General features: G+C 45.7%; 5 protein-coding genes and 3 pseudogenes across 9 annotated transcripts; 5 read left to right on the forward strand and 3 right to left on the reverse strand.

Moving 5' to 3' along the window:
• Positions 1-4488: 4488 nt before the first annotated feature.
• On the forward strand, positions 4489-7683 carry LOC136476832 (oligopeptide transporter 1-like). Its single transcript, XM_066474789.1, has 2 exons — positions 4489-5162; positions 5265-7683. Exons 1-2 carry the CDS (start codon positions 5060-5062, stop codon positions 7463-7465), a joined length of 2304 nt encoding a protein of 767 aa, XP_066330886.1. The 5' UTR covers positions 4489-5059; the 3' UTR covers positions 7466-7683.
• A 540-nt stretch (positions 7684-8223) lies between these two features.
• On the reverse strand, positions 8224-11876 carry LOC136476834 (heterogeneous nuclear ribonucleoprotein 1-like). Of its 2 annotated transcripts, XM_066474795.1 has the most exons (7): positions 11684-11876; positions 11546-11586; positions 10423-10586; positions 9705-9810; positions 9450-9619; positions 9158-9234; positions 8224-9076 (listed from the first exon to the last, which is right to left on the reverse strand). In XM_066474795.1, exons 1-7 carry the CDS (start codon positions 11770-11772, stop codon positions 8635-8637), a joined length of 1089 nt encoding a protein of 362 aa, XP_066330892.1. In that variant the 5' UTR covers positions 11773-11876; the 3' UTR covers positions 8224-8634. The 2 variants fall into 2 exon arrangements, with proteins under 2 accessions (XP_066330892.1, XP_066330891.1); XM_066474794.1 differs by having other exon boundaries at positions 8224-9234.
• A 75-nt stretch (positions 11877-11951) lies between these two features.
• On the forward strand, positions 11952-15727 carry LOC136476833 (F-box/LRR-repeat protein 25-like). Of its 3 annotated transcripts, none has more exons than XM_066474790.1 (4): positions 11952-12152; positions 12892-13933; positions 14034-14228; positions 15262-15727. In XM_066474790.1, the coding sequence occupies exons 2-4, from the start codon at positions 12995-12997 to the stop codon at positions 15538-15540; spliced, it is 1413 nt and encodes a 470-aa protein (XP_066330887.1). In that variant the 5' UTR covers positions 11952-12152; positions 12892-12994; the 3' UTR covers positions 15541-15727. The 3 variants fall into 3 exon arrangements, with proteins under 3 accessions (XP_066330887.1, XP_066330890.1, XP_066330889.1); XM_066474793.1 differs by having other exon boundaries at positions 15323-15449; XM_066474792.1 differs by lacking the exon at positions 11952-12152 and adding an exon at positions 12174-12775.
• Positions 15728-21818: 6091 nt separating this feature from the next.
• Positions 21819-24156, forward strand: LOC136469484 (protein DETOXIFICATION 49-like; annotated as a pseudogene).
• Positions 24157-24612: 456 nt separating this feature from the next.
• On the forward strand, positions 24613-28312 carry LOC136472768 (C2 and GRAM domain-containing protein At1g03370-like; annotated as a pseudogene).
• A 5102-nt stretch (positions 28313-33414) lies between these two features.
• LOC136472769 (probable E3 ubiquitin-protein ligase XERICO) lies at positions 33415-34412 on the reverse strand. The gene has a single exon (XM_066470475.1). The coding sequence runs from the start codon at positions 34274-34276 to the stop codon at positions 33800-33802; it is 477 nt and encodes a 158-aa protein (XP_066326572.1). The 5' UTR covers positions 34277-34412; the 3' UTR covers positions 33415-33799.
• Positions 34413-51747: 17335 nt separating this feature from the next.
• LOC136472770 (uncharacterized) lies at positions 51748-53834 on the forward strand. Of its 2 annotated transcripts, none has more exons than XM_066470476.1 (5): positions 51748-51822; positions 52186-52248; positions 53012-53074; positions 53211-53282; positions 53361-53834. In XM_066470476.1, the coding sequence occupies exons 1-5, from the start codon at positions 51757-51759 to the stop codon at positions 53616-53618; spliced, it is 522 nt and encodes a 173-aa protein (XP_066326573.1). In that variant the 5' UTR covers positions 51748-51756; the 3' UTR covers positions 53619-53834. The 2 variants fall into 2 exon arrangements, with proteins under 2 accessions (XP_066326573.1, XP_066326574.1); XM_066470477.1 differs by having other exon boundaries at positions 53454-53834.
• A 5450-nt stretch (positions 53835-59284) lies between these two features.
• On the reverse strand, positions 59285-59977 carry LOC136469485 (uncharacterized; annotated as a pseudogene).
• Positions 59978-70341: the final 10364 nt, after the last annotated feature.

Genomic DNA, 70341 nt, shown 5'->3' on the forward strand with positions numbered 1-70341 from the left:
TAGTATTTTCGGTTAATAAAAATTAGTTTTCAACCCTACTTGATATACATGAACTATTGAATCAACCTTCATTTAGCATTTTTATTAATCATTTTAAGTTAGATGAAATTTATCTACACATTCTATCACATGCATTAACACATAAACATGATGCTCATGACATATTTTAGTCAATGATTTAGGGTGTAACACCGAGGGTGTTACACTATAAAGGTAAAATGGTCATTTCATCTGCCTGTTTGACATTGTTAGAGGCAAAACTGGATGAAATGGTGTGGAGGGAAAAAAAGTTCAACGATGGCACCAAGGTGCACTCGAACTTTTTAGTGGCACGTAGGCTACGACCATCTCGTGAATGATCCCAACTTATCGTGCTAAAGGTATTGTTGGCTCCTTGGAACCATTGGGGCTTGTAAAGGCACCTTATTCAGCTGGTCTCTCCGAGGGGATATGGCCGCCAGTGGGAGGTATGCATGGCCGTCGCTGCCGCCTGCCGGCCCTCTCCTTCTGATGCCGCCACCACCACCACAGGAGCCAATGAGGGGAGAGGGTGCTACCGCTCTCAAAGTTCTTACCGGACATTTTCTTCCAATCCAAATATATGAAATCCGGCTCTTTCTTACCGGACGTTACCCACCAGGCCACCTATTTATTTGTACTGCACGAATGAAACATACAAAAAGGACTAGCTAGAGTAGTTCATCCGTCAGTGTTGTCATCGAATCTGCTAGATTGGTCAGACAAACTGAGATCTCTCAGAATCAAAGATGCGGCTAGCTCGAACAAACCAAAAAAGGATCAAAGACGCGAGAGATCTCAGATTCCTTTGCTGACACGACGGACTGGGGCACCCTGTTCGTTTGGTTGTGGGTCGTCGTAAACGATTGTAAATTTCTAGCTGAAACAGTATTTTTCTCTCACACAAACTAGCCAGCAGCACTTCTTTATGAACCAGCAACGATACAAATCAGTCAACCGAACAGCTCGTGGATCGAGGAGGTAGTGATATGATATGATTATGATAGATCATCGATGATCGATCAAACAGTGAGCAAGCACGCACGCCGACGACGACAGCGTCGAAATAATTTGCCAGTGGCGGTCCTTCTCTCTGTGCCCCGTCAAATACACAAGGAACCATGATAAGGTTGCTTGCATTGCATTATTGGCTCCCATTTTCACCCTGTTCGTTTGGTGATTTCAGCCAGTCCAAACCAGTCAGTTAATAGTATTTTTCTCTCACAATAAACCAGTATCAGTCAGTCCAAACCAGCCCAGAAACCAACCAACGAACAGGCCAGACTTTCGGTCAGTGCCAGAGATGATGCCATGATGGCGCTCATCGTCAATCTCGATCCTAGCTTGGTTCAGTGCTCCATCCGGCCAAGAGTATCGAAGAAGCCACGGCAGATTCTTCCTGCATATGCATGTTGTACGTACATGTTGGTCGGGAAAAGAATTCAGTGGGAATGGTCCCCATGAGATCGACAGCCAGATATATACGGCGGCATCGTTTTCTCGATGAAAAAATGTCGCCTATGCATCGTTTTTTCGGCGATTTTTTTTCCAGTGCGGGTGGCTCTCTAGCTCTGGGCTCCGGGCCTCCGGCAAATGCACGCGCGTGTCGGACGATGATTCTTGGATCTTGATAAGGTTGCATGTCCTCCTATCATTGGCTGCAGCTTCACTCTTCAGTGGCAGAAAATGCTTCTCTTCGTGATTGCTGATTGGGCATTTGCATTGGGTCAGTCTGAACTGAATGCACCAGAGATATAAATGTTCCAAGCATATATGTGGATGTAAATACACATAGATTATGGTGGATAATGATACATGCTCCCTTTGTCCCAAATTATCTGTCGCTTTTGGTTTCCATGCCGCAAGTTTGACTCAATTGGTAGAAAATACATGCAATATTTTGTATCTCCAAAAAAAATATTAAAAAATTAGATTCAAAGATCTTTCCAATGATACCAATTATGTACCATAAATATTAATATTTTTTTAATATATATTTTGTCAAAGTTGTTACTCGGGAAGCGAAAACGAAGGATATTTTGGGACAGATGGAGTACACCTTATCTATATCCAGCAATTTAGTTTGACTCTCGTCGCGTCCTTTTCTCTATAGATAGAAAACAAATCAATAAGCTAGTGAAATAAAATGCACCATGAGTCCTTAAACTTTTCTTGCATTCTCGTTTGAGTCCATAAACTCTCAAAAACAATGATCACCTGGGTTCATCAACATTTTTCAAGCGGTTCATTTTAAGTTCACTCTAGGTCTAATCGTAAACTTGAATTCACACTCGGAATAAATAACTTGAAAAAGTTGGACACAAATGATTACTTTGAGAGTTCATGTACGTAGATGAGAATACAAGAAAATTTGAAAGACCCACGGTGCATTTCACTCCAAGTCAATCATGTTTTTATTCTTTTAATTTGCAAGACAGATGACATGCCTAGATGTCTATATAAACGCATGCACAACCAGCCCTAAGAACGTGCTCACGCATAGTCTACCTCTGTGAACATCTACGAGAGACCGAGCTGGCATATCTTGATACTAACAAAGTCACCACAAGGCACAAGCGCCTCACAATTGACAAGTGCATTGCCATGAGAGAAAGAGAATGTATTTTTCCCATGAACGTGTCCTTGTAACACATATTTCGTCAAGAGGAAGTAGATTTTTTTTTTTACTGTCAATGGGGGGAAAGGCTCCCCACCTGAGTTTTATTTCATTGATCTAGGCCCTAGAAGGTAGCCCATCTTGTTTTTAAATACATCAATGTTTCTGAATTTAGCTCAATTACATATGGAAGCTAAGTATTGGTACCAAGTATTTGCTATTGCTCTATCTTTCTTTGGCAGTCGCCTCTCCCATAACTTGGCATCAGCTTCTGTCAGTTGAACAGTTTGCCTGATTGTGGCCGCCTCCTCTCTGAACACGACACCATTCCTCCGTTTCCAGAGATGCCAGTAGCAAAGTGCCATGAAACTGCTGAGCAGCTGCCTTGGGAAGGTCGGCGGGTATTGGACGTCGATGAAACGATTAACTGAATTCGGCTGGTTGGTGTTGAAGCCAAGTTGTTGCCAAAACTCTTGGGCAAACGGACAGTCGAAGACAATGTGCTCACCCGTTTCGTCGGCTTGGTTGCAGGCTTCACACATCGGGCTGCCCAAGAGGAACACAGTTGGACACAAATCCAAGTAATCATAGGATTACCAGGTACTCAAAAAACGCACTCGAACACAGTTGTTGATAGGCCTAGGCCTAATTTACTAACACAATTTGAGACGAGGACGACGGCGTAGGCAGCTGTCTGCGTAACTGTCGGAAACCGGCAAGTTCCCAAAGATTAACCTCATCGATGATAGTCTGAAAAAAACTAAGCTAGGCCCTGCGAATTAGTTCCTGAAAGTCCTTGTGTTTCTCTCCTTCCAGAGCTACCGGCCAATTAGAAGCACAAGGGAATCAGATCCGCGCAGCGACACTTTTGGCACCCTTTTCAGCGATCACAGCCACCACGACCAAAAACAGCCATCCACGGACACAAGCAGTGTTTTACGCCTGCAGCCCATAGCGATGTCACGTAGCAGCGGTCCAGAAGTGTAGCGCGAGCCAGAAGAAGTGTTTCACCTTCGGTTTAGGTTTTGAATATGGTATAATGAGTAATGTGAAAAGCAGACTTTGGCGGCTTATTCTTTTAGGTTTTTTGGGGGGTTTATTGATAGATGTTGATTCTTCAGTCAAGCACGTACACTCAATCCAGTGGTCGTATATATCCTGCATGCCGTCAAACGTTGGTGTCGCCTTCCCAAGAAAATAAATAAAGTATCAATTATTGGTGCTCCATGATATATCTAGGACCTTAGCTAATTTATCGGTGTTAAAGTAATTGGATTTGCACCCCTTTCTGAAGCTAAATCTATTCAGATTTGCCAAGTGCACGTACTACTGCCGTAGTGGAAGGTAACTTTTTCATAAGATTAATTGATGACACCATATGATGATGATTATCGATGGTTTAAGATTAGTCACTTCCATTGATCCAAATGTAGCATTCCACACAGGTACTGTTGCTTTATTTGTCAGAGACAGCCATGTGGCTTCACTGATTGAGCACTCAATTTACTGTTCGTGTGTTCTGATTGTTTATCACAAGTAGCAAGCTAAGTGTCACGGCTCCATCAGCTATCTCTCGAGCTGTGCTTGACAACGAAGTTTTCTAGGCATGGCATGGCAGAACCAAATGTAAACTAGGAGAAAACGCATGTTTCAAGGACAGGCATTGCCTGTCAAAAACAGTATCTTGTTTAGCCACCACCTTTCACATTCGGCCTGTCAACAGTGTTTTCCTCTCACAATAAACTAGCACCAGCCAGCCCAAACCAGCCCAGAAACCAACCAGCGAACAGGCCGAATGTGTCTCCAAAAACTTTATCCTACCAGTTTCAGACTTTAAACAAAATCACCGGCATAAAAATCTCTATCATTAAAGAAAGCACCACCACACCACTTGCTAGCTAATCAATTGCAGTTCCAATACTTTTAAGGATGTACTGTACTGTACTAACTGTATTATACTAGACAGTACCGTCAGTGCTTTAATTTACAGTTGCCCCAGTGCCTTTTTGTCAGTACCGGCGATCTTCATGACATCATAAATAGCCGAGCTGTTCCTTCACAGTTTTGAACTGCCTTTTGTAAATACTCCTACATAGATGCAGCAGTGCAACACTGCAACTGTGCAAGGCCGGGACCATGCATGTCCTTCCACTCGAGCGAGCATCACTCTGTCACACTTGCTTGCAAACACAAGAGAGGTCAGGATGAAGACGACGACGATGACGCTTAACCTATCTCTTTGTCACTTGGCAGGCAGGAGCTTACTAGCTAGCTACCAACACGGCCCCTAATTGGCCTGTCCATCTTGCTAGCTGTGGGGGCGCCCCTAATTGGCCTGTCCACAGAAAGCTTGCTTGCGTGCGTGCTTGCTTATAAGGACCCCAAATCTTAGGTGAAAGGTTGGCAAGCAGTCTCAGACTCAGAATGGAGCCGGCGGAGCCTCAGCAAGTGGAGCTCAGCCACCTGGAAGGCCGCCGACGGAATACCAGCAGCAGGCCAGGCACCAATGGTGGAAGTGCAAGAACCGGTGACCTTTCTTCGATTCTCTTCTTGACAGGAATGAATTCCTTCTTGTGTTCTTCTTTGGTTTTCTTCTGCTGACTGAGACTATAATTTGGTGTTTTTTCAGACGACGATGATTCTGCAGAGAAAGAGGAGGTAGACGACTGCCCGATCGAGGAGGTCCGGCTGACGGTGCCGATCACTGACGACCCGGCATTGCCGGCGCTGACGTTCAGGACCTGGTTCCTGGGGCTCCTCTCCTGCGCGCTGCTGGCCTTCTCCAACCAGTTCTTCGGGTACCGTCAGAACCCGCTGTACATCTCCTCCCTGTCGGTGCAGATCGTGGTGCTGCCGCTCGGCAAGTTCATGGCGGCGTGCCTCCCCAGCAAGACCGTCCGGATCATGGGGTGGTCCTTCTCCCTCAACCCGGGGCCTTTCAACCTCAAGGAGCACGTGCTCATCACCATCTTCGCCAACACCGGCTCCAACTCCGTCTACGCCGTCGGCATCATCACCATCGTCAAGGCGTTCTACCACCGGGAGATCCACCCGCTGGCCGCCATGCTGCTCACCCAGACCACGCAGCTGATGGGGTACGGCTGGGCGGGCCTCTTCAGGAAGTTCCTCGTCGACTCGCCCTACATGTGGTGGCCGGCGAACCTGGTGCAGGTCTCCCTCTTCCGGGCGCTGCACGAGAAGGAGAAGAGGCCCCGGGGAGGCACCACGAGGCTGCAGTTCTTCCTCACCGTGCTCGCCGCCAGCTTCGCCTACTACATTGTGCCCAACTACCTGTTCCCGACCATCTCCACCATCTCGGTGGTGTGCCTCGTCTGGAAGAACTCGGTGACGGCGCAGCAGATCGGGTCCGGCGTGTACGGCCTCGGCGTCGGCGCGTTCGGCCTGGACTGGGCCACCGTGGCCGGGTTCCTTGGCACGCCGCTGTCGACGCCGGCGTTCGCCATCGTCAACATCATGGCCGGCTTCTTCCTCATCGTCTACGTGATCGTTCCCCTCGCCTACTGGAGCGACGCGTACGGCGCCAGGCGGTTCCCCATCATCTCCTCCCACGTGTTCATGGCCAACGGCAGCCGGTACGACGTGAACCGGGTGCTGGACCCCAACACGTTCCAGTTCAGCCAGGCCGGCTACGACGGGGCCGGCCAGATCCACCTCAGCATCTTCTTCGCCTTCACCTACGGCCTCAGCTTCGCGACGCTGGCGGCCACGCTGTCCCACGTCGCGCTCTACCACGGCAAGTCGATATGGGAGCAGACCAAGGCGACGGTGCGTGCCGCCGGCGGCGACGTGCACGCCCGGCTGATGAGGAGGAACTACGCCGCCGTGCCGCAGTGGTGGTTCCAGGTGATGCTGGTAATCGTGCTCGGCCTCTCGCTCTTCACCTGCGAGGGCTTCGGCCGCCAGCTCCAGCTCCCGTACTGGGGTGTCCTCCTCGCCGCCGGCATCGCCTTCTTCTTCACGCTCCCCATCGGCATCATCACGGCCACCACCAACCAGCAGCCGGGGCTCAACGTCGTGACGGAGCTCATCATCGGCTACCTCTACCCGGGTCGACCGCTCGCCAACGTGGCGTTCAAGACGTACGGCTACATCAGCATGTCGCAGGCCATCATGTTCCTGCAGGACTTCAAGCTGGGCCACTACATGAAGATTCCGCCGCGCTCCATGTTCGCCGTGCAGCTCGTCGGCACCGTGCTAGCGTCGTCGGTCTACTTCGCCACGTCGTGGTGGCTGCTGGAGAGTGTGCCCAACATCTGCGACCCGACGAAGCTGCCGGAGGGGAGCCCCTGGACGTGCCCCGGCGACGACGTCTTCTTCAACGCGTCCATCATCTGGGGCGTCGTGGGACCGCTGCGGATGTTCGGCCGCCTCGGCCTGTACTCCAAGATGAACTACTTCTTCCTCGCCGGCGCGCTGGCACCGGTGCCGTTCTGGGCGCTGGCGCGCGCGTTCCCAGACAGCGCCTGGGCGCCGTGGCTCCGCCTCGTCAACATGCCCGTGCTGCTGGGCGCCACGGGGATGATGCCGCCGGCGCGCTCCGTCAACTACCTCATGTGGGGCGCCGTCGGCCTCGCCTTCAACTACGTCGTCTACCGGCGGTACAAGGCCTGGTGGGCGCGGCACAACTACGTGCTCTCCGCGGGCCTCGACGCCGGCGTCGCCTTCATGGGCATCGTCTCCTACGCCGTGCTGCAGTCCAGAGGCATCAATGGCGTCGACTGGTGGGGGCTGCAGGTCGACGACCACTGCGCGCTAGCGAGGTGCCCCACGGCGCCGGGAGTCAGTGCACCCGGCTGCCCTGTTCACTAGACACACTCAGCCACTCAGGGCTGGCCGACACGCACGCGCTACTTTCTTGTCTTCCAGGATGGTTAACGGTGGTTTAGCCGTGTGGTATTCTATATACTAGTAGTATAGCTAAACCTAATCTCATCACAGTCAGAAAAAGATTGTTATCACTGTACAAGGGAACAAAACGAAACAATGCTTGCAAAGGCATGCTAAAATCCATTGTGCCTTTGCTAATACAGTTAGCATACATGTCCATGTCCTACTCGAGAAGCAATTGTATAAAGACAATCTTTGACGAAATATCATGAACACAACTCCGCGGGTTTCGTAATAGGTGAATGCTAATCAGTCGTTCACCTAACGTTTCCTGAGTATTGGGGGTCAAACGGAAACGGCGTACCACGGGCTAAACGACCATTTGGTATTTGGACAAACAATGGACAAACTTGGTTGAAAAACTACTGTTCAAACATCACAAAAATTATGAAAGATGTCAGTTTTGAGTAAATATGAATCAGTAACTGTGCTAGATGAACTTGTTATAGGAGCTCAGGTGCGCAGCTCATCTTCGCTGGTGCGTTCAAATATGCATGATCCAACTCGTGCACCAAGCATAGGACAACAAATTGATTAGATTTTTCAGATTCAAGATGCAGATATTTGAGGAGACAGAGACATTGAAGTCCATCGTATAGGGCAATAGCGTTCTTTATAGCACTTTGTATACACAGGCATCAATTGCTAGTGATCACAGATTAAGCTAAAAACAAGGAAGCTAACAACATAAGGCAATGCTTTTCATGTGTAAATCAAAGAGTGAATAACTTAACATGCATAATGCTAAGTGATAGAGACTGACTCTCCTAATGTTCACACAGCTAATCTGCTTGCACAGGTATCCTTACAAAGAAGCTTAAAACTACAAGTATACCATAAATCTATATTATGCCAGACATAACCTTCAATATGACACCTACTCTGGATGACTGGATCACAACATGCTATGGGATTAGAAGCTAAAGCTCAGGTGAACTTGAAAACATGTACACATGACATTAAGTTGGGCATGAAGCTTCAGGTAGCTGGATATTTTCCAGAAAAGCTGGGCAGTGGGTGCTCTCCAATGACAGGCAGCAAACATGCAGGATAGTTCTAAGCCAGGAAATCCTTCTCAAGGGCTCTTCTTGTCATCCATACGGGTGATATCGTCCATATCCACCAGTGAAGCTTCCCCTTTTCGTGTCAGGTGTGCTAGCAGATCCATAACCACCTAGCGTAGGATCATATTCATATGCCCCACCGTAGGCGGTGCCACTAAAGCCAGAACTACCAGGGCCACCAAAGCTCTCATCAGCATCACCACCAAACCCAGAATTACCAGGGGCACTGAAGCTCTCATCAGCACCACCGCGTCTATAGGCACTTAAGTCACCACCAGCATAAGCTCCACCAAAACCTCCTCCATATAACCCAAAGCGACCGGGATAACCAAACGAAGACGCGGCTCCGTAGCCCCCTAATCCTGCATAGTAACGACCATATGCACCACCAAAATCACCTATCCCACCATAGTTGCCGAGCCTAGCACCGAAACCTGTGTCGCTCCTATAAGGACCAAATCCACCACCCCTGTAATTTCCATAAGCATTGGCCATTCCATCATAGTTGTCAGCAGAAGGGTGGTCCCTAGAGCCACTATCATATACTGACCTAGCATTTCTACCATGCACTGGTGGTGGTGGTGGTGGATTGGAGGATTTCTTTGGTTCTGCTTTCTTGATCTCCACCTACAAACAAAGCAAATGACCTAAGCCCTGTCAAATAACCTATGGGGCCTTTCTATCAATTAAGCATGATGTTCCATGAAATTAGCACAACTGGTGACTTGGAATAGAAGAATGCATTTTCCTTTTGTTGACATTACTTTACATATTATACACCATATGTACACAACGGAGGGGATAACCATTTGTGTCATTTCTATAATGAACTGCAGACTCACCTTTGAACCAGCAAGGTCAATCATATTTCCATTTGCTAACAAATCATCTACAACTTGCTCAGAAGCAAAAACTATAAATCCAAAGCCTCGAGAACGTTTGGTCTCATGATCAAACATAATCTGGTGGTCTACCACAGTCCCATATCTTGCAAAGAAACTCTTGAAATCGTCTGATTAAGGAAACAAATAGAACAATCATCAGGGCAAAATCGATGTAAAACAAAGCTGATCCATCAAAAGCCATACTGATATTACCTTCTGTTAGTGTTGAGGGAAGCCCACCAACAAATATCTTTTTAGTCTTGAAATCCTTGGAGCTAGACTGCAGAGAACCTTTTGGTATGGTTCTCTTAATCTCAACCTGCGGAGTAAGCAAAAGAAAGCACTACTAAGTAACCGTCAGCTGTGAAAATGGGTGATGCATCAGGTATGGCACAAATGAAACTTCCGATGGGTAAATGAGGATTGTGAAATCACATTTGTAATAGCTACATTAAGTAACATGAGCAACTTAACAGACTAGTAAACCTGATGCTAAATTGAATCAGAAACACCATGGGTAATTTGCAAATCCAGCACAGCAAGACAATAGACATTGACATGTCAATTTCTTGAACTAACAAAGCAAACAATATATAAACATAGAAGCGATAAGTCACCAAAGCAACACAAATGTGTTTAAAATGCATTCAATCCATTCATAACTTGATAGCCAAAAATATAACAATTGCACATAGAAGTGATAAGTCCTAATGGATATATAAATTGAAAACCTATCCACATATATTTTAACAAAGCATCAACATGATACAACAATTGGTGTTGTATCCAGATTTTCTCATGATCACACTAAAAACCAGATTACTTAGCCTGCAGTTATCGACAAAACTATAAGAACTAAAGCGAAGAATTAACAAATAGAGCAATTTAACTCCTAAGTGATGATACTGACTTGCTGAGAAACAAAACTTACTTGCTTTCCATTGATAACATGCTTGTCCTCTATCACTTTATCAACAACAGCAGGGTTAGAGTATGTAATGAAGCCAAAACCCCTTGGCTGAGATGTGTACCTATCCTTCATTATCACTGAATCAACTATTTCTCCATATTGTCCAAAATGCCTGACAAATGTAGCTGTAGCAGGAAACAGCAGCACAAAATCAGTAGAATGAAAACAGACCTAATATGAGAATCTATCAATCCTGCTATTCACTAGTAGCTCCACGCATCAGATTGATGAATAAATGAAATATAGAAAAAAGAAAGTAGCACAAATGCCAAAATTGCAGTGCTGTGTCATGCCCTCCTCTATAAACTACGAGTATTCCCCATGGTTCAGTCGTAACCCTATAGCCTCATTATGTAAAACTGGCATCTCACTAATTGCAACACTAGTGAGCAGATTTATTGACAAAGATTAGATAAGATAAAAAAAAACTTATCTTCCTACAAATTAACATGTTTTTGTTGGATGTCACCAGTCCATATAGTTAGGCGTTCCTCAATCCTCATTACAATTATTGGCAATGGAACATAATACGGGCACACACGAAGATCTTAATCAGGCATAACTGCAGATATACTAAAAGTGTCTGTAGCAACTAAAACAGATTCATTATCACATAACAGAAGCATCAAAATTTTAGTTTGTTGTGTAGGTGCATTGCATACAGCTCAGCTACTATTACTTACAAGTCACAGCACCAGCCAGCCCAAACCAGCCAGCCAACAGTGTTTTCCTCTCACAATAAACCAGCACCAGCCAGCCCAAACCAGCACAGAAACCAACCAGCGATCAGGCCAAAAACATCAGTGTAAAATTTCACACAATTAACAAATATGACGAGGCACAGTACCACCACAGAAGTGCAGTAAAAAGCGCCATACATCAAGAAATCAAGTGAATAACAGTGTCCACCAGGCCCGCCCCGCCCCGCCACATCCCACCCCACGTCCCAAGCTCAACCCCCTTCCCCACCCCCCAAAAAAAACTTAAATAATACAACAGAATCGCGATCTCATCTTCCAATCCGCAGAAATCAGTACAAGCATCGAACGCGACAAGCACAGAACGAAGGAATCGATCAACCTACCATCAGTGGTGTCCCGCGGGAGCCCTCCGACGAAGATTTTCCTGAAGATCCCAAAACCAAAGGCCAACCAATCAGACCGCTTAATCGAGATCTAAGCCGTGAATTAGCGAAGAGGGAGGAGGCGCCATGAATTCATACCCCGGATTGCCGCTGCTGCCGCCGCTGCTGCCGCCGCCGCCACCACCGCCGCCGCCGCGCCCCCTTGACCTCGCCTCCGCCTTCCCCATCGCCTCGCTAGGGTTGCTGGCTGGTTGCGCACGGGCTTCGGAGTTGGACGCTACGGTTTCACTCGCACAACCGCGTGTGCGCTCGCGGCTCGCTCGATGATTGTGTCGATGGGGCGCGTGCGGCGGTGCCCGTGCACCCTTATGTGGCCTGGCCCAATTGTAGTTGTAGGCCCGTGCACGCTTTCTGAACCGCTACCCCACGGCCCACGGCCCGCGAGAGTTCACTTCACAACCGCAACGACCGCCTTGCAAATTTGCCCCGCTGCTGCAAGCCTCACCGGGAGATGCGGGGGCCTCCGCCGTGCCCGCCCCCAGCCGCCTCCGCCTCGCCGTCTCCTCGCCGCAGCCGCACGGGGGCCTCCGCCGTCCGCGAACTCGAGGTGACGACGCCTGCCGGTCTCCGTCCCCTCTAACCCCCATTTCTCCACGCATTGGTGTTGCGGTCCCGTGCCGTGCGTTTGGGGATTCGCTGCTCCGTGTATCGGGTTAGGGCTCGTTAGGCATCTCACCGGGCGTGGGTTAGTTTAGTGGCGATACGGGGCCGTGGCAGGCGGTCGGGTGGGTGTGAGATGTGCGATTTGATCGAGCCAGGGTTGCATGTGCTTAGGGCTGGCCAAAATGTAGCGGGATTTGAGTTTCTGAGAGTGTATTGCGTGTGGGAGGTTTTCAGGTTGTGCCCTGATGGATGCGTGCATTGTGTGGTGTGAAATGCCGAAAGTTCACTGGATTTTAATAGAATTATTATGAAAGTTCACCGGATGGGTCAGTCGCTGCAGAACACAGACGTGCACAGCACTACAGCAGAGTGGGGTGGGTGTGTATGATATCATAATCATTTGCAACTGTGAACAGTGAATTCCTTATTCACCCCATGTTTGATTTTTCTTCTTGATCGTTGTGCTGAGAATGAAGGGCGGGCCTGGTGCAAGCGGTAGAGACTTACCGCCTGTGACCGGAAGGTCCCGGGTTCGAGTCGCGGTCTTCTCGCATTGCACAGGCGAGGGTAAGGCTTGCCACTGACACCCTTCCCCAGACCCCGCACAGAGCGGGAGCTCTCTGCACTGGATACACCCTTTTTATCGTTGTGCTGAGAATCATGCCATGTTTGATTTTTTGCAGAGAATCTCCAGCCGATGTTGTCTTTGATCTGATGTTTGGAGTCTGAATTGAGCTGTTCCTCTCCATCGCCCGGGTCGTGAAACCCGACAGCAACCAGCCAAGGATGCAGCTGCGGTCGGGCCGCCTCCTACCCCCGCCGTTAGCACCTCCTCAAGGAGGCACGCGCAGTCCTGCGTGCTGTCCTGAGGACCGGCTCAGCGGACTACCAGACGACCTGCTCATCTTGGTGCTCGTGAGGCTTCAATGTGCCCGTGAAGCAGCACGCAAGAGCGTGCTCTCCCGCCGCTGGGCCGGTCTCTGGAAGCAGCTCCCGGAGCTCACCTTCAAAGGTGTCGACAACGACTCTGTCAAGGCTGCTCTCGCCTGTGTCACACGCCCCACGCTTGAGCTCCTCGACATCCGTTTGAATGGCATGGTGGCTCCTGGGGATGTCTCTTCTCTTCTCGGTGGTGCCGCACCGCTGGCACCCGACAAGCTCATCGTTACCTTGGAGGAGTCCATAGACCCCTTTGAGGCCGACGAGCTGCACTGCTTATCCCGTACCACCTCACTGCAGCTTACCGCTCAGGATCTCTACATCGCACCGCCACTGTTTGGCGAGTTCACGTCGCTCAAGAGTCTCTTCCTACACTCATGCCGCATTGACCTTGGTGCCATGCTCCCTGTCTGCCCATGCCTAAGCATTCTCAAGATCAGCGACTACTGGGGGAGCGACGCCATCACCATTCACTCTTCTTCGCTTGAGGAGCTCAGCATGGACATCACTAGTTGTGACGCCTATGATGACGGTTGTATCGACATTGTGTGCCCAGTGCTTAAGAAGGTCGAAGTGGAGGCTGGCCGTGCCAACATGCTCAGAGTGTCGTTCTTGGCACCAGTAGTGGAGGAACTTTGCTGGTCGCTCAAGTACGATTCCCTCCACCTCTACTCTGATTTTTTCATGGTTACTGGTGAGTGGTGCCTTGGTGGCATTGGAGTGTGGTTTGGAGGGAAGCAGCTACCTCACATCAACATCCTACGCCTTGATATCCATTGCACCTGTGTGCGTATTCTCACTTGGTTTTCAACTATTTGCTTACTTCCTTACTATGTGAGATGTTGATGTAACGAATTCACAATTTCTGATGTCCCTATTCTCTCAGCTGATAGATGTGGAAGGAGACGGTGAAAGACAAAGCACAACAGAAGCTATAGCTCGACTTCCAGTGACCAACTTCTCTGTTTTGGAGCTGTATATCTTGGCCAATGCACATGTTATTGGATCACTGGTGTCATGTCTTCTTCAGATTTTACCAGCTATACAAAAGCTTAAGCTGGTCATGGTTTGTCAAAGTGAGGTAACATATCCACAAAATCTCAGTATGTGCTACTCCTTAGTCTTTTCCACTGTCCATTGGCTTCCGGTTTATATGCTCAATCAGGTCCAGTGGATGTGGATGGATCTGTTAAGCTGCTAACAAAACAACTGATTTCCATATAATTATTCTAACAGTAAATATTGACTAGCCTTAGAATCTCAGTTGGCCAGTGCATCATTCTAGCATCAAATGTTGCCCATAGTAGAAAAAGCATCGATGACTATGGACATACATACATGTGCTTATACACCATATGCTATTGCGTAACTACTGGATACCTAGGATGGTATGGTTACGTACTACTATTGACTTTTGAGAAGGCCATATGTGTACTTCTCTTCAAAAAAAAAGAAAAGAAAAGGAGTGCACGTGCATGCTTTTTGACTAGTATATGTATACATACTTTTTGGACAAGGGACTGTGTATACATGCTTTTTAGATGGGCATATAAACAGTGACGAAGCCAGAAAAAAAATTAGGAGGGGCTGAAACAAAAGAATAGAGGCTTTTTTATCTTCTCTTAACCTTAGCCCCTCCTACCTAATACATATATGCATAAAATTTTAAGACAGGGCTTAAGGGGGCTCCACGTGCGCAGGATGGGTAGGGGGGGCTAGAGCCCCCCTAGCCCCACCGCTGGCTTCGTGCCTGCATATAAATACATGTATACTTAACTTTGAGACAGAGTATGTATACTGTAAACATAAAATTTTCAAAAGGGAGAATGTATATATACCTTTTTTCTGACCACACATATTATTGTGTTTCCTAAGAAGGTTGCAAAGGGTACAGGTAGGTTGCAAGGTGAAGGATACTTATATATGTTAAAAAACATCCTCATACTAATCACATGCCAATTGTACCTGAAGATTAAATTAACAAGTACCAGGGAAGATTATGAATGTTGTACCCACAAATTGAACCATGAACATGAGAGAGAAGGCAGCATACCTTACCTTTGAAACTGCTTTTTTTTTTTTTTTTGCTATTGCTTCCTGTTATGTTTCTTCAGGAAGCTTCTTGCCCGTATGAACAATCTGAGAGTTGGAGAAGTGACAACATCTCGCTGACAGATCTGGAGGTGGTGGAGATTATAGGCTTTGCTGGAGAAGACCATGAACTTGATCTCATGGAATTTATATTCAGATGTGCGCCAGCACTTGGAACAATGACTGTGACGTTCAGTGAGCACCTATCTAGTGAAATGGTGGAGGAAATCTTCAGCATCTCAATTCGCTATCCATCTGTAGAGTTCAAAATTTATGTCGAAGATGATTCCCAGGATGAATGAGATGCAAGAACACTAACTAGAAAGATGTTTCATGTGTTGGATAGGTTTGGAATTCTTTATTGTTCGTAGCAGGGCCTCTGTTAATGGCTATAATATAATGAAAATGAACCTGCAGTTGAGTTCCTTATTCCCATTATCAGGCCATGTTTAGTTCCTTCCCCTATAGTTTACTCCATATCACATCAGATGTTGAAACATATGCATGGAGTATTAAATATAGACTAAAAAAATAATTAATTGCACAGATTGCGACTAATTTGCGAGATGAATTTTTTAAGCCTAATTAGTTCATGATTTGACATTGTGGTGCTACAGTAAACTTGTGCTGGTGACGGATTAATTAGGCTGAATAAATTCGTCTCGCTGATTACTGAGGACTTCTGTAATTTGTCTTATTATTACTATCCGAACACTCTCATGTGACACCCTGACATCCCTAAACTTTACTCCATGGATTTAAACACCACCTCAGTCAAAACTGGATATGAGTGCTCAGTTTATAAGAAAAGTATCTGTTCCAAAATGGTATCTGACTCCATTACCTGGTCGTTGTACTTGTCGCATTGTCAGGAAGAAATTAATTTTGTTACATGCTCAGTTGTTTTGCTGGTTTCTTTCCCATTTTCTTGTTGTCCTTACTCTTGCCATCTTCAGTTTGTAAACAAATCCCAACTTTTTTGAGCTTCTGAAGAGAATAAACTGTGATGGGATCTCCTCACTAGGAAACATTATAGTCTATATGGTTTAGTTTCTGAAGCCATATCAAGTGATCCAATCCTAGGGGGGGGGGGGGGGGGGGGGGGGGGGGGGGTTGCACTGTTATCTGCAGTCCTGTTGAAACATGGTTGTGTACTTTGTGATTTCTCCGATTTCTTTGGTGCTTGCAGTTTTAAACCAAACCACTATGTTATACCATTGTTGCTATCTTTTTAATAGGATTCTTTGGTGCTTGCAGTTTTGAACCAAACCACTATGTTATACCTTTGTAACTTTGTTACTATCTTTTTAATAGGAAATCATTATATACACGAAAACCATGGTTTCAGATTCTTGCATGGTTGGACCTCGGTGACCGAAAGCAACCTGCTTTCTCGTGTGGCGTTGAGACGGGTAACAACCTCCATTGCAATATGCGTTGCAATATATGGCTCGAGGCTCGACCAGTGAGAGTGGCCAGTCGCTAGCGACCTTGCCAGTGAAGAGGGAGAGGTCACCACCATTGATCCGGCCGGTGGGTTAGTAGACCCATCATCTATGTGCCCTCACCCCTGGGCAAAGCACAGATCAGACTGCATTGCGTCTCAAAAAAAAGGATCAGACTGCATTGCATCCCGGACGCAAGCAATGGTTGCCGATACTGGCCAGGAAGCCCGACGTTGGACAAAATGGCCCAGGTTGGAAGGGAATTGGGCTCTAAAATTTAAAACAACAATCATATGTAAATTCTACAACCCCAAGCAGGTGGCTCCGAAGATTACTACAAAAGCACGCTAGAGAGTGCTTAGAGCCATCGAGCTAAACACATTCTTAGCAAGATTTCACACATCCTCCGCACTCTATCATGTAATTCAAGTTGTCACTCAACATATGAGCTTGCACACAACAAGCTAGGCATGAGCTAAACAATAAGTAATGCAAGAAGAAGAGAAGGATAAAGAGACAGCCAGATTTTTCCCTATTGACACAACCCCTAATCCACATTGGAGCACTAAAGATTCAACAAGACTCGGTTTAGCTCCTCTCCAGTAATGAATACCCATTCTCCACTCTGAAATGGTGGATTCCATACCATGAACACCTTTTAGAGCCTCATCAAGGAAGTTCACCAAGTTCCCCATCAAGCCTTCTAGGTGATGACAATCACCAAGAGTAACAAGTTCTCAACAACAACTTGATAGAATCCAACTAAGAACACTAGTATCACTCAAGGCTAACTCTTAATCTTCAATTGTTGGCTTTGATGGATCTCCCACTCTTCACAGATTCCCTCTATAGGTGTGTTGGCAATATGCCAATATGGGTGGAAAAATAGCTCCAATTCAAAAAGGGGTTGTACTTATAGGCCGCATTTGGATCGGAGGATTGTCAAAGGAATATAGCAGGAATAGTAAAATGGAGGAAAGGAAACTACAATGAGCGTTTGGATTGGAGGAAGCGACGATTCATTTTCTCGGGAATGTTGTAGGTAGATGCTCATTTCATGGGAACTGAAAAATCTAGTTTGATCTCTTGGTTTCTCTTCGTCTCGCGTAAGCTCGAGGTAAAACGCGTGACGAAGAGCGAAAAGTAGTCAAGCAGCTAGCACAAAGTAGGAAAACTTGCCCATCTATCTCTGTCGCAGGCTCATAGCCCCATGGCCATTGTTGTTCGAGGCCACGCTGTTGTTGTCGTGCCCCACTAGCACTAGCACTTGGTCACCTGCTCACCCATCAAGGTTTTGAGTGACGCGGGGTGCACGGTCATTTACTTTCGTTGTTTTTGGGACCCACCACGGTTTTGATAAAGTTGCTAACCCAGAGTGCATATTAAGTCTGCTTATTACTAGTATAATCTTTCGCTAGGTGCTTCTAATATTTTCTTTATCATTCTCAAGTTTCAAATTCCTATGTTCCAAACACCTCTCTGTTACTTTCATGTGTTCTTCCAATCCTTTGTTTTCACACTCTATTCCTATCTCTTTCCTCTATTTCCTATCATTCATGTATTTTCAATTCCTCTCTTCCAAACAGACCTATATATTAGGTGAAGAGGTTATTAGCTGTTGGAAAAAGCAGATAGACACATGCACCACCGGATGATCTATAACCTTGTCTGCCTTCACCAGATCATATGGTGACACAGTGCTATAATACTTTTCCAATGGTTAGAAGCCAATATATCGGAATATTCGCGGCCATATGATACATCGGGAATCATGAAGTCTCCACCGATCATACGACACAATACAAAGACTTGGCCAACTTATCACGAAGTTAAGTTTTGCCCACGAGATGATCCTCTAAGGAGTCACGAAGTCTCCTCTGGATCATACGCCGTACACCAATACTCTGGCCAACTTGTCACAGAGTCAAGTTGGTCGTTATTTATCGGACAATCTATCGGGAGCCACAAAGTCCCACCCCGATTGTATGGTGCACGTAAGTGGGTTGGCCACTTGGCCAAAGTCAAGGACCAGGTTTTACCCGATCATACACTGTGACCACTCAAAAACGGGGACAAGTCACCCTACCCTGCTGCATAGTACCGACCGCCAGTGATCCATCAGGTGTTACCCCTATCATCCAATGCACATTCTTGTGCATTTTCTGAGCACATTTCAACTCTAACCTTATCCAATTTAACTTTTTTAGTTCCTTGACTTGAAACATATCCAATTGGGCCACTTTTTCCTTGGACTTGATGAGAGTAAGCTTCTTAAGCATACCAAATGCTCTCGAACTCACTTGAGATGCATGCCTTGGAACCTCTCCTGATAATATGACTAAAGGAAAATAAATTCCTAATACACTGTACGTCAAAGTGTCCCCGAACATCAAACTTATACTTGAACATATAGATCCTTAGCCTTTATGAATATCCTTTGCACATGTCATGGTAGAGGACAATACGTGGAGCAACATGGGAGGACGCGGAGGGGCCGAGGCTTTGGTTGGCAGCGGAAAAACCCCAAGGTGGGTCGCTCCCTGCATTGCTCGTTGAGACCTCACATCCGTAACGAGGCATTAAACCAATAGAAATAAATCAAACCTTGCTCTAAGTTTACTACTCCATTCGTTTTAAATTATAAGTCATTCCAACAATTTTTTTGAGTATTAAAGTATATCAAGTTTGATCAAAATAATAGCATTTATGATACCAACTAAGTATCATTGAATTATTTATTAATTATATTTCCATAATATACCTATTTGATGGCATGATTTTTGTAGTTCTCTATTGGTCTGCTTTAACTCTTAAAAAAGTTAAAATAATTTATAATTTAGAACGAGGAGTAGATATATGTGTGTACAGTAATTGTGCAAGGTTCCTTTTTTGTAATCATTGTGCGCTTTGGCCATGAATCGCGATGGATGGATATGGGTCAAACACATAGATCCACCAATACATCAGCCTGTTCGGGAGGCCGTATCGTATCGTGGATTATTTACTGCTGGCTGGTTTGGTGTGAGAGAAAAACACTGTTCCCGGCTGAAAATTTACGATCGTTTACGAGCAAGCGAACAGGCTGAATGTCGGCGCTCCATATGCACACTAATCACGCCTCCATGTCCAGAGGAAGCTTCCTTCAAGTAGTTGGTACGGAGTACATCATTAAGTTCGCAACATAGGCCCTGTTCGGCTTATCTCATATTCGGCTTGTTCGGCTTATTTTTTCAGCCGCAACGGTATTTTTCTCTCACAACAATTCAGCCGGAACCAGGGGCGGATCCAGAACGGGGCTGCGCCCCGGGCTGAGCTGCTGATTCACGTTCAAAACAGTCTGATCTTGCTTCCTAGGCCTCCTTTTGTCTAATTAAGATCATAGTTTTTTAGGCTAAACACCACATATGTTACAGGGGCTACATGGACTCGCCCCGGGCTACAGCCCGGGCCCTGGATCCACCCCTGGCCGGAACAGTGTTTTCAGCTAGTTTCAGCCAAGTTTCAGACCAGCGAACGGGGCCATAAACTGGAAGTGAGAAGTGACTTGAGTAAATAATCCAGCTATATATATACATGTCAATTGTCAAAGGAGTACGAACGTAGGAAACCGAAATGTCATTTGACAAATGCATGAAAATTGGAAAAGGGCATCATTTTTTCTTGTCAACACAAATGTTTGCGCTGGTAGAATTTACTAGTTTACTTGTCTTGGCGTCTGAAATTTATATACTATCTCCGTTTCAAATTATAAATCGTCTTGACTTTTTTTTTTTTTGATATATATAGAATTTGCTATGTATCTAAACATTAAAGTAAATTGTTTGGCAACTTTGTTAACTTATTGTTGAACTTTCATTTCATTTTATCAGGGCAGCTAAAGTAACTGATTTTTTTGCCAGCTTTTGCTCTTAGCACCAGCAGTATACAGGCCAAAAGTGCTAAAATTTTGGGTCGAGGCAAATTGACAAAAGTAGGCACATATTGTGAGACAAACTTTCCCTCTCGTCAACACCAAACCAAGAAGTCCTCTGAATGTTACCTGAATTTTGCATCGAACCTAAAAAGCGCTACTATAGTAGTACCAAAAATCGTCGAAACATGCCATTTTTTCACACCTGAAGGTTTGGCATTTGCAGTAATCGGGCAAACACAGCTTTGCCTCTTTTACACAAAAATAGTGCCGATAGCCGTCAGTTCGTTGCAGAAAACCTGACGAATTCCTCCAAAAGCCCCGCGGTTTTAAAAGGAGTCTTTTACCCGTGTGCCATTATGAAAGTTGGGTCTAACCTCCACGTCACTAAAAAGTTCGAGCATACCTGTATGCCCAAGTCGAACTTGATTTTACCCTCTGTGCCATTCCGTCCAGTTTTGGTGCTAACGATGGTTAACTGCGCGGAGAAAAGACCTGAATGCCCTTAGACCTGAATGCCAATGACATGTGGGCCCACGTTCATTCCTTTCCTCTCACCTCCTCTCCGACGGGGAACGGCGCCGCTTTTCTTCCACCTCCGCCGCGCGCGCGGCCACCTCCGCCCCAGCCTCCTCGCCGTCTCCCCCTCCTACTCCTCGCTCGACTTGGCCTGCACCTACGCGCCCTCCGAGACAAGCCGAGCGCCATGGCCGGGGGGAGCTCGTCCACGCGCAGTCGCGGTCGCTGGAGCGGAGCTCGTCCGTGCGTCGCCGCAGCGGCCGGCGGTGGCTGGGGCGGAGCCCTCGTGCGTGCCGCGGTGGACAGGCCAGGGAGGAGCTCGCCGCGGGTTGCTCAGGAGTCCGCCGACACGGCAGGTGTCCGCGGCGGCGCGCCATGGGAGGAGTTGGCCGCATCTCCTCCACATCGGCCGAGTGGGCGTTCTGGCACTCCAAGTCGGCGCCGCGTTCGCCGGGACCGTGGGCGGAGCAGGCCGCGTCCGCGCTGGTACCGAGGGCGGAGCAGACCACGCATGCGCCGGTACTGGGGGCGGAGCAAGCCGCGCGGGCGCTTTGGCTGGGGCAGAGCCGGTGGCGCCGGCGGCGGCGCTCCTCGCAGGGCCGGCAGGAGCGGGGCTTCGTGGCGCTGTCATCGCGTCGAGGCCGTAGCGGCGGTCCGCGCCAGGTACCTTCCCGCGGCCGTGGCTGCGCCTGCGTGCCCGCGAGCGATGGTGGCGGCCCAGGCGACGCGCCCGCTCGCGCTGGACGCGGCTGTGGCGGCCCAGGCGGCGCGCCTGCACGCGCTGGACGCGGTTGCAGCGGCCCAGGCGGTGCGTCCTGGCACACGCGGTGGTGGCACACAGAGCGGCGAGGGCGGAGGTGAAAGACAGATAGAGGAGATGTGTTTGCTGACAGCTTGGTCCCACATGGCATAGAGAGAAGCAAGAGGGTAGAGTCATGAGAGAAGGACATTTCAGACATTTTTTCTACCTGGACCCGCATGTAAGAGCTTTCAAACGACCAAAACCAAACAGATTAGGGACGAAATGGCACAAAGAGTAAAACAAGTTCGACTTAGGCATACAAGTACGCTCGAACTTTTTAGTGGCGTGGAGGTTAGACCCACCATTCATAATGACACACACACATAAAAGACTCTTTTAAAAGCAGGCGGCGGCGACCCCAACCGCGGGGAAGGGCCGAGACGAGACAAGATTCGACATCCGAGAGGGGGAGGAGGGGAGAGGAGACAACACGAGGCGCCGAATCGAATCAGGGAAAGCGAACGGCCATCGCTAGTCTAATCGAGTACGCGTCACTAGTGCGGTGCGGCGCGGCGCGGCGCCTTCTTCCCCTTCCTCGCTCCGTTGGTGTGTGTGTCGTTGACGAAATCCCAAGTCCATGTGGGAGGTTTTGACTTGATCCAACCAAGAACGCGCGTTTCAGCCGTAAAATACTGGGATATCTAACTATTTGCCACTCTTATGGTGGCTACCTCTCCATTTGCCAACTTTATCGTGCTAATTACAAAATTGCCCGAGAAAACAGTAACCTTGCTAATATTTTGCCATTTTCGCTGACGTGGCACGCCACTTCAGCGTACCAGCATGGAACTTGACGTCCCCGTGTGCGTAGCTAAACGGCGCTAGCAGCTCCCAGTCAGTCCCATCTCTCTGCTAGTGGAGCCCAGTTATCAGTTCTTCTTGCGCGTGAGGAAGCAGTCGAAGGTGCCGGCCAGGCGTCGCGCTTGGTGAGCTTCTCCTTCTGCTTCTGCTTCTGCTGCTGCCGCCATTGTTGTTCCCACTTGGTGGTCTGATTGGAAAAAGCTGCTCCTTCTGCTTTGCCAACATCACCGGGTACTCCGTGCTCTCCGGCCTCGCCATGGGCATGGAGCCCATATGCGGCAGGCATTCGGCGCGGGCAACTTCTCGCTGCTCGGAATCACCATGCAGAGGACGGTGCTGCTGCTCATCGCAGCGGCCGTTCCCATCGGTGGCCTGTGGATGCACATGCGGCCTCTCCTCCTCCTCTGCGGCCAGGACACCGGCATCGCGGCGGTCGCCGAGACCTACATCCTGGCGTCGCTCCCGGACCTCGTCCTCCAGGCGTTCATCCACCCTGTGCGGATATACCTCCGGGCGCAGTCCATCAACCTCCCGCTCACGGTCTGCGCCGCGCTCGCCATTGCCATCCACCTCCCCATCAACTACGTCCTCGTCACCGTCCTCGGCCTCGGCATCAGGGGGGTGGCATCCGCCTCCGTGCTGGCCAACCTGAACCTCCTCCTCTTCCTCCTCGCTTACATCTTCTTCAAGGGCGTCCACAGGCGCACCGGCGGCTTCGTGCTCTCCCGCGAGAGCTTCCGCGGCTGGGGCGATCTCGTCAGCCTGGCGCTGCCGAGCTGCGTCAGTCAGCGTCTGCCTCGAGTGGTGGTGGTATGAGATCATGCTGCTGCTGTGCGGCCTGCTGCTGAACCCGCAGGTCACGGTGGCGTCCATGGGCATCCTGATCCAGACCACGTCGCTCATCTACATCTTCCCCTCCTCCCTCGGCATCGGCGTGTCCACCCGCGTCAGCAACGAGCTGGGCGCGAACCGCCCCGAGGAGGCGAGCCGCGCCGCCACGGTGGGGCTCATGCTCGGCTTCGCCTTCGGCGGCTTGGCCTCCGCGTTCGCGTTCGTGGTGCGGAACGTGTGGGCGAGCATGTTCACGGCACGGTGCGCATGCTGCTGGTCATCGGCCGCACGGACTGGGCGTGCGAGGCCAAGCGCTCGAGGCAGCTCACCGGAGCCAAGGACAGCGACGACAAGGCTGGCGGAGACGAGAAGTCGCGCCTGTTGCTTGGTGACACGGACATCGAGCAGCTTTTTCCAATCAGGCCACTTGATCTTATTGTTACTGGTGCTTGCTGTTTGTTTTCTTCCTTCTCGGTGGATGGATGCGGATATAGATCGGTGGACAATGCACAATATATGTGCTAGCCAGCAGGAGTTAGTCCAACGTGCAAGGAAAAAACTGCAGACGAGGGAAGGAAGGACGTTGTTGACATGGCAGCACTACACATGAGCTAGGACGAGAAGAAGAAGAGGAAGACAAGCAAGATGGCACCCAGCTCGGACGCTTGTCTGCCAAGCATCTTATCTTCAGAGTTTTCCGACACACACACGCATGGTTTCGTATACTCCTAGTATATTCTGACATGACAACAACAACGTGAACAAGAGAGAGGAAGCTAGAGCAGTGTAGTGCCTGCATGGACGTACACAAGCTAGATGATGGATCCACAGCAGCTGCTTAGCTTAGGCGTCCGATCCATCCACCATCAGTTCTGTACCGTACTGTGCTTTTGGTCAGCGGAGACGGACGGGCGCCGTTGGTCAGCGGAGACTGAGGCGTTAACTTCCACGCTGGCGCGCTGATATGGCATGATACGTCAGCGAAAATGGCAAAATATTAGCAAGGTTACTGTTTTCTCAGGTAATTTTGTAATTGGCACGATAAAATTAGCAAACGGAGAGACAGGTCGGGGCTTGCTTCTCTTCCGTCCGTCATTTGCTTTCCTGTTCCTGCCATTCGCGTGTGGCTCTTCTTACCCATTCTTGCTTCCGTCGTCTTTGCTGCGTGTAAATCTGATCTGCTTGTGTCTCCGTGTCACTGGGGATTCTTTACTTCAAGTTGGATTTGGCAATGTCAACGGAAGGAGCGTTATTTGATCTGACTTGGTGAGAGTTCTTGCTGCTGCTTTGGTGCTGGGACTGGACGGCGGATTGGAGAGCGGTCAGTGTCTCTTGCCGATTTCTTGGGGGTAGCCACTGTTCTGTTAATTTCTGATGCGGAGTTTCGCTCAGGATCGGTAAAGGAGCGATCTTTGATCGATTTCTACGCTTCGGTTGGTGATTCCTCTCCTTCTCTACTTGGGGATTTCTGCCAAGGGGAGTTTCCTAACTGGTTTGGGTTCAGTTGAGCAGCAGAGATGAGGTTGACTGTTCGTGTGATCGAGGCACGCAACCTGCAGGCCATGGATTCCAACGGTTTCAGCGATCCGTACGTGAAGCTGCAGCTTGGGAAGCAGCGATTCAAGACCAAGGTGATCAAGATGAACCTGAACCCGACTTGGGGTCAGGAGTTCAGCTTCCTTGTCGGCGATGTCAAAGATGTGCTCAAGCTTGATGTCTATGACGAGGACATCCTCCAGATGGATGACTTCCTGGGCCAGTTGAGGGTGCCATTAGAGGATTTGCTGGCTGCCGATGACTTGTCGCTCGGTACCCGGTGGTACCAGCTTCTTCCCAAGGGCAAAACCAACAAGACGGTCGATTGTGGTAATGATGCACATTCATCTAGTTTTGTTGCTCATTTTTGTTTTGTTTTGTTATGTTCAGCCATGCATCTTTCTTTGTTCATAAGAATTCACTGTTTGACTTTCTGAGTCTGCATTTTGCTGGCTACCTAGTATAACTTGCTGCGAAGTACAATAAGATCTAGTACATAAATTATTGCTAATGTTGTTATTCAGGAAAAGTGATCATCACTTCGTTTTTTTCAAATTTGTTTTCACTTTTGCAGGGAAGATTTGTGTCTCAATATCGTTAGAATCATCTGGAGCCTCGCGATCATGGTCTGAGGACCTTGGAGCCAAAATAACTGATATACAGAGACTATTCATTGTCAAGCCAAAGCACAGCTCCATCTATTGCATTTGTTTATCGAGAAACTGAAACTTGTAAAGAAGACGATGAGTATTCTGTTAGATCCTGAAATCCCTGCAGAGGATAGAAGTAGTGAAGTTACTGATAGAAATCAAGCTGCTGCAGAGGACAAGCCAAATGGGAATTCTAGTGCAGCTTTGAATGGAACTGAAACTTCTAGTGGTAAAACAGATAAGTCTGATAAGCTATCATTTGTTGATCGTGTCTGCCAAATATTTGCTAAAAAAAATGGCGAGACAGTGCCAACCTCCTCTGAAAGCTCTGAGGCTTTAAAAGAAGTTCAAGAGGAAGCAAGTGGATGTGAGCTTTTGGAGAGTCAAACTGATAATGTGTGCCCAGAGACTCCATTCAGTGAACTACTGAAATCTCTTGAATCACGACATGAAGGAGTCGAGATGCCTGTAAATCTACAAGGAATTCTTGTTAATCAGTCGTATCTTGCCTCACCTAGTGATCTGAATAACCTTCTTTTCTCACCAGATTCTGATTTTAAACAAACAATGGTTGAGCTTCAAGGCTGTACTGATTTCAAAACTGAACCCTGGAGGCTTGATAACGATGGGGACTCCTTGAAGAGAGTGGTAACATACACAACTGCACCATCAAAATTGGTTAAAGCCGTTCGAGCAACGGAGGAACAATCTTATTTGAAGGCTGATGGAAAAGAGTATGCAGTTTTATTGAGTGTGAGCACTCCTGATGTTCCCTGTGGTACTTATTTTCGGACAGAAATTCTTTTCCGTATCATGCCAGGTCCTGAACTTGATTCTCAGCAACAGACATCACATTTGGTAGTATCTTGGCGCATGAATTTTCTTCAGAGTACTATGATGAAAAGTATGATAGAAAATGGAGCAAGGCAGGGCTTGGAGCAAAACTATGCACAGTTTTCGGATTTACTATCACAAAAGATCAAGCCTATTGACGTAGAAGGTTCTGGGTCTGACAAGGAACAGGTCCTGACCTCTTTGCAAGGGGGCGAGGAATCTGATTGGAAGATAGCATTTCTGTACTTCTGCAACTTTAGTGTCTTATCCTCCCTTTTTGTGTCTCTTTACATTATTCTGCATGTTCTACAAGTGAATCCAAGTGCTGTTCAAGGCCTTGAGTTCCCAGGATTAGATCTGCCAGATTCGCTCAGTGAAACTATCATGGGTGGGCTGTTGTTTCTTCAGGTACAGCGCATACTTAAGAATATTACATGCTTTGTTCAAGCAAGAGGACAAAAAGGTAAATTGTTTTTTTCTTTCCTTATCTTCAGTGCTATCTGATTGCATCTCTAGCATGAAAAACAAAATAAGGATTTGAAAATGGTGTCTGTTTTTTTAGCAATAAAATTGTCTTTTAAATGCAACATACTTGAGGTTTTGAAATGATTGTGTTTCCAATGATGTCATCTGATCTGAACAAGGTAACCAAGGCTGTGATCAATGAAGGTTATTTCTGGTGTGCGCTACGAACCTCCAGAGCTGCTCACCTGTGTGTGTGCGGCACAGGGGGGGGGGGGGGGGGGGGGGGGGGGGGGGGGGGGGGGGTGTCAGCATGATCGTGGTGCATCTGTTTCTGTTGGAAGTCTTATAGAGAGTTAGGGGCTCTAGCCTATCAAGTTTCTCTTCTTCTACTAATGAGCAAAAACGTTTATAGCGCCATGGCTAAGCCTTGCAGTGGGCAGCCTGTCCACCTGGGTTAAAATTCGCGTACCTCACCGCTGGTTATGTGCCCACCTCCTGGAGGACTGCAGCGCTATGGACTCCACGTTCACATAAGCGAGATAACGCGCGTGAGGCTTCCTGTAACTGCATGTTTCAGTGAAAGAAAGGACAAGATTCTCCCTATTACAATAACAGAACGAGTTTTAGTTAGAGGACGAAGTTCAGGTACAGTTGAGTTTACCTTGAAATTGATGTAACCAAAACAATGATACTCTACTTGAGATCAGCTTCTTAAAATGGACCTTCTATGTCTGGTTACATAAGAAATCACAAAACTTTTTTTTTTAATGAACTGGAGGGGCTCGCGCCCCTACAGGGAATTTATTAAAACTTTAAAAACAAAGTTCAGGTACAACAAAATTAAAAAACAAAGGAGGAGAAATCACAAAACTTCAGTTGTTACAGTTTTTTTTCTCTCAAAAAACTTATAGAACTAGCGCAATAGCTTGATCTTCTTGGAGAAAAGACTACAACAGTATGACTTGCATTTTCTGACGTATGCTTTTGGATTTTATATGCATGAATGTGATATATGTCTACTTTGTTCAATTTTTTCCTCATGTAGGTGGTGATCATGGTGTGAAAGCAAAAGGTGATGGATGGTTGTTAACAGTTGCTTTAATAGAGGGATTATGCCAGATTGTCTGTTTCCACATATCACCTGGGAAGTGTAGTTGACCATGCCATTGCAAAACAGAACAAAAGCTTGAATAGGGACTAGGGAGTAGTACAATCTAAATTTAAAACCACCTAGAGGAGATCAAGTCAAGAACATCTCCTTTTTTTTTCTCCATGTGGGAAACATGCGCCACCTTTATTTTTATCTTATGCTCTTTATACTAGACATGTTATTGTAACAGAAGGGCAACATCATTTAAACCAGCTTGTCAGAGTCTCTATTTTTTTTAACGAAATGTCTGTTAGATGGAGTATTTTCAGCTTCTAAATTACTCGATGTAATGATCTTGAAACATATTAAATGCTTCCTTTATCAAAAAAGAATGCTTGTCATTTGGTCAATTAGTCAATGGCATGATATTCCGCAATCCTGTGCTGTAAAATGGTCTAGGGGTAGCTATGTGGAGACAAAAAACAGCAGCAGGTCCTTCCTAATCATATGACCTGCTGCGCCGACTTTCTCCATACCTGGGTCCAGTTTAGTTTGCAAAAAATTTTGCAAAATTTTTCACATTTCCCGTCACATCGAATCTTTGGACGCATGCATGAAGCATTAAATATAAATAGAAAATAAAACTAATTACACAGTTTAGACGAAATCCACGAGACGAATCTTTTAAGCCTAATTAGACTATGATTGGATACTATTTGCCAAATAACAACGAAAATGCTACAGTGCCCATTTTGCCAAAAAAATTGGAACTAAACTGGGCCCTGGAAGAAAAGTAACACGGCACATCTGACCTGCTCTCCTCGTGACTTTTTGCAGCTCCACATAAAGTACCAGATCGAGGACCTCGCTCCAAAGCAAAGAGCAAGCAATGTCCAAGTCTCCCTGGGAATCGAATGGTCAAAGAGCACCAGGCACCAGAAGCGAATCGAGAAGAACGTCTTTTCCAGTTCGTCCGCTCGCCTGAAGATGTTCAACTTGGCGTCGAGGGAGCTCTCGCACGGCGCCAGATAGGCGGAGCAGCATGGCCTTTGACGTCTCACCCACTGTTCTTGTGCATAACAACACTACCGATCAGTGACTGAACATTAGCATTCCCTGACTGTACATGGAAAGCTTGGCTGAAGATTGACAGACAACAGCAACAACCGATTCTGATTCAGTGATTCATGCCCATCCTCCATCAGTTTTGTTGTACCTGATCGATCAAGCATCAAAGCTGATGTCTGCAGCGTTTGGATACTAACTGGTGTACCACACATTGGTTCGTTCCAGCATAGCCATGAACGTTACTTGGGATATTTATTACAGAACAAGGTTATAGGATAGCTCAATAGACAATGATGTAGCTGTATGTTCTGCTTGCAAGTTGTTCTCTGTTGTAGTGGAATGAATTGCCTCAGATAGGCTTTGAATTGAATGGTTCTTTGGTCACAACACATGTTGGAATTGTACGAAGTCCACGTCCGAGAATAAGTGAAGGAACAAAGCTGTGGAGTTTAGCCTTATTAGTTATTGTTACAGGCAGGGAGCAGGCCTAAATCTGTTCATTCATGGCGGCGGTTCAGTTGAACGCCGATCAGGAAGAAGAGGGGCACTGCACTGTTATCCGGCCGGCGGAAGGAGACGTGACACTGACACCGAACCGAAACCGCCAGAATCCCTGCTGCTGAGCATGAAAGGGACCAGACCAGCGGCACCAGCCCAGGTCTTCTTGTTGTCCAATCCGAGCGAAGCTGGACTGGTGCGAGGGTCACGGCGTCACGCCCATGCCCGGAGACGTCGCTGGTGCGGTGCCTGCCAATGCTGCCATTGATTTGCTTCGCTGGCCTCCGATCCAAGAAACCGACCGGTGAGGCTAGCTGCGGCGGGCGCCGGGCGACGTGCTCTCCATCCCTCGATCAGATAGATCATCAGAAAGGAGCACGCACGCCATGTGACCTGCCATAAACTAGGCGGTGGCTTTCAGCGGCGGCTTGTCTGCTGCTGGCCAACGCCCAACGCCCCCCTTCGTCTCTGCCACGCAGATGCGTGCTACCTCCGTATCTAAAAGAATACACTACGGTATACATGTCAGGTAAAGTGCTTCATATTTAACTAAATTTTCAGTAAATAATATTCACATTTATAAGTCCAAATCAATTTTATTATAAAAATACATTTTTTTAATATTTATATTTTTATCTATAATTGGTATAGTAAAATATGATACTATTTAAGAATTGCATTTTTTTTTACCGTGGGAGTAATAAAAAAGATGCCCTCTGTCTATGGGTCTGTTTGGCATAGCTCCACTCCTAAACTTCAGTAACTCCATAAAAAATCCAGCCAAACACCCAAACTCTGAAACTCTATGGAGCTGCCGACTCCATGGAGCTGTAGTACAAATAGAGGTGGAGTTTTGGAGCACCTCTTTTACAGCTCCAAAACCACTCAATATGAACCTCCTCGTGGAGTTGGTGGGAAATTACCCACCACTGCCACCGATTACACAGAAAAACGGTTCGATTCTATTTCTCCCGAGCCCCCCGCGCAGTGACTCTCTCCCTCGCCGTCGTCTTCCTCCCCCGCTGCCATGGGTGGCCGCCGAGCTCCTCTGTGACCGAGCCCTCCCTCTCGCCTCGCCTTACAAAAGCACGCCTGAGCTCTGCAGTAGCACGCCGCCGCCGCCTCTGCCCTCCCCGAGCCCTCTACCTCTCTCCAGCACTTCAATCACCACCACGGCCGCCACGGCCGAGCGAACGACCGAGCTCTCGATCTCCTTATCAGAGCTCTCCCCCACTCCGATTTTCTTCTCTGTGGGTTCTCAGAGACGAGGTCTACTACTTCGAGCAGCTCCCGGAGGTGTCCTCCCGCACGAGATCCACTGCCAGGCGGCCACGGCGCGGGTGATCGTCACCGAGGCCTGCGCCGTCGAGAAGGTGCACGCCTTCGTCACCGAGCGCGGCATGCCCGTGGTCGCCGTCGATGGCGAGTTCGAGGGCTGCCTCCGGCTTCGAGACCTCATGGACGCCGCCGAGCCACTGACACAGACGAAATGGAGAGAAAAAGAGTAGAGGAAAAAAAGAAAATAGATTAGTCGCTGACAGTGGAACCCATATAAGCAGGGCAAGAATGACAATCTACCCTTAAACTCCTCTTTATTTTTTTTAAGAGCTGAAAACATCCTCTCAACCAAACACCTCCATCAGACAATTTTAACTCAACCTAGAGCTGGCTCCACTTGAAGTAGAGCAGCTCCACCCATGCCAAACGGGGCCTATATGAAGAAGAGAACGGAGGGAAATGCCGCGTCTCCCTCCTAGGGATGAAAACGGATCGGATACGAACGGATATCACTCATATTATATTTGTTTTTATATTTTTGTTCGGATTCGGACACGGATAGCGTTCGGATACATATACGAATACGGATTGACTCGGTTACGGATACGAATAATGAGTATCGAATACGGTATGAATCGGATTCGGAGAAGGTCGGATACAAATATCTATTCAGATATTGAGTAAAAGCAGCATATATATAGTTCATTTTTTCATTTGAGAAAGTTTGAACAAAATGTAGTTCAAATTTCACAAGTGTGTGACATGGTTTTAGAAAGTCTATATGAGATTCAAGAATTTGTGACTAGTGTTTGATAAAACTTTCTCAAATGGAAAAATGAGCTATGTAACAATTATAGATCTTGCTGAGATGATCAAACTTGGTATTCAGAGTTTTTTCATCTGAGGTCATTTAGTGTCTCATTTGAGCAAGTTTGACCAAGTCAAATTTGGTCAAATGAAAAAACAACACTTTGACTCTAGTATTATGAACTCTAAATGACTTCAAATTGGAAAGTTTTGAATACCATGTTTGTTCAACTCATCAAGATCTACAATTGTTGTTTTGGTCAACTTTCCATTTGAGATAGTTTGGATGGTTCAAATTTATGATTTTTAAATTTTGACGCCTACAAACTAGTTTTTGGAATCCTAGATTGTCTCAAATTGAAAAGTTTTGAATACCAAGTTTGTTTAGCTCATCAAGATCTACAATCCTTATATAGGCTATTTTTTCATTTGAGAAAATTTGAACAAAATGTAATTCAAATTTCACAAGTGTGTGACATAGTTTTAGAAAGTCTATATGAGATTCAAGAATTTATGACTAGTGTTTGATAAAACTTTCTCAAATGACAAAATGAGCTATGTAACAATTGTATATCTTGCTGAGATGATCAAACTTAGTATTCAGAGTTTTTTCATCTGAGGTCATTTAGTATCTCATTTGAGCAAGTTTGACCAAGTCAAATTTGGTCAAATAAAAAAAACAACATTTTGACTCTAGTATTATGAACTCTAAATGACTTCAAATTGAAAAGTTTTGAATACCAAGTTTGTTCAACTTCTCAAGATATACAATTATTGTTTTGGTCAACTTCCCATTTGAGGTTTAGACGGTTTAAATTTGTGATTTTTAAATTTCGACGCCTACAAACTAGTTTTCGGAACCCTAGATTGTCTCAAATTGAAAAGTTTTGAATACCAAATTTGTTCAGCTCATCAAGATCTACAATCTTTATATAGGCCATTTTTTCATTTGAGAAAGTTTGAAAAATATCCGGATAATATTCGTTTTAATAATCTGGATATATCCGATAATTATCCGGATTATCCAATATCCGCCAGATATCGATGATATTACATCCGTATTTGATATCCGCCTAAGATATCCGTTTTATTATCCGTATCCGAAAAAAATTACGGATAAGATATCTATTTTATTATCCGTATCCAAAAAAAATTACAGATATCCAAGTAACTATCCAGATAAATGTTCATATTTATTCGATCGAACAGACGGTCGAATAAATATTCGTACCGTTTTCATCCATACTCCCTCCACCCAAAATATCAACCGTCGCCTCGCCTCGTCTCGTCGCTAGAACATTCCAAGTCGGTTTCATTACCCTTCCTTTCCTTCCCCCAACAACTTCATTACATATAATAAATCCAACTAGTTTTTTTTGCCAAAAAAAAGTACTTATAATATTCCACTACCTGTCGTAGCACTTTTAAGGCCTTGCTCAGATAAGGGGGGGGGGGGGGGGGGGGGGGGGGGGGGGGGGGGCTAATAACTAACTTCAGAATTCTTTATTTCTTTTCTTTGTAATGCGTAAACAAGTGCTGAATTTTACTAGCTAACTATACTTAGTTAATACGAGTAGAATATACTCCTACTTCTATATCTCTATAGACAACAAAAAGGCATTTAAATAAAGAGCTTCGAAAAAGCAAAAGGGGGGATCAGCTTTGCTGCGACCATTTTTTTAATCTCTTCTCATCTCTTTGCATTTTTTTTCTCAAAGAAAGAAAAAGCCTGTACAATACAGACACTGCTGCGAGGTGCAGAGTGCTCCTACGCCTACATCATCAGAGCACTCCGTCGGTATTTACAGTACAGCACCAAACACGAGCAACCAAGACGAGAAGGAAAAAGAAAAACAGATGAACCGAAAAAAAAACCCAAAGACGACGAAAAGGAAAGGTACTACTACTCCTAATTGAGAGCTAATCAGGAGAGCCTCTCAATTCCTAGGCAGGGGCGCGCGCACAGCGGCAGGGCCACGCCGATCCGGCGCCCCCGGTGGCTGGACTGGAGATCCGTCCGTCTGTCTCTAGAACCGGACGAGGCGGGGCGCCGCGACGGTCTGGCGGAGCTCCTCGTCTGCGGCGGGGAGGAGGCGGTGGCGGCAGAGCGGGCAGGTGGCGTGGTCGTAGCCGAGCCAGGTCTCGAGGCAGGCGCGGTGGAAGAGGTGGCCGCAGGGTAGCCGGTTCACCACCGACTCCGGCTCGAACCGCACCAGGCACACGCGGCAGTCCGTCCCTCCCGAGCCCGCGCCGCCGCCGCGGCGCCGCCCGAACCGCGACGGCCGGAACCTGTCCGCGAGGGTGGGCCCCACGGCCGTGACCCTCACCGCCGCCTGATGCCGCTCCTCCTCCGCTTCCCACGGGGACGACGACGGCGCCGCCACGCCCAGGAAGAGCAGCGCGGCGCGCACCAGCCCCGCCAGGATCGCGACGGACGCCGCTGCGTTGTACAGCACGAACCCCAGCAGGCTGTCCTTGGGCGCCGGCATGCTCGAGATGCCCATCCTCGCGCGGCGGCTCCGATCCGATCCGTTGGATTGGGTGTGGGTGTGGGTGGGGTGGGTGGGGGGGAGGGGGGGGAACCTCGGGCACCCTGGTTGCAATTTGGGGCGAGAGGGGAGGTGGGTGGGGTGCGTGAGCGTGAAGGGGGAGATTGAGATGGTTAGTGGTGCTGGTGAATGTGGTGGGATTCAGTGGAAGGAGCTGGGCGGTGGTGGGGTGGGGGTAGCTATTTATAGACGCTTACCGGATTTTACTGACGGCTGGTGGCGGTAAGTAAAAAGACGCTGCTAGTACGCCACGCCGTCGCCCAAGCCACTTGTGGTGTGAATTGGGTTTGTTGTTTTGCACTCCCTCCTGATTTCAGGTATTTTCTTCGTACAACTCTTGCGCATCTAACTGTAGTAAGAAACTTGACGATAACCATGCTGTACGAACATTGTTCTTATCCAAGCATGTAGTATAAATCATTGGAGTAATTCACCTTATTTCAATCTACGTGTGTAGAGGTGGATTGGAGTGAAAATTAGTTTAAATTCTACTCCAATCTACTTCAACACATATGAATTGAGGTTGATACATGTGCATTCAAACAAGACATCACTTGTTACTACACTACTCCCACCATTTCGTAATATACACATGGCCTTTTGGCCCGGCTTCTCTTTGCCAATATTAATTCTACATTTTTTCCCGATCGAACTCCACCATTATTATAACCGTGCAACCACGCAAATAAATCCTGAAACTACTAGTCCATCTATTCCAAATTATAAGATGGTTTAGTTATTTAGATATATTGTTTTTGCTTTATATCTAGACATAATATACATAGTGCATGGCATAAAAAAATTATATATAAAAAAAAACCAAAACATCTTATAAATGGAGATGGAGGGAATAGTTCTACTGTCTACCTCCATTTTTGTGGAAGACGAAGATGTAGAAAGAAGAAATGGAGGAAGAAAAAAAGGACAGAATAAAGCAGAGCAGGAAGCAAACCTCCCCCAACCTTTCCAGGTTGCATCCGACTTGTTGCTGCCATCTCCTTCCGTCCTTCCTCCCATAGGCATTGCCGCCGCCGGTGACTGGAGGAGGCATCACAAGAGCGAAACTAGCACGAAAATTGACTGTCGCTTTTTTACTCAGGGATCTCTATAGCTACACGAAGCAAGATATATTTCGTTTGGAAACTCCGAATTTGAATGGGGGCATATGTCCCCGCTCCTTGAGGAGGAGGAGATGTTGTACATCCAAATAGTATCTAATTAATTCTAGCACCTCAGCTTCCTCTGTTCTAAAAAGAAAGTAAATATTGCTTCCCCGTTCCGGAAAAGCTTACGATCCTAGCTTCTCGAGACAATGTTAGCAGAGCTGAAAAATATCCTGTTACCCCTACTGAGACACGTCCTATCATCTGCAGTTATTTTTCATTTGCTTGTCATGTTTAGATTGCAAGTTTTTTCACTCTGTCTCCGTCATATCAAATCTTTGGACACATATATGGAGTATTAAATGTAGATAAAAAAATAACTAATTATGCCCAGCGCTATGAGGTAAGCACAGATAGCCGTGTGGACATAAATGAATGAGAGTGCAAGTGGGACCTACTGTACAACTACTCTATGAAGCTATAGTGGCATTCTTTGCCGGACATGATAGGAAGACTAGAATTACATGCTTATCCGGACAGAGGCAGTATCACTGTATTAATCATGAAATATACTTTTATAATAATTAAATCTATTTAAAGATATAAATATTAATAGTATTTTCTATAAATATCAATATATGGTATTTTCTATAAAGGAGCAAGTAGTAAGTTGTTGCGCTAATTTGTGTAGGCATGTCTGCCGTGGCTACTATCATATGAGCGGGTCAAAATGGTCCAGAGCATGACGGTAACACTAATCAACCAAAAAAAAAAGAAAGGAAAAGAGAGAAAAATGGTCCAGGGCATGCATTGCATTCACTGTAGTCACTGGATATGGATAAGATCGTGGCAGCGCTGAAGGAGACCAGACACCGGCTAACCATTTAAAGCGCTGATGTAAATTGTTAGATATTTGGTTGAGCCGCACGTACGTACTCCCTCGGTCTTAAAAAATAATAATTATGGAAAAATAGTATTAATATTTATATCTCAAAGTAGATTTATTATAAAAATATATTCTATGACTAATCTAATGATATTAATTTTACATCAGAAATGTTAGTATTTTTTATATAATTTTGGTTAAAATTTAAGCTGGTTGACTTTTAAAAAACGAGAATTGCATGGTTTTGTAGACAGAAGGAGTATCAGCTGTCACGCTGCGTACTAGTGACGGCGCGTTTTCCTTCCTTCCTTCCTTCCCCAAAGCTCCATCAGCAGTGCTAATTAACAAGAGCACGAATGCCATGGCCATCCACGTTTGAGTAGTTTATTTGGAAGCTTCTTCTCCTCCTCCACAGCCGACGGATCCGTGCGTGCATACGTGCACGCGCTCGCCGCTGGTTCTCCGCTGCACCACTGACGAGCACGAGAGGGACTGACACCGACGGATGGGTACACGTCCCACGCTGGGCCCGTCAAACCCGCACCGCGCGGCCCGGATGCGCGACACGTGCGCCTCCACCGCTTGTCCCGTCCTCTGCGATGCCGCCACCTGTCCCCCTGATCCGTCAGACAGAAGCTCTCGCTCGTTTCGTTTCCAATCAGCAAGGGAGGAGTGGAAAGCACCCCCATCATTGATGGAGTGAGTGACGCCGGCCGGAGAAAAATCTCTACGCGGTGCGTTGGTTTACTGCGTTATTTTTATATCATCAGGAGAGGGGGGGAAATCCCGTTGCTGATTAGTGGTAACTTGTTTTCCTTTTTAGAAAATAATATAAAATTCGTCTCTTATATCCACGTGGAATGTATTCAGTAAGTTACACAATTTTTAGACTCAAGTCTTAAAGTTGAGGAGCACAACACAATAAGAAAGAGTGCTTAAAGATTAAGAAAAAGACTTCTTCTCGGTTCTGGCTTCCAACCATTTTGTCCTTGTACAGCACCACTTCTCCACATCGCAAGTCTCTTAGAGGCCAATGATGTTGAAGCTATCAGTAACTCGTCCTACATAGCAACAAGACGCCATCGAGGTAATCGGAGCTAGGCTAGAGGACCTCTGCCTCTAAAAATAATATATTTGACGTTGAATACACCGCCGCCGCCCCCTCCGGTAATCCGGAATTAGGTTTAGATTCGAAGGTCGAGCAATAAATATTGGGGGTATTCTTGTCAACACCTTAAGGAAGGGGAGCGACGCGTGCGACGCCATTGCTGACAACACCAGGACAACCCCATGATAGGCTTTCACTAAATTCCCATTCAAAGTAGTCGATGGCGCCGATTGTACTAGAGCTCCCGTAACATATCTTTGGTACGCCGAAACCGGCCATAGAGGCGTTGGAAGCCTCCCATCTGCCCTAGCAAAGAGCATCGCCTCTTACGCCACCAATGTTCAGCCTCGCATCTTTGCTTATTAGTTGAAACTTGATTATTTAGACTACTCCCTGCATTCCAAATTATAAAATACTAGTTGAATTCCTCGCGCGTTGCCGTGGGAATTTGAGGTTATAATTTAGATGTTAGTTTAAGGTTAGTTTAGGTAACATATTTGGAGATCAGTGGAGAAAAGATGTGAATGAGATGTTCCTAATGATATATAAAGTTACCCATTTAATTTATGAATTATATTTGACCAAATTCATCCGGAATATATATAATCTATGAGCTTCAGAATACATGCGGCTTTAGTAGAAAAGGCAAAAAAGATACTCCTCTCTGTCCTATAATAATACTTTATCTTATAGCATTTTTGTCACAAAGATGACACTATAGCACAACATATAGGTCCCTAACCCAATTTATCATCAGCCATTGCCTCGCTGTCATTCAAATCACTGGCCTGGAGACCGGAGTTAATTAGAAAAAAGGGGAAAAAGGGTACCGCTGGCTAGATGGACTCCACTGCCGTGAAGAGTCAAATAAAAGGGGGGGGGATGTACTCCGGTAATGATAGTTCTACGCATAGATGTGCATCTGGTGTCACTACTGCTGGTGAAGGCAGTGGAATTCCTGGAAATATAGGAGGCGGTGGTTCTAATGTACCTGAGAATGCAGAGGGCACTGGTGATACATGTAGTTCGCCATCTCCATTTGTGCCTGCTGATACACCAGAGCCAGTGGATTGGGCCAATCTGATCATACTTCCATATGTCAATGACGATGGTGATGCTACTGTAGCGGTAGATGAGGATAAAGTATATGAAGCAATGGGATTTAAGGCAGTAGATGAGAGGGCAGAAGAAGCAGCAAGGGAAGCAATACCTATCCCTACAGTGACAGCTGAAATGCAACAAGATATGAGTGAAGCTGCTGTTCCGGTGGATGACAATGTAGAAGAGGAGCCAATGTTGAGTGGGACAGGGATAATCCTGACATGTCTATGGGAACTTGTTACCCTAGTATGGATGATTTCAAACTAGCAATGAGACAGCATGCCATAGTAAAGGAGTTTAAACTTGGTACTACTCATTCTGACAAGAAAAGGTTTAGGGGACACTATGCTACTCTTAGGTGCCCTTGGATTATTAGAGCTAGGACACAACATGATGGGAGTGTCAGGATATATTTTCTTGTTTTTGCTGTTCAGCTTATTTAATATTCTTGTGAATGTTTTCATGAAATGTTTACTTATGCAGCCTTCTTATGTTATTTTGCAGGTGCAAATAAATGAAGTCATTCACAATAGTCCTAGAGCTAGAGTCCCTGAGTGTTCAATGGCATCACAGGCTTGAGTGGTAGAGAGGGCCATACCCTTACTCAAGAGGAAGCCTGGCATGGGTCTAAAGGCAGTACAGGACGAGCTTCAGGTTAAGTACAAAATAGAGATCCCATATCAGACTGTAGTTTATGATAGACAAAGGGCAGCCAACAAGCTGTTTGGTAAATGGGATGATTCATTTGATTGGTTATACAAATTCAAGGCAGAGGTTGAGATGAGGTCACCTGGGAGTATATTGGAGGTAGACACTGAGACTGTGGAGGACAAGGTTCATTTCAAAAGTTTTTTCTGCTGTTTCAAGGCTGCAATTGATGGTTTCAGAAATGGTTGCAGGCCCTATATTAGTATAGACTCAACAGTATTGAATGGACTTTGGAATGGACACCTGCTTGTAGCTCAAGCTTTGGATGGGCATAACTAGATGTACCCCTTGGCCTTTGGACTTTTTGACTCTGAGACAAAGGAAAATTAGACATGGTTTATGGAACAACTGAGCAAGGCAATATGCTCCATGGATAAGCTAGCTGTTTGCACTTATGCTTGCAAGGGCCTTGAAGCTGCAGTTGCCAAGGTTTTCCCTAACAGTGATTAGAGAGAGTGCTTTAGGCATTTGATGAAAAACATGAAAAAGTACTACTCAGGAGATATCTATGCCAAGAACATGTGGCCTGCTGTTAGAGCATATACATCACACAAGTTTAAGTACTTCCCTCCGTTTTTGTTTAATTGACATCGGTGACCAAAACACAGAAACCAAGGTGGACGTCTGTCCTATTCAAAATTACCATAATACCCTTGGTCCTGTTATTCATACACGTAAGCACCTTCTGGACGTTTCAGCTCCCGCTAAAGGGGACGTCGTTCAAAATTTGAAATGAGTGGTGGGCTTGCCCAAATACTTGAAGCAGTTCTCTATTCTTCTTGAAGCCAACTTTTTTGCGATGCTCCAGACTCCGACTGATGCTAGAGCGCTCATGGACTTGAATCTGCACCCAGTGCAGAACCACGATGAAGAAGCAATGGGTGATCATCTCCCGTATGTCCCGCCTCCTCTATACCCGTCTGATTGAATTTGTCTCCTGATGAGAACTACGGTAGTCAAAAAGCTCCCTGAGAGTTTGATCTCAACACCATTCCACAACAAGAAACAGAGGAAGAAAATTGCGTTGATGGATTGTCACTTGCAACCTGTAAGTTATTCTTTCCTAGTTAATGTCCGTCAGTTGAATTCGTTTTGTTTTCCTTCAATATTTGTCTCTTCCACCCCGACACAAACTCCATCGACCAAATTGACAACTCACCAGGTCAAGGTTCACCACCAAATCAAAGCCCCAAACCACTGGATCCATCCACTAGCTCTATGAATCAAAATATTCTCTCTCCTAATTGACCTCCCCTGCCCAAATCGACACCCTTCACTGCTCCTTGCGGCATTGCTGGAATCGAGCTGCTCGCTGCGATGTTTCGGACCAAGGTCTCCTAACAACGTGTTGCTCAGACCTGCTACTTCACTTGCTCCACCCATCTTTATGATTCTCATTGTTAGAGCTAAGCTGGCCCAAGAGTGTGGGACGTAGCTCCAATGCTTGTCTTAGCGTTGCGCACCCGCAGTGTGGGACGTAGCTCTCCACCCCGTGCCGAATAACCCTATGCGAACCTCCTGCCTTCGCCATCCACCTATGGCATGCGGCCTTGCGCTTGTAGCCGGCGGCATTGTGTAATTGCATAGATGAGAAACAGGGGGCGCACGAGAAACAGAGGTGCAGGGCAACGAACCTCTAGAAATTTTTGATTACATAACAAATATATTAAAATTTTCACATAGGCCCACAAAGGGTAAAATTGGAATAGTAAAATTCGGTGACAAGTATTACCAAATAAAAAAAGTGGTCATGGGTGTCAAGTAAACAAAAACGGAGGAAAGTACTTTTTTGACAAGGTAGTAGATGCTAGTCCAGATGTGCTTCACTGGCTCAAACAACATCACAACCTGCTGTGGGCAAGGAGCAAGTTCAGTCTAGACATCAAATGTGACTACATCAATAATAGTTTGGCTGAGAGTTGGAATGCTTGGATCAAGGAGCACAAGGATCTACCTGTTCACTGCTTGGCTGATGCTATTTGAGAGAAGACACTCACACTTTTTGCAAAGAGGAGGAAGATAGCTAATGCTCTGTCTCCTAGAATTCTACCTGCAGTTATCCATCAGCTCAATGCAGCCTCTAGGGGTTTAGGCAATCTAAAAGTGACTAAAGGACACCCAGAGAAAGCAGAAGTGACTGAGATCTACAAAGATGAGGAGGTTAGGAGGCATGTTGTGTATCAAACACAACATATCTGTACTTGTTAAGAGTGGCAAGTGACTGAAAAGCCTTGCCCACATGCATTGGTTGTAATCACAACCCTGAGGCAACCCAATATGGACATGTATGTGCACAACCACTACTTGGTTGAGAAGTTCCATGTTGCATACCGTGGGATCATTCCTAGCATAACAGATAGAGGACAATGGCCAGAGGTGGACAAAGGCTTCAAGTTGTTCCCACCAATTATGAATAAAGAGAGACCCAGGCAGACAGAAGAAGAAAAGGCATCTGGCTCCATCTGAGAGAAGTGGTAAAACAACAAGACATGTCAAATGCCCTGGATGTGGTGAGTATGGCCACAGGTCTAGAAGCCGGAGGTGTTCACTGACTGGCACCAAAAAAGGTAATGTACTACCCCTACTGTTAGTTATAATTCTAACTGTTAACAATAGACCCTAACAACTACATTACAGAAAAAGAACTAAAAAGTCGGCCCCTAAACCTAGAAGAAAGAAGAGCAAGATAGATCCTACCCCTAGTGGAGGAAATACAACAAGAACAAGGGCATCAGTGGCTAAAGAAGCAGCAGCTAAGGCAACAAGGGAGGCTCTGGAAGCTGCAGCTAAAGCTTCTGGACCAGCTGAAGCTGCAGCTGCTGTAGAGAGAGAAGTCCTAGATGTGGCGCCAATGGAGGTTGAGCATGCACCACCTTCAACCACTGCAGCAACTAGAAGGTATGCCCTACTTCAAAATACATGTTTGGCCAAAACTTATTGTTGCCATTCTGATAACATGTCTTGCATTCAATAGAAATCTCTGTTGGGATCTACAAGTTGTGAATGAGGTAGATGAAACAGTAAGTGCATCTGTGGACCCACCACCTAAGAAAATGACTCCAAGGAAGAAGCAGCTAGCTACAAAGGTGAGGAAGAGCCCAACCAACAAAAAAAATAAGAGCACCATCAAGGACAAATTCATTTTGGTTGTAAAGGCCCAAAGATTGTCTCTTTTATGTAACTAAGGCCTTCTGTTGCCAGAACATGGATATGTATGTGGCCAAAAATAATGTATGTGGCCAGCTTAGTGTGTGTGGCCAGAACAATGTGTGTGGCAAAACTTTGTGTGTTTCATGTCACTGGATTTAGTACTGCTGGTTAATGTCACTGGATTTAGTACTGCTAGTTTATGTCACTGGATTCATCTATACATTATCACTTCATTACACCATACATCAGTACAGATCCTAATGCGGCGGTTTACACGGCGGTTGCGGCGGTGATGGGCGAGCGTTGCACGGAGCAGAGAAAGATGAGGGAGGGAGAGTGGAGTGGGTCGGGCCGCGCGACGGAGGATAAAGACACCAGGGGCAGGGGAGGTCTTTTTACCTAAGCCTGCTGACTTGGATCCGAGCTGGACAGCGGAGCTGGCGTGCCATGCGAGCAAAAGTGGTAAATGTGTATCATTTTTCTCTCTCTACTGCTAAAAGCGTAGCGTCAAACCTAAAGCTGCTATTTCAGGATGCGCCATCCGTTATGATGGTAAAAAGTTAAATATCCCCTCCCAGCGCAAGGGCGGCGGGCTCCCCTTCGCTTCCTTCCTACCCCACCCTCTTGGTCGATTGGAGGATGGTGCAAAAGCGGATCGGGTTGGCACCAAGGCAGCGCAGGGCAGTCAGCGCGGATGCAGAGCAGCCAAGTGAAGCGACCGGCACCACGGAGGCGAAGAGGTCTAGCGCTGAGGCGGACCCGGCTGGTACCGATGTGGAGGAACAAAGGTGCCACGGCAGTGGAGGTCTCCTCTCTCCTGCTGTAGGCGTCGATGAGCACGGTGGAGGAGGTAAGAAAGGGAATAGGTAAGCTATATAAAAAAGGAAGGCAACACGATGATTCAATTTCTTCTCAATGCGTTTGCAGTGTTGTGTCCAAGGAATTGATGTGGAAATAATGTGTGTGCTCGTTTGGTGCACGATCACTCTGTGTGAATAGGTGATCTGTTGTTCATGTTGTGAGGAAGTCGAACTGTCGAAGAGGTGATGGAACCCGGAGCCAGATCAAAACAGTTGGTGAGGGAGAGGAAGCGCAAGAAGCAGGGTGCGCGGCCAGCGTAGTCGACACGGAGCAAATGTATTTAAACTCGACTCCAATGATGACCGTTTATTTTTCTTCTTCATTTGTTGTGGTAGACAAATCGATGGGACAATAATTTTTGTGCATGTTCAATTGCTGCGCAGGGAGGAACAGGTGGCTCAAAAAAACTGCTCGGTTGCTGCATAACGAGGAATTGCCGCTCAAGGAAGTGGATGACGTGGCTTAAGGAGATGCTAGAGAAATAAGCTAGTAGGGTTTTGCTTTATAAAAGCATAGGATTTTGATATTTTTAGACACACATAGCTTTTAGTATATACTAAACATAACGTGTATAAATAGATGCATAAAAAATATACATCTAGAAAACCAAAACGTTTTATAATTTAGAATGAAGACAATACTTGTAAATTTCGGCCATGACACTTGCGAATTGGCGTCTGTTTACTAGTTAGTTAATTAAACAATCGGCCATAGATATATAATTGAATTGCTGAGGTCGAGACTGATCTTGTGTTTTGAGGGTCAAGACTGATCTTGGTACGCGACTAGGAGTCTAGAACACGCAATGCACATGCATGCTTAGCTGTATACATGCATGCATGAATTGATGGGAGGGTTAAGTAAACTCAGCGTACCTCAGCCGAGGGCCTCTTTGTTTCCACCCCTAAAGTTTAGTGACCTCTTCTAAAGTTTAGTAACCCCTTGTTTAATTATAATGACTAAAGACCACTAAAATAGTTATCTCATATACACTTTATTCACTTTTAGCTATCTCTTGATGACTAAAAGCCACTAAACTTTAGTGATCCCTAAACTTTGGTGGAGTGTTTGGCATTTTAATGACTAAAAATGACTACCAAACATGCCCTGAGTCGTTTGGCGACCCCCTTTAATTTGGAGCCGTTTCTCTGTCAAAAATACTCCTATTTAGTTGAACAGTACAAATTCGTGCAGGTTACGGTAGTCATTGGATTAAAAAAAACTTCTCTATCTATATGAGAAGCTCTAGTTCTCCAATAGAACCACTCCATCAGAGAGTCAGAGTCATGCATGAATCCTATCAAACAAGCTCTAAGTTTCTTGTGATGTATTTTGGTCACCTAGTTCAAGTCTTTGATTTGACACATGTCCTCAGCATTTCTCTGAGCTTATTTCAAAATTTAATGATGTTATTTTTTTAGTGGTAGATGATCTGCTTATCGAAAGTAAGACATGTATGGTGATTTTATTATTCTGGATATCTATTAGCTTAGTCTTTTAAAGATGCTCATAGGGATTTACGTGTGTATTTATTCGTAGAAGTGTGGAACATATATGTAAGTATCTCCATTTATACAGTGTTTTGTAAGAAAAAAATGGCAAAAGGGTTAAGAAAAAAATACGTGAACGAATAACGAACAGATCGGGGGCGGCATGTGCACGGACGAATTTAATAACCTCACCTGCGGGTGTGCTAATGTTTGCTGAAATTTTGCTCGGCGACAAGCTGAGCTGCCGGTTCTTGCGGTTGAACCTTCCGACACCACGAATATGTCTGCATGATTTGCACGTACACACGAGCGGTGCTACACCTAATGAAGGGAAAACAAGAGCAAAAGAAATGATTGCCCTGCTGATTGCTGTGGTTACCGTTAATAAAATACTAATGGGTTCAACTGTTGGAAGATTTTGCTGGTATATATGGCTGGGCGCATGTGGACGATAGATAATCCTCCGCAACGGGCATGCTGATTGGCGAATCAGGGGTCAATTCATTGGATGATGCTGATTGGTCGATTCGACAGACTGGACAAGACAAGGCAGCGGTTCTTTTTGTCCTCCTATACGTACGTTCTTAGAACCATAGCCGTTTTTTAATTAAGGTTAGGAATCACTATTTGGTATGGTAGTACTTTCGTTTGTATTTGATAATTATTGTTTAATTATGGTCTAACTAGGTTTAAAAGATTTGTCTCGTAATTTACAATTAAATTGTATAATTAGTTATTTTTTTTATCTATATTTAATACTCAATGTATATGTCTAAAGATTTGATGTGATGAAGAGAGAGTGAAAAAACTTACAATCTATATTCACGAGGGTTTTCGGAGATTTTCCTATGGTCTTTTTGTTGTTTCGGTAGAAAACCCTGCTCCATCGGGAAGCGCGCGTACTGTATAAGGGCAGTCCCAATAAAAAAACTAGTAGTTTTTATAACATAGGATATCGCATAAAAAAAAAATACTGCTTTCCAACCTATGGTTTGTATGAGTAATAACTATTTTCTCTTTCTCTCCCAACTCTATCTTTTTCTCCAATTGGAGTGCGACACGAGCTCTCTAGAAACTGATGGTTTCTCCCCAATGGCGATTTCATGGTTTCTTGGTGCATTGGGTCAAGAGTAGACCTGGTTTCTTCATGAAAAAACCATTTCTATGATTTTTTGCTCTCTTTCTTCATTAATTACGTTACCATGTCAGCATTTTACCTACGTGACAAATCATTTAATGAGAATAAAAACCATCATCAATGCACCGTTGGGACTGCCCTAATCGATCGATCGCAGTAGTGATCGTTCATGCACTCTGTCCTGTCTCCTGTCCAGCTCAGCACGTAGCTACAGCAGGTGCCTCTGTTGCTGAGGTCCGCCGTGGCGGCCGCCGGGCAGGATCCGGTCCCGGGCAGGCCACTTGTCGATCGCCCGAGACGACGGCATGCAGATGCAGTGCAAGTGTGCAACGCACCTCGACCGAGAACCCCACCGGTGGTGGGACGGGACGAGGCGAGCGGTTGGTGGCACCGGCGCCCGGCGGTGCAGCGCGTCCGCGTCGTGGCGGCTCCGCAGCTGGGGCGCGCGGCCCATGCAGCGCGCGCGCGCGACACTTGGACGGGCGCGTACACGTCACCAGGGGGCCATCCCATCGCCCACCGGCCACCGCTGTCTGTCTCGTGTCTCGTCACGTGATCCTCTGCTCCGTCGTCGAGTTCACCGGCCATCGCCCATCGCGCTCGCGTGGCCGCACCGGGCCGATCGGGCACGTGGAGCCGGCGTGGGCGCGTGACGCCGACGGGCTGCAGCCGAACCCAACTGAACTGGTGGTGGCCTGGCCCCGTTCCTGCCTCGTGCACGCTTCCCTCGGATGGAGCCCGCACACGCCGCCGCGGTGCCGGTGAGCGCTGGTCTCCCTCTGCGGGGCCGGCCTGCGGCGCCACCGCCGCGTGGCGTGCTACGTGTGAGGCGCCGGGTGGGGCGACCTGGAGTCGCCGCTCATGCTGACACGGCGTACCCCACGTCCGCACCGGTGTCACCGCTCGCCACCGTGCACGCACACAGGTGTGGACGCCTGATTCGCCCACGCTCTGGTGGATCAGTGGATGGACTGCGATCTGCCGCTGCGGACTGCGCTGGGCACGTACACGGACGCCTCTCTCGCTGTCTTCCCGCAGCTGCCCGCTGGCGCCTCGGGAATTACCGAGACGCAAGTTTTTGATGCATAGATAATTTTATTAAAAATCTAGATATAAAAATCTCAAAATCATACAATTCTATCCGGACATCGTAAGATTCTAGAGGATTCTAGTAGTTTACTAAAAAAGATTCTAGAGGATTCTGAACACAGAATCCGAGATACATTAGAGATTATTTTTATTCAGAATCCAAATTTTATTAATCCTATCGAAACATGCTCTCAACACGGTGAGAACGTTTGTTCGAGAGTCAAGACCCACAGGGCCGGCTCTACAATTTTAAGGACCCTTGTACAAACAAGACGATAAGGACCCGTTAAACTATGTAAAGACCAAATAATAAAAGTTAATTTGCAGCATATACTTAGTTTGTATAAAAGATAACGATAGTACAACAAGAAAATTAAAAGAGAAATAATTGTTATGATTACCTCAAATAAAATATAATGCTTCAGTGCCTTATAAACAACCGTCTTTAGGCATTTATTGATGCAAAATCTTTAAGAACAATATAAAGATCAATGTGGTCCAAAACATTCTTCCCAATATTTTACTTTTCTGAGCGCCAAATAAATGCTTCTTAGGCAGCATCTAATAAGTATCTAAATAAATACATTGAATTAGAACTTTATAACCCTACCTCTGTACAAGTAAAGCGCATACACAAAACAATTAAACAAATAAGAAAAAATAGGCTTCAATACGGTAATGTCCCTGGCACTAGCTTCCAGAGGTCCAAGTAAAAAATTGGAGATTGGAAAATACTAATCGATCATGGGTATTGGCATGTTGGGGTTGCTTACTGTGATCGCATCTGCTGTTCGCCGTCCTTACATGCAGTTGCAGCTCGTGCCGTCGCGGCACCACGGTGGTGTGCCGGTGTGCGGTGCGTCGGCGAGTCGGCGACCACATCGGGTGAGTCGGCGTCTCCACGCAAGAATAGCGCGTCCACGTCGATGAGCAAGAACAGGAAGCGCCGGCGGAAAACGAACGCTAGCTCCTCGCTCGATCCGCGGCCTGCGCGGCAGAATAGAAATAGGCAGGTATGGTACGACATGGGCTGATATTTGTTCGGCCTTTGAAAGCTTATGCCAAATAAGAAATTATATCTACTAATTACCTATATGCTCTTGGGCCCCTAGCTCCTTGGGCCCCCGGCGGTCGCATTGGCTGCCCTCCCCCTAGAGACGGGCCTGAAGACCCACATCCCTCAAGCATTTTCTTTCTTCTCTGCTCCTTTCTACGCACCGTCTATCAGGGCATCTCCAATAGTACAAGCTAGTTACTGGTTATAAGCTAACATTTCCAACAGTGCTAACTTTTAGCTATAGTTTATAACATAAATAGCCTCACATGACACACTCAAGTAATCTTAAAATGTCCGTATGAGCCTAGCTTTTGAATAAGAACTAGCTTTTCTATCCCTTTTATTAAAATATAAAAAAAATTTAGAGCTAGCTCATAAGTCAATTGTTGGAGCTGTCCTTAGAGTTATTCAAGTGCAAACTAATGCTAGATTTATAACTGAGTACTCCCTCGGTCCTTTTGGAACGAAGGGAGTAAGTAGCAATCCGACCAAATTATAAGTGTATTTTTTGTATAGAAAAGCCACACAAAATAGATTTCGACATTTAATTTCTTCTACGATATGTTATCATTTGCTAAATACTAGTCATTATCATCTCAAAGACGTTTTGAATACAAATCTATTAATAAAAGTTTTATATCTTACATTTACATATAAGATGAGTAAAGTTTATAAAATTTGACCTTTTCTTATACCACAATATACCTATCTTTTTGGTAAGGAGGGAGTACCTTTAATCTAACCTCTCACTCATAAATAGTTTGTCATATCCATGCAATTCACTAAGGCCATACTTCATGTGAGAAAATGTGGCGGTTCACCATTTTATAATTTCTAAGATTTTTATTTGTTTTTTCAGTATGTAACATGTTGATTTACCATTATCATATCATTCACATGATAATAATTGGTATAAACATAAACAATGAAGCTATTTCGGTAGATTTATAGGATGAACCGTACCAATTCATCTAAGATTGCCGGCTCCTCACATCTAAGATTGCCGTATTCGAGAAAAAAAAATCTAAGATTGCCAGCTCCTCAATCAAACAGCCCATATATATTCATATCATCTGTTACAAAAGGACTTCATGCTAAAATTATTGTGACTTTGTTTCCTTTATAACATGGTTGGCGAAAAAAAAATGCCAATGGATTTATGAGTGCCTCGTCCTCCATAACATTTACCATGGGAGGAGTGACTGCTAGTCTGCCTACAGTGGTAGTTTGGTGTATTTGAAAGCTAAAACGCTCAAGGTGTTGGTGCACTAGATCATCTCTGCATCTTAAAAGACCGTAACACCATCATCTACTCGGTGATATCATCACACATTCACGTTCAATACAAATCATCCTTCATTTGGAGTTCTTGGGTCCGCGTACTACCTGATTCTGATAGAAAAACTGCTTCCATATGTCCACGTCCGATATGAAATCATGGGCGGAGCTTATGCGCCCGCGTCCTGAGGGCTCAGTCCAAAATGATGTAACTAAGTAAAAATCTGTACTTAGGTTCAAATAAAATAGGTGTAACTTCAATATGAACACTTTAATTAATAGACAAGAGAAACCGAGAAGAGCCAAAACACCTTTTCAGATAACAAATTCATGTACGTAATATACGGCTGCAGAGTATATGTTTGCATTTTCTTTTGTCGGAGGCATTTATTTTGCAAATGAAAAAAAAAAAATCCTGCGTGCGCCCACCGCCCAGCGACCTGAGGCTGTCGACCCATGTATCTGCATGGCCCAGCAAAAGAGGCCCTGAGTCCTGAGAGACTTGTTGGGCCCTGCAGGCCGAACTACTCTCCCCACAGTCTACAGAGGAGCGAACCCTAGTGTCCTTCCGCACGCCGTCGCCATGGCCGCCGCCCTACGCCTGCAGCGCCAGAGCCTCGCCGCCAACCCCTTTATCTTCTCCGGCCATGGCCTCTGCTATCGCAAGCTCGAGGTACCTTCATAATCATTCCGTCTGCGCCACCTCTGTTTTGGTTTATTAACTAGAAAACCTGGCGCGGCTTTGCCGCGCCCTACGCAGAGGATGCTAGACCAATTAGGTAGCCAGTGTTTCCTTCTTTCCATTTTGACCCATGGCCTATACCGTGCTACTTAGAGAAGTTGATTTCCATCTCCCATATATTCTAATATCAATGCTGCATACCACTCCATTTAATCAGCGTGTAGAAATCTTGCTGTGCAGATACTGAGAAATAGCTACAGAAATATCTGATTTATTGCATAAGCCATGCTTTGTGTATAAACGCTCTAGGCTATATTCACTTGGATTGGTTGGTATGAGTCATAGGCATTTGTTTGATTTATGTAATAAGGTTATAAGATGCACATTGCTCAAAAATTAAATCTATATGGATATATAAGCATGATATTTTCCTTCTGCTTCTTTATTTCTCTCTTTGAACAATGGAAGAGAACCGCTGTTTGTATCCTGCTTTAAAGAAAACAGTCTGTTAAAATTCTAGCCTAGTACAAATTAAAAAAGAAACACAATATAATCTATAAAGAAATACTAGAGCCAATACAAGGTACAGAAATATAGAGTTCAGTATACAGTTATATCATATATGCATGACCATGACATGAACTCAATATCAGAATGAGAATATAGAGATCGAATAACTAATATTCATAAGTTCATTATTGAAAGAGCAAATGCTAGGTAAGTGGTCCACACTCCTTACTTTATCAAGTTAAATCTTGATAAATAAATCGTAAGAGAGGCATCACTTGCTGTTTGTAACCAAATGAAAGTATCAGGTTAACGTGCTGTTTGGTTAGTAGAAATGTAACGCAAATGGAAATGAAATCAGATCACATCCTATATGCTGCCGTAGCAGTGACAGCTTTAATTCCATTACGTTTGCGCTATCAATCGTACCACGGTACCACCAAACAGCGCCTAAGTACAGTAATCAAGAGACAGAGAGGAGTAGCGCATTAGTGCCTCTGCCACGCGCTGGCCCTGTGCTACGGGTCCCCCCAGCCGTGCACATCCACAGTAGTGCAGGCTGCGCGTGGTGGGGAAAGAGGCCGCAGCACGAGGATGGAATTTGGAGTCGGATGGACGAGGCTGCCTGCGGCAGACGGACGACGAAGGTCAGTGAGCGTCGGCGCGTCGCAGGCAGGCACAGTACGCGAAGGGCGGAGGGTTATGGCAGTGGGGAGGCGAAGGAACCAGTAGCTTTGCGAGGATTCTCGTCCGCTTGGGTTACCGGCTTAAAGGGCGAGACCCGCGCCAAACCCCGATCGAACGGTGATGTCACATGCTTGCTGGAATCTGGATCCAACGGTTTATGGGTTAATGGGCGACGTGGATATCGTACCCGCCCGAGGTTCCTCCTGCGGATTCGTGTTAAGAAGATACTACGGTGTGTTAGCCAAGCAGTCGCTTTGGTTCGATTGTAGCGAGATTTTCTGATCTAGTTTCAGTTATGCTTTACTGGGATGGTTGCAACTCACTACAATAGAAAAATCTTAGTTTGTTTTTGGGCCATTTCGTAATTTGTTTTTTAGAACTGTGTGTTTATTTGATCAACGCTTTACAATGAGAAAATATGACCCCATTGTTAATTCCTGATTCCTCTTGTGATACATGATTAGATGTCTGGGGAAATAAATTATTTTCTGTCTTTCATTCCTTCATGTTTTATCCTGCAGACGATTGATAAGCTGGGGAAAACAGGGGATGTGGTCTAGGTGGCGCCTGGCCACTTCCGCAACCACCTTATGCCCAAGATGCTCGCTGTCCCGAACCTGGACAAATTCGCCATACTCGTCCGAGAGCAGCGCAAGGTAAGCTCTGTTCCTTATTAGTCCTTTAAAATGCTACCGCAAGCATGTCTGTTAGTGTGGGTAGTTGCTGCAAACCATGAGGTTCAGTGTTTGACCAGGGAAAAAAATGTATCGCTGCCTGAATATGTATTGCACATTGAACTATGCACAGACTGTTCATGCAACATTCCCTGACACAGCTGTTTCCTATGGCAATCTGATAAGTAGCCTAATAATTTGGTGATACTTGGTACAATCCGTATTGAACACATTGAAAGTATTGTGGTGCACTGGTGCCTCTACTCCATTCCTAGTTCCTACCCAAGTTTGCTACTTACAGCCCCTTCCATCTGCAACCTCACAAGGCACTGTTTTTTTAATCAGCTCTATCAACGTGAAGAGGAGGTCGTGGTGAAACAAGTCACAAAGGAAGATGATGATGCCCGGGTAGGTTGTACAGCTCACAAGTTAGAAATATTTTCTGACCTGCTTTATTGATGAAAGTCCATAGTAGAAAACTTGATTGCATCAACTGTTCATTTCTGTCCAAGACCAGTTACCAGTTAGGCTGTTAACATACCTCAAGTCGATTTTTTCTGTTTTAGTCAAGTTTGTTTTCATGCTGTCTACTGCATTAAGATACTGGGCTCTCACAGGTCTTCATTATAGAAGTCAGCAGAGAAATGTGCCCTTTTTTTTTTAAAAAAAAAGCATGAAAATTTGTGGGTTTCTGTTTTCTGAAAGTAATATTTTTGGAGTTGTCTTCTGTATTGAGAAGAATGGCTATGATCATAGGCTCAATTTGTTTTCATTCTTGTCTAACTCATCTGATATATAAAAGACTGAACGGTTGACTTGGAAATTTACTCTTTTCTCTGTACCTGCTAGTCTCTGTTTTTATCATGCTGCATAATTTATTTATTGTTTTAAAAAAATATAGCCACCACTGTTCTTCTGCTGCCTAATATAAGTTCAACAGCTTCTTTCTGGCTCTTAAAAATGCAATGTGCTTACTTCTGTGTTATATAGAAGCCCCTTTGCTTACTATAATCAACGTTTTCTTAACTGCAAGATCAAATTCTGGATAAGTTTAGATAAAAAAATTTCCGGTTCTTCTTGAAGGCTGATATTGTGTGCTTTCCCCTGCCATATGCTTCCTCTTCTTCTTTTCTGATGGTACTGATTTACTTGTCAATTACCATTTCAACAGCTACAAGAAGAAAGACTGAAGCAGTACCAAACAGCAGCAAAGCGGTTAGATAATGCACTCTTGGTTAGTCTGCTACCACTAAAAGTGAAAAGTTTACTGCACTATTTGTTTTCATGTTTTCGTGTAGTGTGCATTTGCATGTTTCATTTATTGATCAAGTTCAGCCATGGAAGTATTGATCATCTCTGATATTTGGTAGGTGTTGAGGAGGTTCATCTCGACTGGAAATGAGCTGCGTACTCCTGTAACAAAAGATGAAATTGTTTCCGAGGTACCTTTGAAGCTCTAAATACCCCATGTAGCATCCCTAAATTTCAGTTTTCCCATGACTTGTCCACTTCTCCTACAGGTGGCAAGGCAACTCAACATCACCATCCATCTAGAGAATCTGCACCTGTCCCTAAATTTCAGTTTTCCCATGACTTGTCCACTTCTCCTACAGGTGGCAAGGCAACTCAACATCACCATCCATCTAGAGAATCTGCACCTGCAGTCACCTTTAGCATCGCTTGGTGAATCTGAGTTGCCCCTCCGGTTACTACAGGACATACCGCGCCCAGAAGGTAAGCTCCAATGGACTCAGAAGGTTAAGATCAGGAGAAAATAAGCGCAGAAACTGGGGAAATTTCTTTTGCTCCCACAATCTGGTGCATGATACCCAACCATTGTAGCCTTGTGGAATAGGTTTCCACTGTCTGAAAGTGGGGTACTGGTTTTTGCTGTTTGAACACCTTGCCCGTGAGGCACATGAACAACTTCATGATGACTTGTTGAGCATATGTGGCAAATCCATGGGCAATAAAGTTATCTATCTATGTTTTCTCATATTATGTGGAATTATATTTGGTGCATATGGACCTGTATTGTGTTTGAGTTTTAAATTAGAATTCTAAACCCTGGATTTGAAATGTTGTTGAATTGTGTACGTGGTTGAATGACAAAAGTTCGGTTTTTGGGGCGGATCCAGCCCAAAAATGCATCCATATCACCTCTACTACTACATAGCTCACCTACACATATGAACATCAATTTGCAATGGAAATTAGAGAACATCAATCATTGTTGTCCTGTGACAGTAGGGATGAAACGGATATTTTCCGACCGTATCCGAGACCGAATCCGTTTAGAGGGGTTCACGTCTATCCGTGTCCGAGTCCGGATATTCAACATCCAATACCGAATCTATATCCGAATACTCAAACCGCATATTTATGATGTCGACATCGAATCGTATCCTATCTGGCATGGCTGACACAATCCGTATTCGAATCCGAATCCGACCAGAAATATGAAAACAAATGTAATATCGATGATATCCGTTCGTATCCGATTCGTTTTCATACCTATGTGACATCTTAAAACAGGGCTAGCTTCGCCCCTGTCCTGTTGGAAGTGTGTTTTGTGCCCAAACCCTCAAATTGTGGCCTTAGTATGAGCCTTGCTGGAGCTACTGTAAGCGTTTATCTCACATCAATTATTACCTATATATGTTCTAAAAAAACAAGTATATATTATTTGCTATGCTGTTATAAGGAAACGAGCACCGATCCTTGATCAATACTATAAAACCACAGCTGAAATTCTGGAAGCAAATTAAAAGTAGCGCATGCATGGTTGTGCTTGCTGTTTATATAAAGTCTGTATATACGCAGTTGCTTGCAATTGCATCGCATCACCGATGATTCCATCGGTAGCGAGTGGATCGCTCCAGCAGCATGTCGCTTCTTCAGCCTCTTGTAGTCATCGTTCCGTGCCACCTTGCGTCTGTGGCCCGCCGACGCGCTCTTTCCCCTCGCAATCCTCTCCCGCCGCTCCTCCGGCAGACCATCATCATCAGGTAACATGCTGGCAGGCGGCGGAGCAACGACGTTGTCATCGTCGCCACCGCCGCCGCCGTCGTCTTCTGTGAATGGAGCCGGAGCCACCAGTGCTGACGGCGCAATGAGATCGGGATCGTCGTCCACGTCGACAAAGCACCAACACCTGCTGGTCCGGAGAATACGCTACCAGTGCCAGGCCAGCACGTACCTCCACTTCCAGCCGACCACCGCCCTCTCAACGCCGGAGCTCCGGAGCTGTTGGAGCGCGACATTCTTCCACCAGGGCCTGTCCTCGCTGACGACGACGCTGGCACTGCCGAAAACAGTAGGATTGTCGAGTGCTTTACGGTTTGTCGAGTGTATTCCATCGGACACTCGGCAAATGCAACGTTTACCGTGTATATTTAATAAAACACTAGGCAAACATATAGCACTCGGCAAACTAAAACTTTGCCGTGTGCCTAATATAAAACACTCGGCAAAAGACAACTTTACCGTGTGCCAAATATAAAACACTCGGCAAACTAAAAAAAAAAACTCTCGGCAACAATGGACACTCGGAAAACTGGAGTCACATGCGCTTGGCGTGCAGCGGCCATCTGACGGCCGTCAGGTGCGCCGTCCTACAGTTAGAACTTTACCGAGTGTCTGTTAGAGACACTCGGCAAAGACAAACTATGCCATGTGTTTTTTATCGGCAAACTAATTTGTTTGCCGAGTGTTTTTTGTTTACACTCGACAAATTAATGTAGTTGCCGAGTGTTTTTTAATGGCACTCGGCAAAATAATTTTTTTTCTCTCCTGCCCTCCAAACTTTTTCTACTCTCCACATACATCATGTGGTACTACATGTTAAAATTTGATATATTTCTCCATCTATTTGCTATATTTAATTAATTTATTGCAGTTAGAGGAATTTTTTGGTTTAAGTCAAATTTGAACTGCAAGTTATACAAATAATGGAATAAATTCAGTGGAGAAATCATATTCATGTTATTGAGTTCATTTTGGGGCCTTACTAGGGAAATGAAAAGAATTTTCGAACATTTTATTCAGAAAACACGACCACGAATGTGTGGCCGGATGGTTTTTAAATTCTAAAAAAAAGCAAACGAAGTCTGAAAATGACAAGATTTGTCAAGATCTCCTGGTATCATATGTGGAGACTATGAAAAAATTGAGAAGGTTTCGCACAATTTGTCACGTAAGACCTTTACAAACAGAAGCATCCCCGTACAAGAATCGTAGCGTTTCGAAGGATCCTATAAGATTTGGAGTCAAAGTGACGGTCGAATCGGGGTTTGACTTCAAAACTTTTTGTATAGGCAATAGACAACATAGATTCGTTCACCTCAAATTTTGGTAATTTTTCAGATCAGTTTGATAATTTTAATTTATTAACTGCAATTATAGAATTTTAATTATATATATTGAATTTGAGCTATAATTGCATGAAATAATGGATTAATATTCGTAGAAAAATCAAATATGCATTGTTGAGTGAATTTGACAAGGTATTTTTAAATTACATCGTAACAAATTTAGTAGAACACGCTATGAAGAAGGAGGACGATGGAGCATGAAATATCGATTTATTTCGCCGAGTGTTTTGTACCTAACACTTGGCGAAAAGAACAGTTGCCGAGTGTCATATAGGGGACACTCGGCAACTTTGTTGACCGGCCCCATTGCACAGTATCGGGCTGGAACATAAAAAAATAATGCCGAATGCCCCAGATCTTGGCACACGGCAAAATATAGATTTATTTTACCGAGTGTTGTGTACCTGACACTCGGCGAAAAGAACAGTTGCCGAGTGTCATATAAGGGACACTCGGTAACTTCGTCGACCGGCCCCACTGCACAGTATCGGCCCGTAATGAAACATTAAAAAAATAATGCCGAGTGCTCCAGATCTTGGCACTCGGCATATGCGTTCATATACCCCCGCCCACCGCGCCCGGCCCTTCACACACACGCCGCACTGCACGCCGCCACCCGCCGCCGCCTCCCCACCCCACCACGCCCCGCCACCGGCGCGTCCCGCCCCCAGCGCCGCCCGCCCTCGGTGCCCCGCCCCGCCCACGGCGCCGCCCGTCCCCGGCGCTTGTCGCCCCCAGCGCCGCCCGCCCCCGGAGCATCCCACCCCCAGCGCCTCCCGCCCTCGGCGCCCCGCCCCGCCCACGGCGCCGCCCGTCCCCGGCGCTTGTCGCCCCCAGCGCCGCCCGCCCCCGGAGCGTCCCACCCCCAGCGCCGCCCGCCCTCGGCGCTCCGCCCCGCCCACGGCGGCGCCCGCCCACGGCGCTTGTCGCCCCCAGCGCCGCCCGCCCTCGGTGCCCCGCCCCGCCACCGGCACCTCCCGCCCCCGGAGCGTCCCGCCCCCGGCGCGTCCCGCCGCCGGCGCCGCCCGCCCCCGGTAAGATTTTCTAAATGCGCCGCCAAGGATTTAACAATATTTAGTCTAGCTTTGGATTGATAACTGCATTCCTTCGCTTCCATAACTATTTGGAGAACTGTACGTCAACTGTGTGGAGAGAATCAGAGAATTGTGACTGTGAGATTCAGATAAAAAAAAACTCTTCCAGAGCTCAACTGGGAAAGTTTAAGTACTGGGACTACTTGTCTTTTGTCCCTGCTCAATACTAGGGATCCTAGTTGCTAGGTTACATGCATATGCATGTAAGTCCAGGGTCAACAAAACGGGGACTACTTGTCTTTTATTATTATTCACCATGCTGCACATCAAAATTTCAAATGCACGAGCAGAAATTTATATATCACAACCAACAAAATTGATGGAAAAAAAATACTGTGCTTCAACTAGAACTAGAATGTATAATGCAGTCTTGGGCCATAAAGTGGGTTAGAGGCCTAAAGGATGCAATGAATCTTCTTGGGTGAAGAAAGCAGAGGCAAGTGGTGAAAGAAAGTGTTTGTTGCTTGCTTACTCTTCTTGTGGGCTTATGACCTATGATCAGGAGGTCCCTGCTCTAACCTTGCTACATAACACTAGTTAATTAGGAGTAGTCACCATTAACAGCGCCTTGTCAGACACTCACACTAGTACCTGGAATCCTGCACACGCCAGCTATGAAAATATATACTGCCAACTGTACTCCATGCAAGAGGTCCCTGATCTGAATATCCTTTTTTTTAAGAAAAATTAAACATCATCCTATAATCAGGAGGCTGTACTTTCAGTATTTTAAAATGTCATCTACGCACAAAATAAAAATGTCCGAAATGTCCAAAACTCCAGGGCTGTCAGTCTGGATGTCCAGTACTAGTACAGTACGTGTATTTATTTCATTGACCATTATGAATGCTCGCCGTCGTCAGCCGGTTACAGCGAGCAGTTTTGCTTTGACGGTCACTCGGCCCTGCAGCCCTGGAGTTTGCTGTTGTTGCTCACATCATTAAATTAAAATTTTTAACCCGTGCTCACCTCCTGTGTTAATCTATTATCATTTTCCTGCAACTTAAAAAGGAAGCTAACACTGTTTCAAATACTTCTCTTTTGTGCAGAATTAATCGGCGGCATCAAATAATCAGTCTCAAGACCCGGATTTGTCGCAGAGGTTCCACGGGCCTCCACAGTGATTATATTTGCATTTGTGACTTATTGTGACTTAGTTGTGACTTGTGAAATATAATTGTGACTTTATCGCAGAGGTTCCATGGTTTATTGTGATTTGTGATGATGGTTTATTATGCGTGCGACATATAATTGTGCATGTGATGATGTGTTTATTGTGAATTGTGATGGTTTATTGTGAATTGAGAGGGGTCCGTTACACGTGACAGATTAGTAAAAAAGTGGGGTCTTGGTCGCTTTGCCGAGTGTAACACTCGACAAACAGAGGAGTTGCCGAGTGTCAAGGCAAAACACTCGGCGAAGAGACCATTTTCTGTCATTCTGGGAACCCTTTATGCCGAGTGTTTTGCCTTTGACGAGTGTATTCTAATGGACACTCGGCAAAGTGACCATAAAATATGACCGTTGCTCGCTTGTTTGCAGAGTGTTTTTATCGTGGCACTCGGCAAAGTGTCTAAACTTTGCCGAGTGTTATGGCTGTGGCACTCGGCAAAGTTTACTTACTTTGCCGAGTATTTTATTCCTAACACTCGGTAACCGTGAAGAACTTTGCCGAGTGTTTTATTCGTGACACTCGGCAATCTTGAGAAAGTTTGCCGAGTGTTTTCTTCGTGACACTCGGCAAACTTGAGAAACTTGTTTTTTCCGTCGGGCACTCAGCGAAATCGACGTCGCCGTTCCATCTCGTCAAATTTTTTTTTGCCGAGAGTTTATTTTTGCCGAGCGTTTATTGACACTCGGCAAACTGTTTGCCGAGTGCCCGATAGAAAACACTCGGCAAACTACTGTTTACTGACAAATCAATGCCATGTGCTGGATGCCGAGTGTAACACTCGGCAAACTGTTTGCCGAGTGCTTTTAGGCCTTTGCCGAGTGCCTCTGGCACAAATCTACTGTATCCTGTAGTGTGGCCTCGTACACTGGTTTACACAGCTCGACGTCGTGCTCGGCCACTAGGCGGCTCAGTAGCCTGCTCGTGCACTGCACCCTCGCCAGGTCCCCGCCGGCGGCGAGCCGCTCCAGGACCCGCACCACGACGTTCGGTGGCAGGGACATGAAGCCCGTCAGTGGCAGCACGTTCCCGCGGCAGAGCTCCACGCGAAGGCCCCAGCAGGGGCCGTCGGAGAGCGCCCTGCACAGCCGCGAGCCCCAGGGCTCCGCCTCGTCCAGGCGCCGGGACAGCAGCGGCGCCAAGGCCGCCGCGTCCACGCTCTGCCGGTACGTGCGCCGCCGCACGTTGTCGTCGCCGCGGTCCACGGTGAGGTACATGAGGAGCGCCACGTCGCGCCGCCCCCCACGATTCGGCGCACAGCATCAGCACGGCGGCCTCCGCGTCGTCGCGGCGCGCCAGCTCCGGCGCCGTGTACCAGCGGCACAGGAACGTCGAGCCGGGTCGCTTCAGGAGGTGGCCGCCGGACGGTGGCTCGGCGCCGTAGGGCACGAGGCCAGCGTGTGGAGGAAGGCGACGTGCGCCACCAAGCCCAGTCGCCCGACTAGGTCCTCGGCTTCCCATTGGCCCGCGTCCAAGAACTTGGCAAGGAGGGTCGCCATGGTGGAGGCTGGACAAGCAGTCACGATCACGAGATTGAATATGTAGATTCGATTTGCATTCCAAAGACTTGCGGATTTATTTACGGGTTAAAGTAGGCAGCTGATTTGTGCCCTAATAATCCGGCCTCTTTCACATTTTTGGAGAGAAGAAAATCTCGTGCGTAGGTACTACAACTCCTAATTCTTAAAACTTGTTACACCTCATCAGAATATTCCCTCCAATTCGAATAAGTACAGTTCTCACTTTTTTAAAGAGTCAAACAATTTTAAATTTAATCAAATCTATTAAAAGAACATTAACATGATAGAATAATAATAAATCTTGAATTATACTCTCCAGAAAAAAATAAAATAAAATAGTGAAGATGGTCCCAATTGGGCAGCTATAGGCAAGTACTGCGTATTCATGACAAATGTACATACGAAATCATCGAACGCTTGGTATTGCATAGACATAGTATGTATACCACCCTTTTGTGAGTGAGAAGAAACTTATTTATAACACCCTATTGTGATTGAATAAACTCATCTAATTTCCTTCGTTTTCTTTTCTCATTCTCTGACATGTGTCTTAGGTAACACTGTAAAAATTCTAGAGAAAAATTCCTATTTGACATCAGAAAAAATACAGTTTTCTTATTTGGCACTTAAACTCAAATTCTTCCCTATTTGTCCCCGTCTCAAGTTTTTCTTTCTTATTTGACACTTCCGTTAATTCTGTGAGGAAACACCGTTAAATCTCCTAGTGAGGCAATGGGAAAAGACTGAAATACCCTTTAAGCAAAGGGAACGGGCAGCCAGAACGGGCTCTGAGGCTGGGCGTGGCCAGGGCCAACGTGCCTAGGTCCGAGCCAGCAGGGCTGCTGCACTAGTATAGAAATGATTTTTTAGAGGCGCCTCCCTTTTCTAATAGAAGCGGTTGTCTTAGCACGCCATCACTAACCTTCGCGGGAGGCACTGTAGCTATACAACCGTTGCTAGAAATCAATTTTTAGAGGCGGTTCCATTAAGAAATCCGCCTCTAAAAATGAATCCATTTTCAGAGGCGGTTCCGTTAAGAGAACCACTTCTAAAAATGCTATTTTCAAGGACGGTTGCTTATGTCAACCGTCTCTGAAAATAAGTGATTTTCAGAGGCGGTTACTAAGTCAACCGTCCTTAAAAATAGTTGCAGCATAAATAAATTTATTTCTTTTTTAAATGAAGTCAGATGAAGACAAACTTTATATCAAAATTGTAGAGCTCGATGAGATCTAAATCTTTGTAGATGATAAAATTTTTGTTTGAGATCATTTATGGTTCCAAATATATAAATTAAGTCTCAGATTTTAAATTTTGAATTTTTGAATTTTTCAAATGACCTTGGATGGAGAAATGTTCTATATCAAAGTTGTAGCGCTCGACGAGATTTAAAACTTTATAGTTGAAAGTTTTCTCATTTAAGATTGTTTATGAGTTAAAATATTGATTACAAGATTCGTACATATTAGTACAAATGGATAGCATCGTAGAACTAGACACAAGTGATTATGTGGTGTAGTGGTAGGGGAGGGATCGCACGAGGGAGAGGTTGTGGGTCCGAATCCTAGGTGTCGGCACTTATATTCAAAACAAGTGAAAAAAAATCCTGTGAGTTGTGCCGATCCTCAGCCTTTCGGGCTCCATTAGAAATATTTTTTTCTTATTTTTATTAGACTCTAAATGATTATTAAAAAATTTTGAAAATTATTTTTAGCAACTGTTGACTTAAGTCAGCCGCCTTCGAGAATTGATTTTCAGAGACGGTTGTCTTAAGAGAACCGCCTCTAAAAATCACTTATTTTTACAATCGCTGGCATAGTAGCAGTTTTAAAACCGTCTCTGAGAATCTATTTTGACCGTCTCTAAAAATATTTTCTGTACTAGTGCTGTGGCCAAGCCCGGCATAGCCAAGGCTGTTGTGAAGCCGATGTTAGCCTGTGCGTGCTAAAAGAAAGTAAGCGAGCCAGTTACTTGAAGATGCGTGTCCATACATTGTTGCCTCGATGGTTTGATCACACGAAGAAGAAGAGAAAAGTTAGCGTGTGTACATGAGCTAGTGGAGACAAGTGTGCAGGCTCACGTGTCGTCGTCAAGAATCAGAAAATAAATGAGCTAGGGCTGAAACAATCATATATGATCGTGGATTATTACTGCTGGCTGGTTTGGTGTAAGAGAAAAATACTGTTCTGACTGAAAATTTATGATCGTTTACGACCAAGCGAACAGGCTAGAAGAAGCTAGCTATCATGCATGCGATACGTAACTAAACTAACAAAATATGCTCAGATAGTTCTATTTTATCGTTATGTATAATGTACCTAAATGATTGATATTGAACTCAACATATTTAAAAGTAATTATAAGATTACACCCCTTCCTTTATTTTATAGAAGCAATTGAAAAAGGAAAACATAACATTTGAAAGTAAAAACGTTCAAATAAGATAGCAATAACCAGCATGTTAATAACTGGGAAGAAAAACACCAGGGGTAAAATGGTCTTTTTCTCTAGCACTTAACACCGTTATAACTCCAAACTAACGGAAGTGTCAAATAGAAATGAAAAACTTGAGACGAGGACATATAGGAAAGAATTTGAGTTTGGGTGCCAAATAAGAAAGTTGTACTTTTTCTAGTGTCAAATAGGAAATTTTCTCAAAATTCTAGCACCTCAAATTCTAAATTAGGAGGAAAACATTTGACTACATGAGTTACCAATACATACTACGACCACTAATCAGGAAGATTAAATTGTGTGAAAATCAAACAAGAATGGTAATGCTTGGTTGAGGGCGTCCATCCGTCCGGATGGACCAACCCGCGCGGCGTGATAACCAAGAAAAAAAAGAGACGCGCAGTTGCAGTCAGACAGTGAAAAGTCCTTGTTTGGTTTTGATAATTGAGTGACAATCCTATGTGGACTAATTGTGTTTATGTGAGATACACAGGTGATTAGTCTATAAGTACATGTGTGTGAGCAACATATGCCATGGAAGTAAAGATGGCTCAAAGATGTTGCAAAGCTCACACATATGATGATGAAGGAGCTCATTGCACATGAGACATGACATTGAGTCATGTGATCAAGGTGGAGAAGATCAAGACATGACTTGGCTTGATGGACCGGTTGCAAGCGTGAAGGACAAGTTGGAGGCTTTGGAGCGATGGACCGTGTGACGGTGAAGCTTAAGCAAGACTTGGCACGAATGGACGAAGGCAACGGTGAAAGCAAGTGAAGTCCAAATCGATGAACCAATACGATCATGTGATGATATGAAGTGGATCATATCATTTTTGATCGTGTTGGTGCATGTGTTGTATCGACATTGGAGGAGATGGAATGGAATGCGCAAGGCAAAGGTATAACATAGGACATTTCATTCCATCGGTCATAGGTGTATAGAGAAGTTTATGATCGGGTTTAGGATAGATGGCCGTACTATCAAAAGGGGCAAACTTGTTTGCATATCGATCATCTAGTGTTACTCGAGCGATCTAACTTTGCATCGTTGCTAGGATCGAGTGGTGTGGCAAGTTGAGTGGCTAATCCTTTGAAAAATGTTTATGAAAAGCTAACACACATACACATGGTGGTGTACACTTGGTGGTGTTGATACATTTACAAAGGAGAAGAAGTTGGAGTTGATGTGGATCAACTCAGTGAAGAAAAGGAGATGAAAATATGTCACTAGAAGTGACCAGACTCTGCGCAGCGCAGCAACCGGACGCTGGCTGGCGAGTCCGGTCATATGTTCCTAAGAAGGCACAGGCATCGGTCTTTGACCAAACACTGGGCGAAGAAGTAACTGGATGCACAGTGGTCGTGTCTAGTCAAGGTGATGTATGATGACATAGGCGGCGCTGAAGTTGGCACGCAAGCTTAGAGCTGATCGAACGCTGGTCTGTGTTCGATCGTACAGGAGGGGACGTGTCTGGTCGTAAAATAGAGGCTCAGGGAGCTCTCTGGAAATGATTGGACTCAGGCGTAGCAGCGTCCGGTCATCCTCGCTATGCTACGTCTAGTCGCAACTTAACCATTGGCACACGAAGTTACTATTGAGATCGGGCGGCTCTGGTTGAACGTAGAGCGACACGTGGACGACGTGGCATGATCGGACGCTGGCAGGGTGCGTCCAGTCGATCCGACCGATGCGTTCGGTCAGCCCAAAAAATGCCCAGTGAAGGGGTAACAACTATTTTAGCCTGTGGGGCTATAAATAGAAGTGTTGGTCAGTCTTTAGCCAAGGGCTGAGAAGAGCTAAGCACCCTTATGCCTTGGTGGCTTGTGTAGGTGTGCTTGGGAGCCCTCCAACTCACTTGAGCTTGATAGTGTTCATCCAATCGAGTGAGTGAGTGATTCTAGTGCGATTGCATCATGAGGTTGCATCGAGTGGCACTAGATGATCGAGTTGTAAAATGGTGATGCTTGTTACTCTTGAAGGTTGCCACCTCCTAGATGGCTTGGTGGTGGTCTCCGTCGAAGCCCGCAAGAAGCTTGTGCGGTGCTCTAGAGAAGAGCTTTGTGAGGGGCATTGTGCTCGCCCCGTGGGAGCCGCAAAGAGCAACTCTAGTTTAGCATGTCATTGAACTACCCTCACTTTCGGGGTAGGTTCTTGTGGTGCCCGACGTGCGGTCTTGGCGGATGATGCCAATTAGTCGCCGAACCACTAAGTGAGCGGTCGACAAAATGGGGACTAGCGTATTGGCAAGCACGTGAACCTCGGGATAAAAATCATTGTGTCATACTTATATTCCCATTGGTTTGCATCTGTCAATGTGGGACCCACGGGATACCCCGCAAGGAAGGGAGAAGACCTAGTCTAATTAGGATTCTTCCCCTATAATCTTAGTAGCAGTGTTACCCCGTAATCCTACTAGGAATTCTCATTGTAAACCGACTAGGACTCTGACCTCCTGACTATATAAAGGAGGGTAGGGCTCCTTAGATCGGGAGTTCAAGAGAACAATTGTATACAACACAACGCTTCATAATCAATCCAACGCAAAAAGCTAACACCAACTGGACGTAGGGCTATTACTCGATCTACGATCGAGGGCCTGAACCGGGATAAATCAACTGTCTCTTGCGTTAACCATCGAGTTCTGCATATGCTAAAACCCGAACATACTGCCTCGGGTACCCCCGTGGCAGGCTATCAGTGGTCAAACATCGACAGCTGGTGTGCCAGGTAGGGGCTTTCGGCGACTTTGCATCCGAGAGCTTGATGGACCTCGATGACATGATCTTCTCAAAGGGATCAACCTTCATCTTCGGTTCATGGATCTGCAAGGTAGGCGACGATGGCAAGCTCCAAGGCCGCCTCCTTGAAGATTCAGATCATCATCAAGACCATCCTATTTCGACAATAATGACAGATCAGCTTGCCGGAAGATTCGCACAGCTCGTAATGTCCAATCCGACTCAGTTTTCACAAATTCACGCATCCAATTCAAACTCAGGTTCTGCTTCTGAAACGAAGTCTTATCCGAGTTCTTTCGGAAAACCGAGTTCTTTTCTAACAAAGCTCTGGAACATGACGTCAACCTGTCAAGAATACTACTCGGAGAACACCCAGAATACTTCAAAGAAGTCGGATCCTTTTCTGTTCGGACTCCACAACATGGCAACATCTTATCAGACATGGCACGAAGGACCCACTTATCCCATGCTTAGAATGCCGCTAAAGGGAGCCCAGGAAGGTCTCATTTTAACCATAACATCTCAAGACTGCATCATTCACTGGCCAGATACCGTTCCTAAGGATGATGACACCCAACTAGTCGATGACATAACAACAACAATTCTACCCTACCAAGAAGGAGATTCCATCCATGACTTTGAGACCTCTACTGAAGTTATCAACAGCTCTAGCAGTACGGAAATCAATGACGATGACAGAACAACTCACGCTAGAGAAGTACTCATGATTCGCCGTCCTCGATCACCATTGATCTCCCCAGAAGCACCCGACGTAAGATCTTCAGATGAATTCGAGTCCAACATATCACCATTTATCTAGGGGTACGATGGTGAGACTGAGAGTTAGAGGCAAGCAAGAGAAAGAAAGAACAAATTGAAACAAGGATGACAACGCCATGCAAAACAGCCAAAAGACACTTGGATTAAATATGAATCAGACCTAACTGAGTACAATAGAAGAAAATCAGAACGAGAGATCGAAGAAGGACAAGCAGTGAATACACCCTACGATAAGATCCGAGAAGCACTAGAAGAACTCAGGGCGACCTCACACCCCAATGAGAAACAAGAACAGCTCCGAGATTTCCTCCGATCAATAGTCTTTAAAACGAACGACGGAAAGGCAACATCTCATGAACAGGAAGATCAAAATCAAAGGAAGTCTGCTTTCGAAAGACTAGGACCAAGTGGAAGCCACAATGAAGAGAGCCGAAGAAATCATAGTCAAAATAACCGAGTTGAGCAACCAAGAAAAACCAAAAGCAGAGCACCTACTCGGATAGCCACACAAAACTACTCTCACCAAGACGACAGTTGGCAAGAAGGGGGCGCAGAATCAGAATATACAGAAGCCAGAACACACGATAGATTTCCCTGTTTTGCAAACAGACTGGCTTCGATTCAACTACCTCAAAAGTTCAAACCGTCCAACCACTCTAAGTACGACGACAAGACCGAACCAAAGCAATAGCTCAGGATTTACTCAGAATCAATTGAATTAGCCAGAGGAGACGATGACATCAAAACCTTGTTCTTTCCCATGGCCCTAGAAACCATGCCGCTTCAATGGTTCGACAAATTAAATCCCGGATCAATTAGAAATTGGGAAGACTTGCAAAGAGCTTTCTGTGAAAATTTTGTGGGAATTATTACACATCTAATCACCCACGCAGAATTAAAAGGACTCAAACAGAAAGGAGGTGAAAGTCTCATAAATTACTATAAACGATTTGGCGAACTACGGGCTCAAGTACACGACATCACACAACGAGAAGTAATCGAAGCTTTCTCTCATGGAATCGTGGCTAGATAGTAATTTCAAGACTTCTGCAAAGAAAACCCAAGAAATAACAAAGAATTTAGAAGAACAGTAGAAAAGATGATTACTGCAGAAGAAAAAAGAAGAGAAAGATTCCCGGAAAGGAACAACAGAGACAACCCGGATAGGCAAAATCCTCAAAACAACAGACATCAGGAGAGAAAGCGAGGTCTAGACAACACAGTAGCGATGGCTGACAAATCAAAGAAATTTACCAAGCCCAGAAGATATGACGATATTGAGAACATGCGTTGCCCTTTGCACCCCAACGGGAAGCACACCATCGGAAATTGCTACACCTTCAACGAAAGATACACTAGAAAAGATAGCAAGGGAAACAATAAAGAAGACAATCAGAAAAAAGAAGGAGACAACCATGAGGACAAGGGATTCCAAAGATCCAGAGGGACAGTAGCAGTAATCTTTGCCGAGATTCCAGACTCCAGAAGCAAACATCAAGAAAAACTAGCATTACGAACAATCATGGCCGTAGAACCTGCTACACCAAGATATCTCAACTAGTCAGAGTATCCAATCCAATTCTCAAGAGAAGACCAGTGGACCAGCGTAGGAAACACATGCCATTACCCATTGGTTCTGGATCCAACCATTGCCGGCATGACTGTTACGAAAGTACTAATCGACGGAGGAGCCGGACTCAACATTATCTTTTCAAAAACTCTAAGGAAGATGGGACTACAACTCGCCGGGATGATCACACCAACAAGCACACCTTTTTATGGCATAGTACCCGGCAAGGCAGCAATGCCACTTGGACAAATCACTCTACCGGTTACCTTTGGGACTCCCTCGAACTACCGCACAGAGTTCATCAAATTTAAAGTCGCAGATTTTGATTCATCATATCATGCAATTCTTGGGCGCCTGGCACTAGCAAAATTCATGGCAATACCACATTATCCGTACCTATTGCTTAAGATGCCAGGGCCTAACGGAGTTCTTTCTCTTCATAGCGATTTAAAGCGCGCATTTGACTACGATGTACAGGCAATCCAAATTGCAGCAAAGGCACAGGCAAACGATGGAAGAAAATAAATAGCCACTATCGCCACAGAAATAAGCCAAGAAGAACTAGAGATACCGGCTAAGAGACCAAGCATCCTGGCACCACCAAAAGAAGCCAACGTGAAGCAAATCAACCTAGGCACCGGTGATCACACAAAAACAGCAACCTTCAGTGCCCACCTATCGCCAAAATAGGAACTCACGCTCATCAACTTTCTTTGGGACAACAAGGACATCTTCGCTTGGAAGCCGGCCGACATGCCAGGGGTCCCAAAAGAGTTGGCTGAGCACGGAATTGATATCAATGAAGGCTCCAAGCCTGTGAAGCAATGACTATGACGATTCTCTCCCAACAAGAAGGCAGCAATTAAAAAGGAAATTGCAAAACTAATGGCAGCTAGATTCATCATGGAAATTCTCCATCCGGATTGGCTAGCAAATTCAGTTCTAGTACAGAAAAAGAACATGGACGAGTGACGCATATGTGTTGACTACACAGATCTCAACAAACACTGCCCAAAAGATCCATTCGGGCTATCACGCATTGATCAGATAGTTGATTCAACAGCAGGATCTGCCCTATTATCTTTTCTTGATTGCTATTCTAGGTATCACCAGATCGCATTAAAAGAACAGGACCAAAGCAAGACATCTTTTATCACTCCATTTGGTGCCTACTGCTACAGGACCATGCCATTTGGACTTAAGAATGCTGGAGCCACTTACCAAAGAGCCATCCAAACATGCCTCGGTGATCAGATCGGCGAAAACATAGAAGCATACGTAGATGATGTGGTTGTAAAAACAAAGAACCCAGATACACTGATTGAAGACTTAAAACAAACCTTCAAGAATCTGAAGAAGTGGAGGTGGAAATTGAACCCAAACAAGTGTGTATTCGGAGTTCCCTTAGGACAACTACTTGGATTCTTGGTCAGTCATCGTGGAATCGAAGCAAGTGCCAAGTAAATTCAAGCAATAACGGAGATGGGCCCTCCTTGAAACATCAAAGATGTACAAAAACTAACAGGCTGCATGGCGGCACTCAACCGTTTCATATCAAGGCTCGGTGAAAAAGGGTTGCCTTTCTTTAAACTACTAAAGAAGATAGACAAGTTCGAGTGGACGGAAGAAGCCAATGAAGCTTTCAAAAAACTTAAGGCATACCTCACCTCCTCACCAGTCCTCACACCTCCAAAGAAAGATGAAGACATGATGCTATACATTGCAGCAACTACTACTATAGTCAGCACGGCAATAGTAGTGGAAAGGGAAGAAGAAGGGCGTGCGTATAAAGTACAATGCCCAGTATACTACATCAGCGAAGTATTGTCAGAATCAAAAATCCAGTTCCCGCATGTGCAAAAACTACTCTACGCCCTACTAATCACTTCACGCAAGCTTCGTCACTATTTTGAAGGCCACAAGATTACCGTGGTGACAGATTTCCTACTAGGAGACATCTTACACAACAAAGACACAATAGGACACATATCCAAGTGGGCGGTTGAACTCGGCGCTCTCAACATCGATTTCACCCCAAGGAAAGTAATTAATTCCCAAGCCCTTGCTGATTTTGTTGCCGAATGGACAGAAATTCAACAACCCGTATCAAGCGCCATCCTTGATCATTGGAAGATGTACTTTGATGGATCACTCAAGCTAGGCGGAGCTGGTGCAGGCGTCCTCCTAATTTCTCCAGACGGAAGACAACTAAAGTATGTCCTTCAGATATTATAGCAAGCCACCAACAATGAAGCAGAATATGAAGCTCTCATACATGGGCTAAGAGTGGCTACTACCCTCGGAATCAAGCGACTACTCATATACAGCGACTCAACAGTAGTCATCAACCAAGTCAACAAGATTGGGATTGCACCAAAGAAAACATGGGTGCTTACTGTGCTGAAATCTGAAAACTTGAAAAACACTTCCAAGGACTAGAAATTCTACATGTCCTGCGGGATTCCAACATTGCAGCAGATATTCTTGCCAAGCTTGGATCCGACAGGGCAAAGGTCCCACCCGGCGTATTCATAGAGGAGTTATCAGCTCCTTCTATCAAACAACCCGGTGAGACAACCACAGAACTCACAGCCAAAGGCAACCAGATTCTGGTGATCAACACTTCATGGACACAGGTTTTTATTGATTACATCAAAGAAAATAAGTTGCCGGTGGAAAAACGGCAAGCCACATAAGTCGTCCATAGAAGCAAGAATTACGTCCTAGTAGGAGACAAGCTATACAGAAGAGCCACATCATCAGGAGTACTCCTAAAATGCGTCTCATTTGAAGA

This window comes from Miscanthus floridulus, chromosome 8, assembly GCF_019320115.1.
Source record: "Miscanthus floridulus cultivar M001 chromosome 8, ASM1932011v1, whole genome shotgun sequence".
Taxonomy (NCBI): Eukaryota; Viridiplantae; Streptophyta; class Magnoliopsida; order Poales; family Poaceae; genus Miscanthus; species Miscanthus floridulus.

What these genes read in the sequence shown, in the direction of transcription:
- LOC136472770 (XM_066470476.1), top strand. Translation starts at nt 51,757, where the DNA reads ATGCCCAAGATGCTCGCTGTCCCGAACCTGGACAAATTCGCCATACTC. An exon ending in AGGAAGATGATGATGCCCGG is followed by an intron (nt 52,249 to 53,011) that starts GTAGGTTGTACA and finishes CCATTTCAACAG; the next exon opens with CTACAAGAAGAAAGACTGAA. An exon ending in GGTTAGATAATGCACTCTTG is followed by an intron (nt 53,075 to 53,210) that starts GTTAGTCTGCTA and finishes GATATTTGGTAG; the next exon opens with GTGTTGAGGAGGTTCATCTC.
- LOC136472769 (XM_066470475.1), bottom strand. Translation starts at nt 34,276, where the DNA reads ATGGGCATCTCGAGCATGCCGGCGCCCAAGGACAGCCTGCTGGGGTTC.
- LOC136476832 (XM_066474789.1), top strand. Translation starts at nt 5,060, where the DNA reads ATGGAGCCGGCGGAGCCTCAGCAAGTGGAGCTCAGCCACCTGGAAGGC. An exon ending in TGGTGGAAGTGCAAGAACCG is followed by an intron (nt 5,163 to 5,264) that starts GTGACCTTTCTT and finishes GTGTTTTTTCAG; the next exon opens with ACGACGATGATTCTGCAGAG.
- LOC136476833 (XM_066474790.1), top strand. Translation starts at nt 12,995, where the DNA reads ATGCAGCTGCGGTCGGGCCGCCTCCTACCCCCGCCGTTAGCACCTCCT. An exon ending in TTGATATCCATTGCACCTGT is followed by an intron (nt 13,934 to 14,033) that starts GTGCGTATTCTC and finishes CTATTCTCTCAG; the next exon opens with CTGATAGATGTGGAAGGAGA. An exon ending in TCATGGTTTGTCAAAGTGAG is followed by an intron (nt 14,229 to 15,261) that starts GTAACATATCCA and finishes ATGTTTCTTCAG; the next exon opens with GAAGCTTCTTGCCCGTATGA.
- LOC136476834 (XM_066474794.1), bottom strand. Translation starts at nt 11,772, where the DNA reads ATGGGGAAGGCGGAGGCGAGGTCAAGGGGGCGCGGCGGCGGCGGTGGT. An exon ending in CCCGCGGGACACCACTGATG is followed by an intron (nt 10,587 to 11,545) that starts GTAGGTTGATCG and finishes TTCCTGCTACAG; the next exon opens with CTACATTTGTCAGGCATTTT. An exon ending in ATGTTATCAATGGAAAGCAA is followed by an intron (nt 9,811 to 10,422) that starts GTAAGTTTTGTT and finishes CTTACTCCGCAG; the next exon opens with GTTGAGATTAAGAGAACCAT.